Source organism: Astatotilapia calliptera, chromosome 14, assembly GCF_964374335.1.
Source record: "Astatotilapia calliptera chromosome 14, fAstCal68.1, whole genome shotgun sequence".
Classification (NCBI taxonomy): domain Eukaryota; kingdom Metazoa; phylum Chordata; class Actinopteri; order Cichliformes; family Cichlidae; genus Astatotilapia; species Astatotilapia calliptera.
In genome coordinates, this window is record NC_137435.1 from 29,521,456 (window position 1) to 29,584,356 (window position 62,901).

At 40.1% G+C, this 62,901-nt stretch overlaps 1 protein-coding gene, 1 long non-coding RNA gene and 1 pseudogene across 4 annotated transcripts; all 3 read left to right on the forward strand.

Moving 5' to 3' along the window:
* Positions 1-2,704: 2,704 nt before the first annotated feature.
* Positions 2,705-4,847, forward strand: LOC145420148 (uncharacterized). The gene is made up of 2 exons (XR_013901441.1): positions 2,705-3,526; positions 4,234-4,847. It is a non-coding gene; the product is annotated as an uncharacterized LOC145420148 (long non-coding RNA).
* Positions 4,848-5,806: 959 nt separating this feature from the next.
* LOC145420125 (uncharacterized) lies at positions 5,807-19,011 on the forward strand. 2 transcript variants are annotated; one of them, XM_080288914.1, is made up of 3 exons: positions 5,807-7,398; positions 16,030-16,170; positions 16,313-19,011. In XM_080288914.1, exon 3 carries the CDS (start codon positions 16,358-16,360, stop codon positions 17,141-17,143), a length of 786 nt encoding a protein of 261 aa, XP_080145040.1. In that variant the 5' UTR covers positions 5,807-7,398; positions 16,030-16,170; positions 16,313-16,357; the 3' UTR covers positions 17,144-19,011. The 2 variants fall into 2 exon arrangements, with proteins under 2 accessions (XP_080145040.1, XP_080145038.1); XM_080288912.1 differs by lacking the exon at positions 5,807-7,398 and adding an exon at positions 9,413-12,623.
* Positions 19,012-21,551: 2,540 nt separating this feature from the next.
* On the forward strand, positions 21,552-54,853 carry LOC145419932 (polypeptide N-acetylgalactosaminyltransferase 17-like; annotated as a pseudogene). Its single transcript, XR_013901190.1, has 10 exons — positions 21,552-21,568; positions 22,621-22,779; positions 26,300-26,474; positions 39,949-40,146; positions 40,646-40,763; positions 47,865-48,050; positions 48,220-48,357; positions 48,702-48,797; positions 52,300-52,461; positions 53,451-54,853. The product of XR_013901190.1 is annotated as a polypeptide N-acetylgalactosaminyltransferase 17-like (transcript).
* The last annotated feature ends 8,048 nt before the right edge of the window (positions 54,854-62,901 follow it).

Genomic DNA, 62,901 nt, shown 5'->3' on the forward strand with positions numbered 1-62,901 from the left:
ATGCGGTCACCGTCGATGAAAAAGTCGTTCCATTGAACAATGTTGCATCTATCTGCATCCAAGCCTCGCAGCTGCTCCAGGATGAGAATTTCCATTTTTGCCTGTTGCAGAATTTCAGGGTTATTTTTGTTGACTTTGATAGCAACAAATTCGTTGGTTTTTGTATTGCAACATTTGGTTACAATACCAAAGCCCCCTTCTCCAAGGAAACCCTCGACCTCGTAGTGACCTCCCAAAAAGGTCCCTTTAGATATTTCAAGATCATCTATAGAGGAGGATGTGTTGGCTGATGCGTTGACGTATTCTTGTTGAGAAAATTCTTCTGAGGTTTGGGAACTGCAGCTGATTTTCTGTGATTCTTCTCTTTTGCAACTAGAAGGCTGCTGAGAGACCACAAGGTTTTGTCCCCCTGTGCTACTCATGTCAGTGCAGGGAGAACTCTTAGAGAGGCCAGGATTGAAAAAGGGGTGGTGGAGAACCTCCGAGGGTGTTATGCGCTGGTTTGGATCCAATGCTAACATCTCTTTGATTAGGCTGACAAATACATTTTGGATTTTTTCCCAACACCCCCTTATCTTCAGTAGTTGTTCAAGGTCATCGAGGCACTTAAGTTTTATGCATCGAGTGTCCTTGGACTGACAACCTGTCTCATCTTGAAATTGTCTTTCGGTCTTAAATGTCCAGTGTTGTCCGTTGTAGTTGTCTTTTATGAAATAGTTATCAGTGTAAAAGCCAGAGTCTAAAACATGATCTGGTGGCTGTCCCTGGGTCTGTATGATGAATTTCAAAACATCATAATCATTTCTCCCAGGGTAGAAAGGATACCCAGTAGCAAGCTCCACAGCTACCAGCCCCAGGGACCACATGTCTATTGCTTCATTAAATAGACTACCAATCATAACCTCAGGTGCTTTATAACCAACCGTCCCCACACAGTCACCAGGAATCACTGTAGATGCGGGACATGCAAAACCAAAGTCTGTAAGTTTGACTTTGATGGGACACTCATAGCGGTCCACAACCATTATGTTTCCAGGTTTGAGGTCAGCATGCACTATTCCCAAAGAACCCAGGTGGGACAGGGCATTTGCGAGCTGAAATAACACTGGCCTGATTTCTGTTACTGGGAGAACCCGGTTCCTCCGGTACCGCATGTACTGCCACAGGCTTTCATCGAGGAGTTCAAAATTTAAGCAGATGCGGTCACTGTCGATGAAAAAGTCATTCCATTTAACAATGTTGCATCTATCTGCATCCAAGCCTCGCAGCTTCTCCAGTATGTAAATTTCCATTTTCGCCTGTTGCAGAATTTCAGGGTCGCTCTTGTTGACTTTAATAGCAACGACTTTGTTGGTTTTTGTATTGCAACATTTGGTTACAATACCAAAGCCCCCTTCTTCAAGGAAACCCTCGACCTTGTAGTGACCTCCCAAAAGGGTCCCTTTACATATTTCAAGATGATTTGAGGTGAAAGTCATCTTGACTGAAATGTGTTTGTTTGCTCAGTGAATTGGTGAGAACGTTTAAAAAAAATTTCAGTGACTCTGAAGAGGTTTACAAATACTTTCAAATATAGCTCTGGTCGAACGTTTGAAGGCTGCGAACAAACTGACTAAAACTTGCTGCTCCTGACCCCTATTTATAGAAAAACTTCAAAGGCTCAAAGGCATGTGCTTGTGACATCCTCACATGTCCTTGTGACATCATCACATGTCCTTGTGACATCATCACTCTTCATGAATCAGATTGTCACATGACATTTTAGAATGGGGATGTTTTTTTTTAAAACCGTTTTCAAATTTAACCCTCTGTGGTCCAGGGTATAATTGGCCATTCTTGACTATTTTTGATTTTACCTCTATATTTCACCTTTAAAATATGTTTTTCTTGCCTTATTTGGCACCATTATTTTCAGCACAACCTCAAATATCTCAAAGTCAAAGTCAACTTTATTTGTCAATTCTGCCACATGTACAGGACATACAGAGAATAGAAATTTCGTTACTCTCAAACCCTAGATGAAATAGCAAATGAACATTTAAATATAAGAGAGTGATTAAAAAATGCAAATAAAATAATTAAAAAGTAAAAATTTAAATAAATACAATACAATTTAACAAGAAAGCTATGCAATATACAATATACAATATTCAGGTATGGGTAAATGACATTGAGTGTAAACCAGGCAGAGTAGTGCAAATAGGCAAATAGTGCAAATGGACATCTAGTAATATACGGTTAGAGATAGTATAACAACAAAGTCTTATGAGGTAATGGCAGTCCAATGCTCCACAAAGTGACTGGTAACTGGTGCAGGCCAGTGAGTGTGTGTGTGTGTATGTGACAGAGTTCAGTGAGACCATGGAGGAGAGGAGGGGAGAGGGGGCAGAATCGGGAGGGAGTTAAGCTTCCTGACAGCCTGATGGATGAAGCTGTCCTTCAGTCTGCTGGTCCTGGCCTGGAGACTCCGCAGTCTCCTCCCTGACGGCAGCAGCTTGAAGAAGCTTTGCATTGGGTGCGTGGGATCAGCCGCTATGCAAAGGGCTTTTTTAGTGAGACGGGTGCTGTAAATGTCCTGGAGGGAGGGGAGAGAGACACCAATGATCCTCTCTGCAGCTCTCACTATGCGTTGGAGGGTTCTATGACAGGACGCATTGCAGGCTCCAAACCACACAGTGATGCAGCTCGACAGGATGCTCTCGATGGTGCCTCTGTAGAAAGTGTACATGAGAAATTTGAGTTATTGTTTTCATTTTGGTATACTATATTAGCACAGTTGATCTAAATTAATAACACAATAAATTGTGTGTGCATCTCCTGTTTTGTCATGGTTGTATGTCCCGGTTCGTGACAGGCTGCATGAGCTCATCTGCTGGGAGTGTAGTACTGTAGAATTTCAGGCATAAAAACGTGGTTTTCACAGACCTTGTCACAGGGTCTGAGTTGGAAGATTTTGGTAAAGCTTTGTCCCTGAGGTAGTTGAAAAACCCCAGTTGGGTAAAGCGTTTGGGTTTTTTTGTTAACAGACATGCTTATCTATTTAGTTGGTGTTATTTTTTCAGCTAAATTTTTTAGTGCAATTAGCACTTTCAGCATCAATCCATAGCAATGTGTTGTATTTTTCACATTGTCTGTGTGTAAAATACATATGTAAGCATAGATTACACAAAGGATCCTGCACGCCAAGCTGGATACAAATAGAAATCCCTGGAAACAATTCTTTCTGCGCTTAAGAGCAGCTTCCTATTGCAACGCTGGAGGATTTGTCACCATTACTGGATATGCTGCAGAAGCACAGCAAAGCAGTGACTGTGTGTAGTCGGTTGCAACGTTAGAGCTCACGATCGTGAAGGCAAGAAACTGGATTAATCTTTTCATCGTTTTCCATCCTGGCGGCAACGTGAGGGATCCCATGTATCCACCAAACAAAGACGCCAGGCATGGATTGCAGCGGTGAGACGAGCGGATATCGAGTTCCGTGCAATCCCCAGCTTTTTGTTGGTTTGCTCGCGGCATTTTCTCTCCGGTGAGTTCTAAAGTAATTCATATCACTATCCGATTGTTCAGTCTGACGTCACTAGCCGTGTCTGGGCCTAAACTCTGCTGCAGGTCCATATATCAAATGATCACTGTGGCATTACTGAGAGTTAAAACACTGTCTTAAGTCTTTCATCTTTAATAAAATTATCAGCGTTCTGCTCTACCAGGTGTAACAACTGAGTTAAACATCCAGGCATCCATGACAATGGAATTTATGACATATGAGTTAGAAGTTAGCAGCAAGTTAGCTCGCTAGCTTCTATCTAAATACAATATAGCATGTCCTGACTGCGGGGTTTTGGAAACAAATTAAAACGTACAGCTTTCTTATCACTTCCAACATAAATGAAGACAGAAAACTAAACAGCAGTGACATTTGTAGGGTTACTGAACTTGGGCTAGCTGGTATATAATGATGTGCTACGTGACCGCTAGCGACACAGCTATGTTAGCATAATATAAACACGCTAACTTTTTTTCCACTCGATAAAAGTTAACGTGAGTGTTCTCGGTGGTCAGGAACAAATGTAATCGCATGGCAGGATGCTGTAAAAGGACCAAACTAAAAGGCTTTTAGTGGGTTTTTTTTTCAATGCGCTGCGGTCATAGATAATGAGATAAAACATGCTAATGTGTGATGCTGCAGAACCACGTCATGTCGACTGAGTAGCTTTTGATTTGGCATTATTGCAGGCAAACCAGCATATGAAATGGATGTAACAAATCCAGTGGTGATGGGAGTGACAGCGTCACGGAAGCTGAAGGGCAGACGAAGGACTGTGTGTGCAGTCAACAGGGCAGAGCAGAAATAAACCGGCTGTTGGAGGAGAACAGACTGCTTCGAGCACAGTTGCAAAAGACAGAGCTGAATGAAACTTTCTTAAAGGACGATACCGAAAAAGTAAGATATTACACTGGACTATATTGTTATGCAGTCTTAATGTCCCTCTTCAACACTGTCAAAGATTTCCTGCCAATATCGAAGAAACTGACAGGTTTCCAAATGCTCTTACTCACACTAATGCGTCTGAGACTTGATCTTCCAGTCCAGCATCCTTGTCATCTATTCCATGTGTCACTGTCTTCTGTCTTCACCGATACCGTTGATGTTTTGGGCAGACTGACAGAAAGAAGGATGACCTCAAAAAGTGATATAGTCCAGACAGAGCTTACAAATGATGGGCCATTTGCTAAACCTGCAGCACACACTGCTTTCTATGTGAAAGAACCATTCTGTGAGAAAAACTCTACTGCTCATTTGATCTATGACCTCTGAAAAACAGTTCATGATTTCCATTACTATTCAATTATTTAAAAAAAAGTACATTCCCTGGGTTATACAGCACTGATATGCAAAGCTTAATTGTATATCTGTAACTCTAGAACTGCAGTATTTATAGTTTTCTTAGTTTAATATTTCAATTTCATATTCTTCTTCTAAGTATAAAATCCCTTTTGTTATATTTGTCTCGTTAATTTAACTGAAATACACTGAAAATTGCTCACAAATTAAGGTTTATGTGTCAATACAAATGCAGGTTTTATTGCTGGGAGCTTCCCGTGATGCACTGACTATTTCTTCTTCCATGACACTAATGTTTTGTCTTTGCTTCATCATTTATGTACTGTACTGTATCCCCAGTTTTCCAGCGAGGGCTGCGTACATTTTGATTGCATTAACGTTTTTATCCAGCCTTTATGTGCAATAAAGTATAGCCAATCAGAAGCTGCAAAATTCAAATGTAGTTACTGACAGGCCAAAGTGCAACAGGGAAGAGATTAAATGGGATCAAAGGGAGTGGCATTATAAATTCCTTCCTTCCTGAGATTCAAATCCTCCAATCAAAACGGTGCCAGCAATGCAAAGACAGATTTCTTTAAAAGATTGGACACAATAACAAAGTCAGTCGTTTATTTATTAAAGCACTGTTAATAATTTTAGTTGCTGCTATTTCAAATAAATGTTTGGTACAACAAATTTCTCCGTGTTCTGTCTCAGGCTTTATTCGGGCCCTGGTACTAGAGCTATGGTCTGTTCTTGAGTGCAGCAGTGACGACATCAGAGTGGTCCGTCCCAAACCAACTCCCATTGACCCCACAGATAGGAGTTGCATTAAGGTATTGTATGTATGTGCGTGCGTGTGTGTGTGAGAGAGAGAGGGAGAAGGAGAAACTTCCTGGAGCCCACAATGCCCCAATTTTTAGATATCTACATAATAGTACAGACACAGATCTCTTAGAAGTTTTGCTTTTCCATCATGTTTTTAGCTCACTGGTTACAAAGGTGTTTAAATTGATTAAAATTAAATTGATTCCAATTATTATTAACCCAGGACTCAGAATAGTGGTCCATGTGTTGCTGTGATACCAGCAGCCATGTAGAAAATTCACTTGTGAATATTCATATTTAAGAAACTGGCAATAGTGATTTTGTTAACAAGAAAGGCTTTTTGCTGATTGGTTTATGGGTGTCTGGGCAAATAAGCCTTACTTTCATAAGACTGCATTTTTAGTTATGTTTTTGGCAGAATTTCTCTCAGGAAAGCTTCAACAAGCTCCAGCGTGAGCCTGTCTGTGTGTGTCTGATGCTTGGCCTCTGACAGCAGCCAAGTCATCTCTCTCAGAGAGACTAGCCAAGTGAATACGGACAGCCAGTGATGTGTAAACTGTGTCCTGCCACAGGCGACTTTAAAGTCTGCCTTATCAGTGGGTTATACATATATGCTGAGGTCAAAGGAAAACTAAATATACACACACCAGCACTTTGGTGAATTAACTCGAGTCTTTGCTTTAATCTGTGCTAAGTACAGTAGGAGGTTTGGTAGTACATATGAAGATAAGTTCACACATGCACAGAAACATCAGAAGACACATGAAAGTATAGATATTTCTATTTTAGAAAAAAAAAATCCATCGTATCTTGTTTTTTTCTTTACGTTTCTTTGAAGCTGTTTAATATAATCTAAGTTGTAGCTCGTTTGTGCAAGTGTCTCTCTTTTTTTCCTTTGATGCTTTTGATGATATGTTTTCCCTGTTCTACCAGACCCAGTGAAAAATGCAGGGAGCTTTCCTGTAGTTTAATATTCTTCAGGCTGCAATAGGTTTCTGCTCAACCACTCTGCTCAGAATATATGTCTTATTCAGTTTTGAGAGTGTGGTAAACCATGTTTTATCTTTGCAATCATAAATTCTTTTTACATTTTGTTTTGCTTTGAATACTACAGATATTATTTGTCATATTATCGGTAGTGTTTGTAGTTGAATAGTGTTATATTATTATTATGTGTTAGGATTTGATCAATCCATGACGTGCACAAATGCATTCACAATGGTCTTTAAAAGCAAATACATTTTTTCTCTCTAACAGCTGCTGTATTTACTTTCCTCTTCAGTCCTTCCTGTACTTGGTCAACCTCCTCTCCTCTTCCCAGTCGGTGTGGCAACTGCTGGGCCGACAGTCTTTGGCCAACAAAAGCGAATACACCCTGAGGGAGATGCCAACCTCCATACCTGTAAGTGTTTTTCTTCTTCTTCTTTTCCACACACTGCAGTTTTTTTTTGTCATCCATCTGAGGGCATGTTTGCACTTTTTATTTGGCCTCCAAACACCACCCACCCATTTGTTTTACTTCAAACGCATTCAAATAAACCCTCTCACACTGAGACTGATATACGTTCTCCACCTTACCCATTGTAAATTTCCACACAGTTTTCGTTTTGCACCCTATCCGGTGCATTCTTGTTCAAAGCCTCTCATTTTACTCCACAGGATTTGATTGACAGACTGATTGCCGTGAATTCGGATGGGAAGATTCATTCTCTCTTCCACTACGAAGAGAGTCACACATTCGGCCTAAGGTGGGATTCATTTTTTTTTTCATATTACTTAACATGGTAAATGGTAAATGGCCTGTATTTATATAGCGCTTTACTAGTCCCTAAGGACCCCAAAGCGCTTTACATATCCAGTCATCCACCCATTCACGCACACATTCACACACTGGTGATAGCAAGCTACATTGTAACCACAGCCACCCTGGGGCGCACTGACAGAGGCGAGGCTGCCGGACACTGGCGCCACCGGGCCCTCTGACCACCACCAGTAGGCAACGGGTGAAGTGTCTTGCCCAATGACACAACGATCGAGACTGTCCAAGCCGGGGCTCGAACCGGCAACCTTCCGATTACAAGGCGAACTCCCAACTCTTGAGCCACTATCGTACTTCCCCACTAACATCAGTGGGGAAGTACATGATATCAGATTATCACCTGGTGACTGCACACACACTTCAGCCTCTGGCAATAGGAGACTGGCATGGTTCTTTATACTTTGATTACCCAGCATTGAAAGGCTGATGAAAGGATTTCTCTGGATAAGAGAGAAATAAGCTGGTGTGTGTGTGTGTGTGTGTGTGTGTGTGTGTGTGTGTGTGTGTGTGTGTGTGTGTGTGTGTGTGTGTGTGTGCTTGTGTAAATACTCACATCAGCCTGTATAAAATACAGCAATGCATAAGTGTTTTGAATGAATAGAAATGTGACACATGAGAAGGTGTGTCTGTGACTGTTCCTGTATAACTTATTTTCAGACTAGTTAACAAGTTATGCTCCGGTCATTTGATGTTACCAAGATAGATGTCCTTTTGTAATATAGTTAAATTTTCTTTGTACATTTCATTTATCCACCATCATACATTAAGCCAAGAAGAGTTCATTATACTAACAAGAGGTATCAACGCTGGGCCAAAGTGCAGCACGTGGTTAAAGTTTGTAATCCAGCCGGGGTGTAAATATCACTCAGCAGCCAGTCGCAGAGATGAAGCAGGCAGCATCAACACATAAATCTACTCTACCCGGCTTAAATCAAAAGACCACCTCTGACTGAAAAGCTGTAGATTTTACTTTTTTGCACAAATTAATTCAGATTCACACTAATTCTGTTCACAGCTCCAACAAAATGAGGAAGAGGAGGGGGAGAAACACAAGTAGATTGAAGTACAATTGGATGAAAGTCGAGGAGAAGGAAGTTTAGGATGAGGAGGAAGAAAAGCAGCAGGAGCATCTTTAGGGATCCCTATGATGTCATTGAGGTTTATTTCATTAATATTGTCCTCTCACAAAGAAAGATGACTTGTTTTAGTTCACCTACCTACTTCCTGTATTAAATAGTGATGTGCAAAATGTTGTGGAAAACCACGGAGCAGGCACGTATAGTGCATCTGCAGGTAAATGAACATCAGATCTCTCAGACTAAAATCTGTATTATACTTTTAGTCTTAAGAACATATGTTGTATATTTATCACCCTTATGATAAAACCCATGTCAGCCATTGGTTTATGGACTTTGTATTTAGAAGCCTCAACATTTGCTTTATTGCTATCGCTATGTTGTTTTTTGTGAGCCTTTTAGGACCATATTAGGACGAGGGATCAGAATCTGGAGTCGTGCACACTACTGTTTCATTTAGCGTGTATCCATAAGATTTGTGCAGCAGATCCAAGTTGTGCCTTGAAAACAGGAAGGTTGTCTGCATAGAGGAGAACTTTAATAGCAGGCTTGTACAAAGTGAGGCTTTGTGCTCACATTTGCTGCAAACACTCGTTTTAATTCTGTTACCCTGTTTTGATGCAGAATTGAGTTGAAATCAGGCACCTTCTGTTTTAATGTGTTCTTGTGAATTGATTGTGTATCGCATACATTTGATTTGACTTTCTGCGAGACAACAGTCGTCCGCTGGCCAAAAAAAGTTTTCCAAATACCTCCACGTGATCAAGCCTGGATTTAGAAAACAATAGCAAAAAAAATCTGCACCTCCTGCTTCACATGCAATTTGTGTTTGTGTGTTCAGAGGCGGCGGCGAGAGGGGAGACCTCGGCTCATCCAGCTGGAGAGCCTGACCAGGAGGAGTCGAACATTAACTCTGCTCTTCCAGGGCACCCTGCAAAAATAAAAAAGAGGACAATTTTTAGATTGATGTTTTGTTTCCTTTACAATATTGTAAAGGAAACAAAACATCAATCTAAAAATATTTAAAACACAAATTACAACAACAATTTCAACCATCAACTCAAATATTTGGTTCTAATTGAACAGAAATTTCTATGAACTTGCAAGAACTGTGTAGGACATGAAACAGTGTGTGTCAGATCCTGAATTTGAAATTTCCACTGAAATCACGGGTAAGAGGCAAGTGGAACCAAGCTGACTTCTGCTAAATGGGTCAAACTGGGCAGAAAGTACACAAACACATAACATCCTTATAGAATATGATGTAACACTATAGATCAACTTACCTCAGAATATATAAAGCATATAAACAATTACAGCAATATGATGCAACAAACACAGCAGTGCTACTAATCCAAAATACTCATAGAACTTCATAGAACTGAAACAAACATTTATTTTTAGGCCTTCGTCGCGTCGCTGTGACGTAATCGGCCTTAAAATGCGGCCTTTAAGGCTGCAGACCCTGAATTGGGATACAGCCTCTGAATCGCTGCATCTTGTAGCTGTGTCGTCTTAAATTGGTCATGTGATTTTGACGCGCCGACGCGTCCGGCAACCCCAGAGGTTTAACTTAATATTTAAGTGTCTCTTGGTTTTAGACTAGTTGTTTAGTCTAATTTGATGTTTTAAACCAGAAAAGGAAGAAGAGGGCTTAGAATTACAGGTAAGAACTGCTCAGTGGTATGTGATAAACTGTAAATGTAAAGCTTACAGGTCAGTCCTCATGTTTTTAAATCAGATTTTGAGTCTGTACATGGCACATTATGCTTTTGCATGTTGTGAAATGTGCTGCAAAACAAACTGAGGTAAACTAACTGGTTTACTGTGATGGATTTAAAGTGCGTGTGACTGGTGCGCAGTGGCTGTGGTGCTCACGGTCAGAGTTCAGTCACAAAGAGGGTAACAGAGATGAATTTAAAGTTAAGGTGATGGTGCTTAGATTCATTCACAGACTGAAACCTTCACACCAACTTTATCCTGTGTCTCTTAGTTTTAGACTAGTTGTTTAGTCTATTTTGATGTTTTAAACCATATCACAGGGTTTTTACTTCACCATTTACGGGGTTTTAACAAGCAAACAAAAGACAGATCGTGATGTTTGAAAATGTTTTGGAAATATTCTTTAAAGATTAGATGTAAAATACGCAGAGGATAAATTCAATTGGTTTATTAGTTTATTACATAAGTTGAAAAAAAGTTAAACAAGTAAATAAAGAAACAACATAAAAGAAAAGTAAACAAAACAAATCGGTAAATAAAGGAAAATGGTAATAAGAAGGGAAAAAAAAAGAAAAGAGAAAACCCCAACAATCCCCTCTGAGCAAGCACTAGGCGACAGTGGGGAAGAAAAACTGCCTTTAAACGGGCAGAAACTTCCGGCAGAACCAGGCTCACGAGGGGCAGTCAACTGCCGGGACTGGTTGGGGTGAAAAAAGATGAAGGAGAGAGGGAAGAAGTGTTAGGAGAGAAGGGGAGAGGAGAGGTGAAAATTAAGATGGAACAGAGGTGGAGGGAGACGAGGTGACGTCAGCAGTAGAAAAAATAGAAAAAGTAGAAAGAGCAGGAGTGTCCCTCCTCCAGAAGAAGCGGAAACGTTTTTTCTTCTTTTCCATGAGCTTTTCCACGACCACTTTTTTCTCTAGGATGAGGGTTCTCAACTGATCGGTTGTTTCTTCAACTTCCTTCTCAAGTTTCTGGCATCTTTGCTCCATTTCTTTTAATAGATTGCACTTGTCTGTATTTTGCTGTTGTTTTTCCTTGTGCATCTTTTCTAACTGCTCATTTCTTCTTGTGATTTCTTGAAGCTTACGCTGCAGGTCTTCATTTATTTTCTCTTGTTGCTGCTTTTGTGCAAGCATTTCAGCGTTTTCGCGCTTCAAGTTGTCTGAGTCCTGGAGAATACGTTTTTTTTCTTCTTCCTGTTGCTCTTTCTCTTGAAGAAGCTCTTTTTTTTTGCACTCTGTTTCATCCAGCCTGACTTTCAGCACTTCGTATTTTTTCTTTATGCCTTTGAGTTGGTCCTGCATTTGTGTGACCCCTTCCTTTTTCTGTCCGAGGATTTGTGCAGTTTGTTCCATAGCTTCATCAAGCGTTCCTTGGAGCGCCTGATTCTTTTGCTCCATGTTTTGGAGATCCCTTTGCATCTCCCCAATAGTAGCATTCGCGCGTTGAAGCTGGGCAGACGTTTCTTTTAATTCAGCACTCTTTGTCTTGTTTTCCTTCATCAGGAACAAAATCTTCTGTCGTGCTTCACCAAACTTTCCTTCCCAGGCCTCACTAATAATTTTTGTGTAAGGCTGGCGTTGCTGTTGTTTTTCCAGCTCTTGATTTCGTGCTTCCAATTGTCTGCACTTCTCCTCCAGTTGAAGCTTCTCTTCTTCAATTTGTTTAATTTTTGCATGTAGGTCGGAGTTTTCCTGTAATGTCCTTTGGACTGATGAGGCACCAATGGATCGTGTCATATCAGGCTTCCCTCTTGAAGTGAGTGGCCGGCCAGACCTCGAAGGAGAGGCAGCAAGATTGTTTATTCTTTGTTGGCATTTTCGTGGATACATTTTTAATCCTGTGCACAGTGACTCTGAAGAGGTTTACAAATACTTTCAAATATATCTCTGGTCGAACGTTTGAAGGCTGCGAACAAACTGACTAAAACTTGCTGCTCCTGACCCCTATTTATAGAAAAGGCTCAAAGGCATGTGCTTGTGACATCATCACATGTCCTTGTGACATCATCACATGTCCTTGTGACATCATCACTCTTCATGAATCAGATTGTCACATGACATTTTAGAATGCGCCCCCTGCCGCCATCACAGTAGGCCAGACAAAGGATACAGCTTCAGCTATGGTGGTACGTGTGTAGTCGGTTGCAATGTTAGATCTCACGATCGTGAAGGCAAGAAACTGGATTAATCTTTTAATCGTTTTCCATCCTGGCGGCAACGTGAGGGATCCCATGTATCCGATATCACCAAACAAAGACGCCAGGCATGGATTGCAGCGGTGAGACGAGCGGATATCGAGTTCCGTGCAATCCCCAGCTTTTTGTTGGTTTGCTCGCGGCATTTTCTCTCCGGTGAGTTCTAAAGTAATTCATATCACTATCCGATTGTTGAGTCTGACGTCACTAGCCGTGTCTGGGCCTAAACTCTGCTGCAGGTCCATATATCAAATGATCACTGTGGCATTACTGAGAGTTAAAACACTGTCTTAAGTCTTTCATCTTTAATAAAATTATCAGCGTTCTGCTCTACCAGGTGTAACAACTGAGTTAAACATCCAGGCATCCATGACAATGGAATTTATGACATATGAGTTAGAAGTTAGCAGCAAGTTAGCTCGCTAGCTTCTATCTAAATACAATATAGCATGTCCTGACTGCGGGGTTTTGGAAACAAATTAAAACGTACAGCTTTCTTATCACTTCCAACATAAATGAAGACAGAAAACTAAACAGCAGTGACAGTGGCTGCAAATTTTACCAGGGTTTTAGTCAAATGCCCCCCTGTGATTTTACCTGCACCCTGCGATTTGATTTTTAGTTATTTTAACAGCAAACTGAAGAAAAGCCTTGACTCCGTTGCTCCACTCACCACCAAAAAGATTAACGTAAAACATGCATCACCCTGGAGAAACGAAGAAGTCAAAAAACTCAAAAGAAATTGCAGGGCAGCAGAAAGGAGATGGAGGAAAAATAAAAATAATATCAACCATCAAATATTTTCCGAGCAATTTAAAATGTACAATAATACATTAAGGAAGTCAAGAAATTCATACTTCGCCAAAATAATCAGTATTAACAAAAATAATCCCAAGGTCCTCTTTTCCACCATAGATCATTTATTTAACCCTGATTTTAACAGCTCCCAAAGAACCCCCACAGACTCGCTCTGTGAGCAGTTTGCAGACCACTTCAGGGGAAAGATCAGCGCCATCAGATCTGATATTTTATCTAATCGCGATATGATTGTAAACACATCTGAGGGCTCGATTGTACCTGAGGAGACACTGGACAGCTTTGTCCTGGTTAATGCTGAGAACTTTCAGAAGGTTTTCTCCACAGTGAGACCCACCACATGTCTTTTAGATCCAATCCCCTCTTCACTCTTTAAAACACTTTATGGATTTTTTGAGGCTGAGCTTTTATACATGATGAATTGCTCTCTTCAGTTGGGTGTCTTCCCTGCTGCCTTTAAAACGGCGGTGGTGAGGCCCCTTCTGAAGAAGAGCAATTTGGATTGTAATGATTTTAATAACTACAGACCTGTATCCAACTTACCATTTTTAAGTAAAGTCTTAGAAAAACTTGTTTTTACTCAGATTACTGATTTTCTCAATGATAGACAGATCCTGGAGATATTCCAGTCTGGATTTAGGGTGAACCACAGCACAGAGACGGCTCTCCTAAAGGTTTTAAATGATCTTAGATGTAACTGGGACGCCCAAAAGCTCTCAGTCCTGGTGCTGCTGGATCTAAGCGCAGCCTTTGATACAGTAGACCACGCTATTCTTTTAAACAGACTAAAACACATGGTGGGCCTCTCTGGTGCTGTACACAACTGGTTCACTTCCTATCTCTCTGACAGATCTTTTATGGTGAGTATGGATACATGCTCCTCTAAGATCCATAAAATGACATGTGGTGTGCCTCAAGGGTCGGTTCTAGGCCCTGTACTTTTTAATTTGTATATGTTGCCTCTCGGCAGTGTCATCAGGAGGCATGGAGTGAACTTCCACAGTTACGCTGATGACACGCAGCTGTACATCTCCGTGTCTCCTGATGACACCAGACCAATGGATGCCCTTTTTAACTGTATCTTGGATATAAGATCTTGGATGGCAGAAAACTTTTTACAGCTTAACCAGGACAAAACTGAAGTTTTAATTGTCGGTCCTGAGGCTCAGAGAGAGAAACTCTTGTCTAAATTAGAGGCATTTTCACTATGTCCTTCGCTACAAGTGAAAAACCTGGGTGTTATTTTTGACTCTGAGCTTGGTTTTATCCCACATGTTAAACATGTAACCAAAATTGGATTTTATCATCTAAAAAATATAGCCAGAGTCCGCCCTATTCTCTCTCGGGCCAACACGGAGATGCTGATGCATGCTTTTATTGCCAGTCGCATTGATTACTGTAATGCCCTGCTCTCTGGTCTTCCTAAGAAGAATATTTCAACTTTACAACTCTTGCAAAACTCGGCAGCTCGTGTGCTGACGAAGACCAGAGGGCGGGCCCACATTACACCGGTTTTAGAATCGCTGCATTGGCTCCCCGTGTGTTTCAGGATCGATTTTAAAGTTCTTTTATTGGTTTTTAAATGTCTTAATGGTCTTGGGCCTTCTTATCTCTCAGATCTGCTTTTACCATACGAACCCTCGCGGACCCTGAGGTCCTCTGGTACTGGCCTTTTGATTGTCCCTAAAGTCAGGACACATACTCACGGAGAGGCAGCTTTTCAGTGGTATGGTCCTCGTCTGTGGAACAGCCTGCCGGAGGAGCTCAGGGCCGCAGAGAACGTACATGTTTTTAAGAACAGGCTCAAGACCCACCTTTTTAATTTAGCTTTTACTTAGCGTTTATTTATTTTTTATGCTTATTTATTCTATCCTGTTATTCTATTATTAATTTAGGATTTACCTAATATTTTTTGATTTTATTCTTATTCATTTTTTAATCTTCTTACTCTATTTATATTTATATTTATATTGTATCCTGTTCTTATTTATTTTATCATTTTACCCTGTATATATCGTATTGCGTCATATCTCCAGTGTTTCCTCGGAGGGCGCTCTCTGCACCGGGGCTGTTATTGACCGTGGCTGCTGGTCTCTGGGGTCCTCTCAGCCTGGTTGGGGGGCTCCTTGGCCTCCCTCCGGCTGTGTGCCCAGCCCGGAGGCTGCGGTCTGTGACCGGCTCCCGGTGCAGACGGCTCTCTGTTATAATGTTTCCTCACTTGGCTCATGCGAGCCCAGCCCAATTTTTACTCTTTAAGTGTGCGCGTGTGTGTATGTGTGTGTGTGGGTGGGGGTGGGGGGATATATGTGTATTGAGAGTGTGGGGAGTGAGTTGGAGGGTGGGGTGGGCTGCTTTTAACTATGTAAAGCACTTTGTGCTACATTTTTTCTGTATGAAAAGTGCTTTATAAATAAAGCTTGATTGATTGATTTGTAGGGTTACTGAAGTTGGGCTAGCTGGTATATAATGATGTGCTACGTGACCGCTAGTAACACAGCTATGTTAGCACAATATAAACACGCTAACTTTTTTTCCACTCGATAAAAGTTAACGTGAGTGTTCTCGGTGGTCAGGAACAAATGTAATCGCATGGCAGGATGCTGTAAAAGGACCAAACCAAAAGGCTTTTAGTGGGTTTTTTTTCAATGCGCTGCGGTCATAGATAATGAGATAAAACATGCTAATGTGTGATGCTGCAGAACCACGTCATGTCGACTGAGTAGCTTTTGATTTGGCATTATTGCAGGCAAACCAGCATATGAAATGGATGTAACAAATCCAGACTGGGCACCAACACTGCACATGGGGCACGACGACAAACCTGTGTCAGACTCGGACCGGCACGCAAGGCGTATGCAACGGAAGCGAAAAAGAGCACCCATTGCAGGTAAACACCCCCCTCTGAAAACATACTAAATTGCTCTTATGGTACACTAATCCGCACATAACTTAAAGATGAATCACACACCTGTCATTGGAATATTGGTGTACATTAACCTTAAGTCTATGCACTATTTTTTATCTTACAGGCTTGATGATCGATGAAGGTCTGACAGAAGAACAACAACCATGTCATGGAGGCAGTGGACAGCAGTTGTGTTGGACAAGTGGAGGTTGACGTACCAGCTGCAAATGTGGACAGTGGTGATGGGAGTGACAGCGTCACGGAAGCTGAAGGGCAGACGAAGGACTGTGTGTGCAGTCAACAGGGCAGAGCAGAAATAAACCGGCTGTTGGAGGAGAACAGACTGCTTCGAGCACAGTTGCAAAAGACAGAGCTGAATGAAACTTTCTTAAAGGACGATACCGAAAAAGTAAGATATTACACTGGACTATATTGTTATGCTGTCTTAATGTCCCTCTTCAACACTGTCAAAGATTTCCTGCCAATACCGAAGAAACTGACAGGTTTCCAAATGCTCTTACTCACACTAATGCGTCTGAGACTTGATCTTCCAGTCCAGCATCTTTGTCATCTATTCCATGTGTCGCACAAAACACTGTCTTCTGTCTTCACCGATACCATTGATGTTTTGTATGCCCACTTAGGAGCACTGGTGCACTGGCCTGAGAGGCACTGTCTGCAGGCGACAATGCCTCCACAGTTTACTGAAACTTTTGGAAAACGAGTAGCAATCATTGTTGACTGTTTTGAGATTCGAACAGAAAGACCATCTAATTTAAAGGCACGCGCACAAACATACTCTCATTACAAGGGTACACAGACCATAAAATACCTCATCGGGATTACACCCCATGGAGCTATTTCTTTCATTTCCAGGGGATGGGGGGTCGTGCATAGAGCAGGGCGATATGGCCAAAAATATTTATCACGATATATATTTGAAAATTTGCGATAACGATATAACCGACGATATAATTGATGCGAGACAAAATACAACTCCACAACATTACTAGCGCAAAAAGACAACCTTCCATTTATTTTCACTTAAACAAGAAGCTGGTTTTTATGTACATTAAAGCTTTATAAAAATGTAACAGTGCAAATGCAAATTCCTTGCTGAAAGTTTAACCAAAAGGCATTTCCAGTAGAAATGGGCTGACATATCCTGAGCATAACCATGTATAATATCCACTGAAGTTAAAAAGAGGTGCTTTGCAACATTAAACTGCAGTGTGCAGTACGCATTTTTCGGACCATAAGGTGCACGGGATTATAAGGCACATTAAGCGAAACAAAGCAGTCAGATAAATCAAACTTTATTAAACTCATTCTTCTTGCTTCCTCCACTTCTGTACCATTGATTCATTAATGTTGAATTCTCTGGCAGCTGCTCTATTCCCATGTTGTTGCAGTATATTAATGACTAACCTGGTATTGTGGATAGATTATCTCAGTTGTTCTCCTGACTGAAGTTTGGTCCGTTTACAGCATCCTGCCATGCGATTGCATTTGTCTCTAACCATGAAGAACCTTCACGTTAACTTTTATAAGTGGAAAAGTGTTAGTGTTCGTCCTCCAGCTTCACTGTTTATGTTATGCTAACATAGCTGTGTCGCTAGCGATCACGTAGCACATCATTATATACCAGCTAGCCCAACTTCAGTAACCCTACAAACGTCACTGCTGTTTAGTTTCCTGTCTTCATTTATGTTGGAAGTGATAGCAGAGCTGTACGTTTTAATTTGTTCAGAAATCTCTCAGTCAGAACATGCTATATCATGCTTAGGTAACTAGCGAAACTAGCGAGCTAACTTCCGCTAGCTTCCTGCTAACTTCTAACTCCATTAAATGTAATAACTTTTTGTTTTCATGGAAGTTAAACTTTATAGTTACACCTGGTAAAGCAGCAATGCTGATCGTTTTACTAAAGATGAAAGAATTTAGACAGTTTTTAACTCTCAGTGATGCTGCAGTGTTGTTTGACCTGAAGCATACGGAGTTTAGGACCCAGATTACTCCCAGATTTAAGAGCATCTTAGTCCGACAAATACGACAATAACGACGACCGCTTTCATGTTCTGCAAAAAAATGTGCTTTGTCGTGTATCTGACAGACAAACACCAAACCAGTTCCACATCACGGAAGTTGCACCATTTTTACAAACCAATTCTGGTTCATCTGTTTCACTCAACAATCGGCCATGTGCGTATGAAAACAAAGGCACTGCGCATGCGCGTTTTACTCCCATTCTATCGCGATATTTCATTTTCCTATCGTTGCCTAACATTATACCGGTATTACCGTGAATGGTATAATATGGCCCAGCCCTAGTCGTGCATCAGATAAACACATCATAGAGAGATGTGGCATTCTTCAAAAGCTGTTACCAGGGGACGTAGTATTGGCTGACAGAGGCTTTGACATCAGAGATGCTGTAGGAATGATGTGTGCGGAGGTCAAGATTCCAGCTTTCACAAAAGGCTACTGTCAACTTGATGCAAGGGACGTTGAACAAACGAGAGCAATTGCCCACCTGAGAATTCATGTTGAGCGAGTAATAGGTAGTTTGCGCAACAAGTTCAAAATGTTACACACAGTCTGATTACTCTTATCATGTGAGGCTGAAGACACAACACTTCTTGATAAGATCGTTAAGGTTTGCTGTGTTTTTGTTAATATGTGCCCCAGTGTTGTTGTCAAACCAGGGCCAAATGACACTTGCTCCTGTTGAGTATTCTTAAAGCTGTTCTTTTGGATGTACTGTACATTGTAAATAGTTGTACTTTGTGTGAAGTTGTTTTAATAAAACAAAAAAGAATAGTATATTTGTTTGTTTTTCTTTATTATAGATCTATTCACATGTACACAGCAATCACATAAAAATGAAATGCAAACTATTTACATCGCACCACACAGCTGTCATCAATCTTTAACCACAACATGAAACATTACAGGCTATTTAGAGCAGCACGTTGTTTCGAGAAGTATTTCCCAACAAGTTCAGGAAGGCACATTTTACGAAAGAAGTCTTGTGCTTTCTTTAAGCGCGGTTTCCAGAAATCCACAGCAGGGAAGACGCGAGTCACAGCAAGGTCTCTCTGTGTCCACACAACGAGGCCACAGTGGCTGGCGCCCGTAACAAAGACTCAGCGTCTCTGTTGTGTAAACACGCCAGTGATTGGGGTAATGTGGGTGACTGTGTAGTGTAGTTGGTGTAATAGTTTTCGACTCCACACAGTCACTGCTTTGCTGTGCTTCTGCAGCGTATCCAGTAATGGTGACAAATCCTCCAGCGTTGCAATAGGAAGCTGCTCTTAAGCGCAGAAAGAATTGTTTCCAGGGATTTCTATTTGTATCCAGCTTGGCGTGCAGGATCCTTTGTGTAATCTATGCTTACATATGTATTTTACACACAGACAATGTGAAAAATACAACACATTGCTATGGATTGATGCTGAAAGTGCTAATTGCACTAAAAAATTTAGCTGAAAAAAATAACACCAACTAAATAGATAAGCATGTCTGTTAACAAAAACCCCCAAACGCTTTACCCAACTGGGGTTTTTCAACTACCTCACTGACAGAATGAGCCCAGGTATTGCCAGTGCCACTGATGGAAATGAGCCACAGCAGCTCTTCAGCACCTACAAATGAGACCTGCCCACACCAACAAGCAAGAAGGGAGACCAGGTGGCGAGCATCGCCACACTTTCCAATCCAATAAACTACCATTGCAGTTAGTAGTAAGTGGTTGATTAGTGCAGCAACAACAAAAACACACTGAATGTCATTTTAAAATACACAAAATGTTTTATTTTACATTCTATCGAAGTTCCTGCTGGAAAGTGCTGTACTGTACAAGATGCTTCCCTCACCGCAAACTCAGGTTTACTGCTGGATAAATTTTATTTCCACATTAGTCAACTCAACAACCAAGACAGAGCACAATAGAGACAATAAGGGGGTGGCTGTAGCTCAGGCGGTAGAGCAGGTCATCTGCTGATCGGAAGATTGGTGGTTCGATTCCTGGCTTCCCCCAGTCTGCATGCCAAATATCCTTGGGCAAGATATTAACCCCAAATTGCTCTCCGATGCATCCATCGGAGTATGAATGTGTGTGAATGTTACTTAGAAAGCACCTAGAACAATGTGCTTGTGCGAATGGGTGTGAATGGGTGAATGCACAAGTTGTGTAAAGCGCTTTGAGTGCTCAGAAGAGTAGAAAAGCGCTATATAAGAACCAGTCCATTTACCAATATGTGCACTGGTCTAATGATGTTTATGGCTCCCAAAGTATCGAGTATTGAGGTCTATTGCACTGTTGACTATTTACAAAAGTATTGCACAAAAGGTATTGCACAGTGAGGTGAAGAGGCACTACAGCTTAGTTGTTCCCCCCTCCTTTGTCCTCCTGTTTCCCCTCCCTCTCCCCTCCAGAGAGGAGTTAAACAGTCTGATGGCGTGTGGGACAAAGGAGTTTTTAAGTCTGTTAGTTCTTGTCTTGGGGAGAAGCAGCCTGTCACTGAACAGACTCTTCTGGTTGTTAATGGCCGTGTGCAGAGGATGCCTGGCATTGTCCATAATGTCCATCAGTTTCTTTAGTGTCCTTTTCTCTGCCACTGTCACCAGGGTGTCCAGCTTCATGCCGACCACAGAGCTAGCCTTCCTGATCAGTTTTTCCAGCCTGGATGAGTCCTTCTTTGCTGTGCTGCTCCCCCAGCACACCACAGCATAGCACTTTAAGAATCTAAAAGATAACAAAATCTGATAGGTAAAAATAACATTTTGAACCAACTAGGTGGTTCCCAAAAATCTGGCGTGCTGTGAGTCCTTAAAAAAATTGAGGAAACCGGAAAAGTAGCAGGACTAAATAACTCTGTACAGCAGATGAACTGTATCTGGAAATCATGTCCTTAAGATGTAGAAAAATATAAAGAAAAGCAAAGACTTGAAGTACCTGAGAGATGCACTGGCCCTTTAATGGATCCATCTGCTGTTTGCTGAAGCCTCATCAGAAACGGTCTCAGTGGAAGGCTGTCAAGAAGCCATTTTTAGTGAAGAGAAACAGGGAGAAAAGGCTGAGGTATGGTAAATTACACGAGAACTGGACTATATCAGTGGCAACAGGTCTTACAGCATTATGAATTCATATTTGACATTTTTGGTTCAAATAATTGTTGATATGACTCCAACAGAGGGTGTTTACATCCATCTGTAAAACACGATGAAGGCTCTGCCAGTGGTGTTGGGAATCTTGAGAAAGCTGATGGAAATATGAACCAGATATTAAGATTTTCATTAATCATGCAGTCCCAGCTGAAAAGCATCTAGTTGGAAAAGGCATATTTTTATTCATTACGACAATGATCCCAAACACACGGTGAATGCAGTAAACGTATACCTAGATCAGTCATGGATTGGCCTCCCCAGAGCCCAGACCTCAACATTTATTAAAGCAGTGTGTTCCGGAAAGAGAGAGTCCAGGCTATGTTCGATAGTAAAGGTGGCCATACCAAATATTGACTTTCAAGTACATTTTTGCCTTATGTACTGTATTTCCATTTATGTTTGCACGTTTAAGTGAATTGCTCTGCCTATTTCCCATTTTCCCAGCAGAATATAATGAAATGAGGATGCCTCAAGACTTTTGCAATATTGTATCAGAAGGAGAAAAAAGGTGACAAATGTCCCAGTTCTTCGTGGTTAATCTTGTTAATGTTGCCTTCTGTTTTCTAATGGTTTCCTGCCAAAAACCCTAAAAAAGTGTTCTCCAACCTCGTGAATTGAAAACACTGGATTTGTTATAGAATAACTTCTAATTAGCTATTATTTCACAGAGGAAATAAGATAATCGATAAAAGAAAAAAAGACGTGAAAAGGAGACAATAAAAGAAGCCCCTTCCTTTCCCACATGTGCTAAACTTAGAGCCAAAGCCTCACCCTGCCGCTTTCCGCTTCATTAGAGCTGTTTAAACAAAACAAGTTTAAAATAGGGTTTCTATCTGAAACAGCACATGCAGTTAAAAGGCCAATGTGGAAAATAAATCCTTGTGATTATAGTTGAACAGGAAGCAGCACTTGCTCTGCCTTTCAGCCCCATTGAACAAGACGTCAGCAGCTCTATGGAGGTAGTTTAGTCTTTTTTACAAATTCAAAATTAAATATGCGAGCACTCAAAAATTAAGGTTCACTGAGAAATGTCCTCATTTTTTAAAAAGAAAGGCATATTCCTTGTTATTTAATACAACATTCAATTGATCAGAAATGTTAGAAATCATGGTAAATGGGCTCATCAATACAAAATCATGATTGTCTTTTTAATTGTATAACTTTGTAGACTACTTTTCCCAAACCATCACTCTAGTGCTCCACTGGCACCTCGTATTACTTAATGCAAGTAGTTTACAGGTGTTGTGTCGTGTCTTTCTACAGATGTAGAAAGGTCAGCTACTCAAGAGACCTTCCCCAAATCTCCCTCATCTTCATCTTCGTCAACGAGGCTCTGTCGGTGATCCTGCGCTCAGTCCACTCAGCTGTCAATCACACACTTGCTCAAGGAGGTCATCCTGGTGGACGACAACAGCGATGACGGTCAGTATAGATTAAATATTTTCTTCAGCTAATACCAAATAAGAAGAGTGGCTTTTTCGCCCTCTGATTAGAAGATGGTTTATAGTGAGTGAAACACAGAATTTCCATCTAAAATCCACTGAGTCATCAGCAGGATTTCTACTGAAAGCAACAAAATACACATCAAATTGTCATTCAGCATCCCAGAAATAATTATCTTATACAATAAGTGTCATGTAACCTGAATATAATTATATAATTAAGTTTTATATTATTATAAAACTGAAACTAGTGAATAACCTTTGCACTGTCCTCTTCCTGCTGTGACAAAACAAATTTCCCACGTGTGGGACTAATAAAGGTTATCTTATCTTATCTTATCTTATCTTATCTTAAAAAGGTGGCGCGGTCGTTGATGCTCAGGAAGCAGTAGACCCCCGTTGGTGTTGTTTAGAGTGAGTTGGAGCTTAAAACAGCACCGCAGGGAGCTGAGTGAGAACTTTTATGTCATCTCTCTATTTGCATGTGTGCTTCTGTATTTCTTTATTTATCAACTGTGTTGTTGTGGTGATGAATTTGTATGTTTTTTATGTTTGTTTTCAGCTTTTGATAGTGTAGCAGTGACAATAGTTGGCATACATTAGTGGTTATTTAGGATAGGATGAGCTAATAAGCCATCATGTCTTTGTATTTTGCTAGGAAAATGGGAAATAGATGCAGCAGTTTACTGAAACTTGCAAACATAAGATGCCAGATGCATCTCTCAGGTTGTGTGTCAGTTTTGTGTTATTTCTTAAGGACACAACTTTCAAATTCTGTTCGTCTGCTGTAGATGTTTTTATTTAAGCTGCCAGTTCTTTTGTCCTCTACTTGTTTAGTTTCTTGACATATGTCAAGTTTTTGGCTAATAGCTCTTTGGTAATCACCTTGCTGGTGTGTTATCGTTGTCATTTTTTGTGCAGGAAACAAATTGTGTATTTGTGACAAGCTGCTGGTAATGTGCCAGTAACGAATTTGTCCCTTGAGTTAGGTGCCTTTATTATGTGTGAATGATTCATAGGAACAAACAAATAAAGGACTGCACTGAAAATTATGATAAAATGATGTCCAAAGAAAAATTTGAAGGAGCTTCAGAAAGCCTGAAGAACGTGAAATAAATTACAGAATTAAAAGACAGTTCGGTTCCTTGGAAGCAAAATGTAAAGACAAAATGTTCACACATGGCTCTATGCAACTAAATAAGAGCTTTAGGATTGTCTGAAAGTATTTGTTTGGGTTTTTGCTCGTAATTATCTGCTCCACTCTATGTTCACCTGTTCCTTATTACCCGGCTGCTCTAAAGTGATTTCTGCCAATCTTTGTCAGCTCATCTGTGAGCTTGTTTCACTCATGCGCTCTGCAACAGTCCCTCATGTTATTCTCTGCTTCACAGGTTTTTTACTCATTTTCCACCCCTTGGGCTTTGTTCTCCCAATATCAGCTTTATTTAAATAAGCTTTCTTTATGGTGGTTTTGCTGATTTTCTGTATTCATTTGGAAAAGCTTACAAACCTAACACAAATAATTGGGGTATAACCCTCAATCTCATTGGGCCTGTTTGAGTGCACATATGTCAATGAACTTAAAAAGGGCTAGTATGTGCACTTTGCTAAAGAAATGCTTTGATTATATATATATATACAGTGAGTATATTTTCATAGGTACAGTGGGGCAAAAAAGTATTTAGTCAACCACCGATTGTGCAAGTTCCCCCACCTAAAATGATGACAGAGGTCAGTAATTTGCACCAGAGGTACACTTCAACTGTGAGAGACAGAATGTGAAAAAAAAATCCATGAATTCACATGGTTGGATTTGTAAAGAATTTATTCGTAAATCAGGGTGGAAAATAAGTATTTGCTTGGTGTGCAAAAATCAACTGTGGGAGCAATCATCAGAAAATGGAAGACATACAAGACCACTGATAATCTCCCTCGATCTGGGGCTCCACGCAAGATCTCATCCCGTGGGGTCAAAATGATCATGAGAACGGTGAGCAAAGATCCCAGAACCACACGGGGGGACCTGGTGAATGACCTGCAGAGAGCTGGGACCAAAGTAACAAAGGTCACCATCAGTAACACACTACAACGGCAGGGAATCAAATCCCGCAGTGCCAGACGTGTTCCGCTGCTGAAGCCAGTGCATGTCCAGGCCCGTCTGAAGTTTGCCAGAGAGCACATGGATGATACAGCAGAGGATTGGGAGAATGTCATGTGGTCAGATGAAACCAAAGTAGAACTTTTTGGTATAAACTCAACTCGTTGTGTTTGGAGGAAGAAGAATACTGAGTTGCATCCCAAGAACACCATACCTACTGTGAAGCATGGGGGTGGAAACATCATGCTATGGGGCTGTTTTTCTGCCAAGGGGACAGGACGACTGATCCGTGTTAAGGACAGAATGAATGGGGCCATGTATCGTGAGATTTTGAGCCAAAACCTCCTTCCATCAGTGAGAACTTTGAAGATGAAACGAGGCTGGGTCTTCCAACATGACAATGATCCAAAACACACCACCCGGGCAACAAAGGAGTGGCTCCGTAAGAAGCATTTGAAAGTCCTGGAGTGGCCTAGCCAGTCTCCAGACCTCAACCCCATAGAAAATCTGTGGCGGGAGTTGAAAGTCCGTGTTGCTCGGCGACAGCCCCAAAACATCACTGCTCTCGAGAAGATCTGCATGGAGGAATGGGCCAAAATACCAGCTACTGTGTGTGCAAACCTGGTAAAGACCTATAGTAAACGTTTGACCTCTGTTATTGCCAACAAAGGTTATGTTACAAAGTATTGAGTTGTATTTTTGTTATTGACCAAATACTTATTATGTAGTGTGAAGCGCTTTGGGGTCCTTAGGGACTAGAAAAGCGCTATACAAATGCAGGCCATTTACCATTTAGTGCTTAGTGGGTTGCCCTTTGTGTTCTTATCATGTTGTTTCACACAACCAATACTAAGGCTTGATGTGAGGTTTATAAAGGAGTGCAGGCTGCCAGTGAGAGAAGTGAGACAAAAGAGTTGTCATACTGGGAATGGTTGCTTAAGCTCACTCTGCTGTCCTTTCATATTTATCGACATGAATTCCAATTATTGTGATTGCATGAAAATAATTATGCAAGCTAGGCATAATGTGTCAGGCTTTGATTGTTGCTGCCAGAGGGGACTCTGGAACAGCATTTTTCTTTTTTTCCTCCTTTCTTCAGTAAAGAGGGCTGCAATGGATCTGATGTTAGAGAAGCTAAGAAAAAAATACAAGCACTTTCTTTAGCATGTAGGGATTCTTCTTAAACTCGCCAACTTAGCTGCAATGGTGATATATTCTTTTCAGGCTTTATTAGTCCTGACATCAGATCAAATACTGGAAAACTCCAGCTGGCAGACTGTTCAAGGATAGATGTGCAGATTATAAGCTAAACTGCAGATTCAAAGATCAACTAAAGATCAGTCTTTATAAGCATTTCTGACTTGTTTTGTTTGATGTGTTATCTTCATTTTCTGAACTGTAGAGCAACTGAAAGGTCCACTGGAGGAGTATGTGAACAAACGCTATCCCGGCCTGGTGAAGATTGTAAGGAACCAAAAGAGAGAGGGATTGATCAGGGCCAGGATCGAGGGTTGGAAGGTAGCCACTGCTGAGGTGACAGGATTTTTTGATGCCCATGTGGAGTTCACCCCATCATGGTGAGTGGGTCCTATCATCTAGCGGGAAGCACGGTGTTATTAACAGTCAGGAGTGAATTTTTGGTATTTGGAAAAAGGCTTATTTTAGTGTAAATTAAAGTGAAACACAGCATTCAAAAACAAAAATGACATGTACTCAAAATTAAATCTGGAAAAAAACATATCTTTGCCAAATGTATGAACATTGGAATAACTTATAGAGAGATACTCCCATACGGTTTATGACAAAATTTAATCCGAAGTGATTGATGGCCCTAATCATGACCTTTTGACCTCCCCCCTCCCCCCCGGAAGCGAGTAATGACCGTGACGAATTGCATCCGGAGAAGGGGGGGGGGGCGGGAACCCCCCGACATCCGGAGAAGGGGGGGCGAACCCCGGAAGCGCGCCATCTGTCGCTAAGCGTGTCGAATTGCATCCTGAGAAGGGAGGGGGGGTAAACCTCCGGAAGCGCGCCATCTGTTGTTGGGAAAAAAAAAGAAAAAAGTTTTTAGAGGGAGGAGAATAAAAGCAGAGAGGAGGAGTTCACAATTTCTAAGCCTCAGACACACAAGATGGATTTCATTCTGCAGCCCAGCAGCTCTCCTGTGTCCGATGAGATCTGCTCTCCCAAAGAAGAAGGCTTTGAATATGCCATATTCAAATACAGCATATTTACTAAGGAAGGCCTCGATCCGGACCTTATGACACTTCCGGAAATACTCCGGAATTGTCTAGTCATTTTCAGACCTGATGCGTCATGTTCCATATACATGAGGGGAGGGGTTTGGTTCCTGAAGCACAGCGGTGATGCAGCAGCTGATTTTGTGCTGTATAGAGAGACAGAGCGGCAGCTAGTTTTCCGCAAACTCATAGTCTGAATTCTGTTTCAATATTATGACGATTTTCTCTGTATTTCTTAATGGGAATAAAGAGTGACTTCCTGTAGAGATTTCAATAGTATTTTATTTTCCTATAATACAGACGCAGTAAAAAAAACCTTTAAGATGATCTGCCTAGCAACAAATTGCATTTTTAGGCTACACCATAGCTTGTGATGAAAAGAAGAACTTTCTATCCGCTTGTAACCTACAGGCTGCCTACCCCGTATGTGTAAAAATGAATAAATATCCCTTAGTGAATACTTTTCTTTGAATACTACTTTTCCTTTTGAGAATCCCTTTTACAAGGGACTGAAAAAACAAACCATAATTGCCGTGACAGGCGATCTTGTTTCACACACACACACACACACACACACACACACACACACACACACACACACACACACACACACACACACACACCGCGGGTCAAGGAGGAGTGAGATATCAGATATCAGTTTTTTCTCAATGCTTATAACCTATAACGCGCCCCCCAAAACAATATTATTATTATTAAAACATCTATAAGGTAGGTTTTGCGCAGCCTGCTCCTTGTCAGACCAAAGTTTTTTTCTTCATTACTTTTAGCTACTTTTACACTGGGTTTTCTCAATAGACAGAAAATGAAAATGAGGAGTCAACAGCCGATATTATCATTGCTTGTAACCCGGTAAATAATTTCGTACATCTCCCCATAAAATAAGCCTTAGTGGAAAAAAGCTCATATTCGAATACGTTTATTCCCCTCTGTGGGAAAGAGTTTTTTTCTCAGAGTCAACCATGAGGCGAGTTTTGTCAACAGCAATTGTCCATTTGGTAAAACAAATATCCGCCTCTAAGTCGTATTTTACCGTTGCAGAATGTGGAAAACAGACAGCCCTCACAGGAGGCACCCAGGGGCCCACCTCACACACCATAGTTAAAATATTTAAATTTCAACTAAATTTGTAGTAATGATCGGATTTCCTCACTTATCTACACCACACTCCTTGATTTCTTATCGTTTCTTATCGTTCCTCTGTCCCTTAATAGAAACTATCCTCCCTTTCAGTTGTCTTTTGCACTTCCATATCGCAAAGCAGTTACTGTAGGTTATTTTCTGCTTATGCATTAATGTAATTAATTAACTTATTTATCCTTAAGTACGGTAATGACTTGAGTTCTAATGCTTTTTGTCTCTTGAGTTAGCCGTCAATGTGGGATTTTTTTACCCTTTTGTTCAGTTAAAGCTGCCTTTCATTCTTCAACGCAGCTTAAACTCTAATAGGTAAGCTTTCTTGTAATTTCTTAGTTCTGCAGGCTTCTTGAAAGACATCCGAGACTCTTCTTTGGATGCTGGATGCCTTTTGTTTTGTTTTCTGTCAAGATGATCCCACACTGCTTCGATTATCTTGAGGTTCGAACCCTGGAGAGATCAATCCATGACTGATGCGTTGTTTCATCCAGGCATACTTTGACTACAATGGCAGTATGTTTGCGATCATTGTCGTACTGAAAGTTGCTGCCAATCAGACATTACTTGGTATTACATGGTCGATCAAAATCTGGTGGAACTTTTCTACATTCATAATTTGATTAATTTGGATAAGAGCTCCAACAACACTGGCTGAAATCCAGCCTCAAAGCACGGTAGAGTATCCACGCTGTGTTAAAGACGGCTATAGACATTCACTGTTGTATCTCTCTTCGGACCTCTTCCATGCATATTTCAAATTTGGATTCATTACTCCATAAGACATATTACAGCTGATTTCTTTTTCCAGTCAATTTCTTGTGTAATTTGGCACACCTCAGCCTTATTTTTCTCTGTTCTCCTTCCTTAAGAATGGCTTATTAACAGCCACCCTTCCAACTCAGATAACTTTTGATGAAATGTTTACAGCACTTGAGTTACTCGCCACGGCCATCCTAAATGCTAAGAACACTAAACTTTAATTCTAAATTACGTTAACCAGAAAAAACAAGCCAAAGTCGAGATGTTGCTGAGCTGACCTGTGCTATGCTATGCCTTCTAAAGCACGTATAATGTAAACAGAACTGGTCTTTGCACAGAAGCCTGTGGAGCTTCATAATTAACCTCAGTGTGTGAAGAGCACTCTCCATTTAATAATAGCTGTAATAAAATGTTATGGCCGACGGTGTTAAACGCTGCACTTGGGTCTAGCAGGGAAGATTTCAACTTTTCAATACGAATGAAGGCTGAAAACTGATTAGATTAATGTCTGATGATCTTTTCTGTGCTTCTTCAAGTTTGTAACACCAAACATATTAAAGGATGATGTAAGGCTCACAGGAAGAGTTTAATTAGACACACATTTACTATTTTCTTTATACTCTTTCTTTCTTGACATGTTTAATATGATTACTATCAGAGGAGAAAATGACCCTTGTGTAGTTTAAAAAAGTTTTATTTAATCAAACTGTAATGTTGTTGAACTCTGACGGACGTGTCTTTTAATCTTGTCAACAAATCCTTAATCATCTAAATCTGCCATTTATCATCTAGTAAAATGTTCCCTCTGCTTCTGCTGCACATCTCCCCGGACACTCTCCGCTTCACCTGTCCTGTGCAGGTGGTCCAACCCCTGCCTGCCTCCTTAAACTGGGGTGTTTAAATCTCTTTACCTCTGTTGTGAACTTCACACAAAGTTTGTGGTAACAAAATCAAACTGACGAGGATCTCGTTTGAAAAACACACACTCACGAGACAAAATAAAAACAGACTGCTCAAAGCAAAAGCAGAGCCCTCACAGCTGGTAGTACAAAACACAGCGACAACATGCGTATTAGATACCCTCAGTGCCAGAAGCATAAATATGAAAAAATGTGATCACCAAGAGTATCCTAACAACGGCGTTGAGGTGGGTGTTACAGTAAAAAAAAAAAGTAGCCAAATTTTCATCTGAAAATGTTGAATTTTAGTAAAAACAATGCTCTGTAGTTTGATACTGTCGTTACAGACTAAGCAGATGTTTAAAGCCTTCGGACGCTCATTTGAAACGCACTCATTCTCCTTATCAGCTGGAAACATTAAAGCCGTAAAATGACTTTTTCAAACGGATAAAAACTATTGAACAACAGCAATGTTGAGCCTGTTCCAAAATTTGGATGTACATGTGTTGAAGGTGTGGGTCTTGTTGAATTATTAAACATACATTCTTTAATTTTTCGAGCCACAAAAACAACAACTTTTAATTTTCTTCTGCTTGAGTATCGGCCTCGGGTAGCTCTACTTATCATTGCTCAGTCAGTTGTCTGTTTGTGCTACTTTTTTAAGGAGCAGCGTATTATTGGTAAGGGTGACTTTATGTGTTTAGCTACTTAAGTGGAAGTACTGTGGATAGTTTTACCTTACATACATAGATCTACCAATACAGCTTCTGAGGTAACTGTTTACAAAATGTTATAATCTATTCAAAGGTTCTTTGCAATTTTACATTGATAAACATTATCCTTAACACATTTGGACCACATAAAGTACTATGGCCATCACACTGTCATTTAGAATTGTTTAAATAACTCCTGTCTTAAGTCCTTCCATCAAAAAAAAAAAAAAAAAAAAAAAAAACATGGTTCACTTTTACATCACAAAATGTTAGAAATATAAGTCGTTCATAACAAACTGAAAGGTTGGGAGTTTAAAAATCCAAACCGATGGAAGAATCAGAATCAGAATACTTTATTGATCCCTGGGGGAAATTATTTTTTGTTACAGTGCTCCATTATAAACCAACATTAAGACAAGACAGACAATACACTAACTAAGAATAGTACAATATATACATATATATACATACATACATACATACATACATAAGTCACTCATAAATAAATAGCTGGAAAAGAAACATGTGTAGCTGTAGCAGCAAACAGTGTGTTAAGTGGATGCGTTGTACAGGGAGATGGCCACAGGCAGGAAAGATTTCCTGTGTCGTTCAGTGGTGCTTTTCGGTAATCTCAGTCTCTCACTGAACGTGCTCCTGTGACTGACCAGCATGTCATGGAGTGGGTGGGAGGTGTTATCCAACATTGTCTTTATCTTGGACAGCATCCGCCTCTCCGACACCACCTTGAGGGTGTCCAGCTCCATCCCCACAACATTGCTGGCCTTACGGATTAGTTTATCGAGTCTGTTGGCATCTGCGACCCTCAGCCTGCTCCCCCAGCATGCAACAGCATAGAGGATCGCACTGGCCACAACAGACTCATAGAAAACTCATAGAAAATAGGAAGCAGAAGTAGAAGACTATAACGTCTCAGAGCACACGGTGTCTATTATTGTGTAGACATGTATAAATAAGAGCTTAATAAAGATGCTTAATTTCTTAAGAAATAAACAGGTGGAGTGATCTTTATCAAAAGTGGATGTTGCATCTGTGGCTAAACCACTGTACCCAAAAAAACTTTAAAAATCTACTGTGTGTGAGGCTGTGTAAGTAAAGCTTGCCCTTCACACCCGCGTGTAATAAACCATTTGTTGGGGGGTTGTGGATTTGGCACCTCAGCATTGTGAAAGTGGGGAAACATGTTTCTGGCTGTGCATAAGATTTCTGCTTACAAATTAGAATCTCAGTTCTAAATGAAATTCAGATGTTTTTTTAAGTATGGCTAATGTATTATTTGACTTCTAAGACACACACACACACACACACACACACACACACACACACACACACACACACACACACACACACACACACACACACACACACAAGAACAACACAGAGAAGAAGAAGAGGGGGTCGTTTTACTACGCATCATAAAAACGCAATCATTCATAACATGGACAGTGAGAAGTAAAACTCGTCGTCTTACCACATGTTATATTCTGTAAACTTAAAATAATCCGCAGAAATTAGAGTTTAGTGTTTTAATTCATCTATTAAAAAACACGAGTCAACATTACTGAAGTGACGCTTTAACGATGCGTCTTATCATCGTGTTTATGATGATAAAACATGTTCTCTCGTTAGTAGATGTCTGCGCTGTCACTTGTCACGAAAATGTTCAGAGCCAGGGTTCCTCTTTAATTACCATTGATCGTTAATAGGGTCACAAAAGATTTGTCGCATTATCCCCATAAACAAAATGCTTTTATAGAAATCATTGTGATACAAATATTTAGATTCTTGATTCACAATGTGCACGAACTCAAAATCTTTAGAGGTTCATATTTACTGATACTGTCGTGACCTTCCTTCTGTGATTGGATTTTCACTTATTGTCGGCTTTACAGTCACATAAAATTCATTCCAATTTTTTGCCTTTGCTTCAATTAAGGTGTTTCTTTAAATCTACAGCAGCTCCCTTTTCAAAAGGTTTACTGACATAGTAAGGAAGTAGCTAGGGAACTCGGTAAGTATGAGCAACAACAGCTTAGGGACTGTTTCTACAATAAAGAGGAATTCATCATCATCTGCAGTTCATCAAAAAAAAAAAACAATTCAGCAGATGCTCAAAGTATGGATACAATCTGTTTTCAGCTGTAGAGGTACGCTTCACGTACTTATCAACATGCAGTTTAGAGGCTTGCATTAGAGTGCTTTGGTACTTGGACCTCTTTTATTTAGCACGGTTATACCGTTGTGTATTTAGCTATATAAATATGCTCAAGAGTCTATCGTATGTTTGTCATGCAATTAAAAATTCAAAAATATAATTTTTAAATCAGTAACTTTGCAAATTTAGCGCGGACCCTCACCCCTCCCTCCGGCTCCCACGGCCCCGCTGTCACCGTAAGACTCATACTCTTCCCCCCACGTATGCTGCTATTGATCGTTGTCAGTTGTCAGTAAACCTTTTGAAAAGGGAGCTGCTGTAGATTTAAAGAAACACCTTAATTGAAGCAAAGGCAAAAAATTGGAATGAATTTTATGTGACTGTAAAGCCGACAATAAGTGAAAATCCAAAAAACGCCTCCAATCCTAATGATCTCCCCCCCCCCCCCCCTCTCCCTCTCTCTCTGTGTGTGTGTGTGTGTGTGTGTGTGTGTGTGTGTGTGTGTCCTCACAGAAGGAAGGTCACGACAGGAGCTTTTTTCAATCAGTTTTTACAAGAAGTGTAGCTCATACAATGGTATAAATGTATTATTTGCGATACTTTATAAATATGAACCTCTAAAGATTTTGAGTTCGTGCACATTGTGAATCAAGAATCTAAATATTTGTATCACAATGATTTCTATAAAAGCATTTTGTTTATGGGGATAATGCGACAAATCTTTTGTGACCCTATTAACGATCAATGGTAATTAAAGAGGAACCCTGGCTCTGAACATTTTCGTGACAAGTGACAGCGCAGACATCTACTAACGAGAGAACATGTTTTATCATCATAAACACGATGATAAGACGCATCGTTAAAGCGTCACTTCAGTAATGTTGACTCGTGTTTTTTAATAGATGAATTAAAACACTAAACTCTAATTTCTGCGGATTATTTTAAGTTTACAGAATATAACATGTGGTAAGACGACGAGTTTTACTTCTCACTGTCCATGTTATGAATGATTGCGTTTTTATGATGCGTAGTAAAACGACCCCCTCTTCTTCTTCTCTGTGTTGTTCTTGTGTGTGTGTGTGTGTGTGTGTGTGTGTGTGTGTGTGTGTGTGTGTGTGTGTGTGTGCTTAGAAGTCAAATAATACATTAGCCATACTTAAAAAAAACATCTGAATTTCATTTAGAACTGAGATTCTAAGTTGTAAGCAGAAATCTTATGCACAGCCAGAAACATGTTTCCCCACTTTCACAATGCTGAGGTGCCAAATCCACAACCCCCCAACAAATGGTTTATTACACGCGGGTGTGAAGGGCAAGCTTTACTTACACAGCCTCACACACAGTAGATTTTTAAAGTTTTTTTGGGTACAGTGGTTTAGCCACAGATGCAACATCCACTTTTGATAAAGATCACTCCACCTGTTTATTTCTTAAGAAATTAAGCATCTTTATTAAGCTCTTATTTATACATGTCTACACAATAATAGACACCGTGTGCTCTGAGACGTTATAGTCTTCTACTTCTGCTTCCTATTTTCTATGAGTTTTCTATGAGTCTGTTGTGGCCAGTGCGATCCTCTATGCTGTTGCATGCTGGGGGAGCAGGCTGAGGGTCGCAGATGCCAACAGACTCGATAAACTGATCCGTAAGGCCAGCAATGTTGTGGGGATGGAGCTGGACACCCTCAAGGTGGTGTCGGAGAGGCGGATGCTGTCCAAGATAAAGACAATGTTGGATAACACCTCCCACCCACTCCATGACATGCTGGTCAGTCACAGGAGCACGTTCAGTGAGAGACTGAGATTACCGAAAAGCACCACTGAACGACACAGGAAATCTTTCCTGCCTGTGGCCATCTCCCTGTACAACGCATCCACTTAACACACTGTTTGCTGCTACAGCTACACATGTTTCTTTTCCAGCTATTTATTTATGAGTGACTTATGTATGTATGTATGTATGTATGTATATATATGTATATATTGTACTATTCTTAGTTAGTGTATTGTCTGTCTTGTCTTAATGTTGGTTTATAATGGAGCACTGTAACAAAAAATAATTTCCCCCAGGGATCAATAAAGTATTCTGATTCTGATTCTTCCATCGGTTTGGATTTTTAAACTCCCAACCTTTCAGTTTGTTATGAACGACTTATATTTCTAACATTTTGTGATGTAAAAGTGAACCATGTTTTTTTTTTTTTTTTTTTTTTTTTTGATGGAAGGACTTAAGACAGGAGTTATTTAAACAATTCTAAATGACAGTGTGATGGCCATAGTACTTTATGTGGTCCAAATGTGTTAAGGATAATGTTTATCAATGTAAAATTGCAAAGAACCTTTGAATAGATTATAACATTTTGTAAACAGTTACCTCAGAAGCTGTATTGGTAGATCTATGTATGTAAGGTAAAACTATCCACAGTACTTCCACTTAAGTAGCTAAACACATAAAGTCACCCTTACCAATAATACGCTGCTCCTTAAAAAAGTAGCACAAACAGACAACTGACTGAGCAATGATAAGTAGAGCTACCCGAGGCCGATACTCAAGCAGAAGAAAATTAAAAGTTGTTGTTTTTGTGGCTCGAAAAATTAAAGAATGTATGTTTAATAATTCAACAAGACCCACACCTTCAACACATGTACATCCAAATTTTGGAACAGGCTCAACATTGCTGTTGTTCAATAGTTTTTATCCGTTTGAAAAAGTCATTTTACGGCTTTAATGTTTCCAGCTGATAAGGAGAATGAGTGCGTTTCAAATGAGCGTCCGAAGGCTTTAAACATCTGCTTAGTCTGTAACGACAGTATCAAACTACAGAGCATTGTTTTTACTAAAATTCAACATTTTCAGATGAAAATTTGGCTACTTTTTTTTTTTACTGTAACACCCACCTCAACGCCGTTGTTAGGATACTCTTGGTGATCACATTTTTTCATATTTATGCTTCTGGCACTGAGGGTATCTAATACGCATGTTGTCGCTGTGTTTTGTACTACCAGCTGTGAGGGCTCTGCTTTTGCTTTGAGCAGTCTGTTTTTATTTTGTCTCGTGAGTGTGTGTTTTTCAAACGAGATCCTCGTCAGTTTGATTTTGTTACCACAAACTTTGTGTGAAGTTCACAACAGAGGTAAAGAGATTTAAACACCCCAGTTTAAGGAGGCAGGCAGGGGTTGGACCACCTGCACAGGACAGGTGAAGCGGAGAGTGTCCGGGGAGATGTGCAGCAGAAGCAGAGGGAACATTTTACTAGATGATAAATGGCAGATTTAGATGATTAAGGATTTGTTGACAAGATTAAAAGACACGTCCGTCAGAGTTCAACAACATTACAGTTTGATTAAATAAAACTTTTTTAAACTACACAAGGGTCATTTTCTCCTCTGATAGTAATCATATTAAACATGTCAAGAAAGAAAGAGTATAAAGAAAATAGTAAATGTGTGTCTAATTAAACTCTTCCTGTGAGCCTTACATCATCCTTTAATATGTTTGGTGTTACAAACTTGAAGAAGCACAGAAAAGATCATCAGACATTAATCTAATCAGTTTTCAGCCTTCATTCGTATTGAAAAGTTGAAATCTTCCCTGCTAGACCCAAGTGCAGCGTTTAACACCGTCGGCCATAACATTTTATTACAGCTATTATTAAATGGAGAGTGCTCTTCACACACTGAGGTTAATTATGAAGCTCCACAGGCTTCTGTGCAAAGACCAGTTCTGTTTACATTATACGTGCTTTAGAAGGCATAGCATAGCACAGGTCAGCTCAGCAACATCTCGACTTTGGCTTGTTTTTTCTGGTTAACGTAATTTAGAATTAAAGTTTAGTGTTCTTAGCATTTAGGATGGCCGTGGCGAGTAACTCAAGTGCTGTAAACATTTCATCAAAAGTTATCTGAGTTGGAAGGGTGGCTGTTAATAAGCCATTCTTAAGGAAGGAGAACAGAGAAAAATAAGGCTGAGGTGTGCCAAATTACACAAGAAATTGACTGGAAAAAGAAATCAGCTGTAATATGTCTTATGGAGTAATGAATCCAAATTTGAAATATGCATGGAAGAGGTCCGAAGAGAGATACAACAGTGAATGTCTATAGCCGTCTTTAACACAGCGTGGATACTCTACCGTGCTTTGAGGCTGGATTTCAGCCAGTGTTGTTGGAGCTCTTATCCAAATTAATCAAATTATGAATGTAGAAAAGTTCCACCAGATTTTGATCGACCATGTAATACCAAGTAATGTCTGATTGGCAGCAACTTTCAGTACGACAATGATCGCAAACATACTGCCATTGTAGTCAAAGTATGCCTGGATGAAACAACGCATCAGTCATGGATTGATCTCTCCAGGGTTCGAACCTCAAGATAATCGAAGCAGTGTGGGATCATCTTGACAGAAAACAAAACAAAAGGCATCCAGCATCCAAAGAAGAGTCTCGGATGTCTTTCAAGAAGCCTGCAGAACTAAGAAATTACAAGAAAGCTTACCTATTAGAGTTTAAGCTGCGTTGAAGAATGAAAGGCAGCTTTAACTGAACAAAAGGGTAAAAAAATCCCACATTGACGGCTAACTCAAGAGACAAAAAGCATTAGAACTCAAGTCATTACCGTACTTAAGGATAAATAAGTTAATTAATTACATTAATGCATAAGCAGAAAATAACCTACAGTAACTGCTTTGCGATATGGAAGTGCAAAAGACAACTGAAAGGGAGGATAGTTTCTATTAAGGGACAGAGGAACGATAAGAAACGATAAGAAATCAAGGAGTGTGGTGTAGATAAGTGAGGAAATCCGATCATTACTACAAATTTAGTTGAAATTTAAATATTTTAACTATGGTGTGTGAGGTGGGCCCCTGGGTGCCTCCTGTGAGGGCTGTCTGTTTTCCACATTCTGCAACGGTAAAATACGACTTAGAGGCGGATATTTGTTTTACCAAATGGACAATTGCTGTTGACAAAACTCGCCTCATGGTTGACTCTGAGAAAAAAACTCTTTCCCACAGAGGGGAATAAACTTATTCGAATATGAGCTTTTTTCCACTAAGGCTTATTTTATGGGGAGATGTACGAAATTATTTACCGGGTTACAAGCAATGATAATATCGGCTGTTGACTCCTCATTTTCATTTTCTGTCTATTGAGAAAACCCAGTGTAAAAGTAGCTAAAAGTAATGAAGAAAAAAACTTTGGTCTGACAAGGAGCAGGCTGCGCAAAACCTACCTTATAGATGTTTTAATAATAATAATATTGTTTTGGGGGGCGCGTTATAGGTTATAAGCATTGAGAAAAAACTGATATCTGATATCTCACTCCTCCTTGACCCGCGGTGTGTGTGTGTGTGTGTGTGTGTGTGTGTGTGTGTGTGTGTGTGTGTGTGTGTGTGTGTGTGTGTGTGAAACAAGATCGCCTGTCACGGCAATTATGGTTTGTTTTTTCAGTCCCTTGTAAAAGGGATTCTCAAAAGGAAAAGTAGTATTCAAAGAAAAGTATTCACTAAGGGATATTTATTCATTTTTACACATACGGGGTAGGCAGCCTGTAGGTTACAAGCGGATAGAAAGTTCTTCTTTTCATCACAAGCTATGGTGTAGCCTAAAAATGCAATTTGTTGCTAGGCAGATCATCTTAAAGGTTTTTTTTACTGCGTCTGTATTATAGGAAAATAAAATACTATTGAAATCTCTACAGGAAGTCACTCTTTATTCCCATTAAGAAATACAGAGAAAATCGTCATAATATTGAAACAGAATTCAGACTATGAGTTTGCGGAAAACTAGCTGCCGCTCTGTCTCTCTATACAGCACAAAATCAGCTGCTGCATCACCGCTGTGCTTCAGGAACCAAACCCCTCCCCTCATGTATATGGAACATGACGCATCAGGTCTGAAAATGACTAGACAATTCCGGAGTATTTCCGGAAGTGTCATAAGGTCCGGATCGAGGCCTTCCTTAGTAAATATGCTGTATTTGAATATGGCATATTCAAAGCCTTCTTCTTTGGGAGAGCAGATCTCATCGGACACAGGAGAGCTGCTGGGCTGCAGAATGAAATCCATCTTGTGTGTCTGAGGCTTAGAAATTGTGAACTCCTCCTCTCTGCTTTTATTCTCCTCCCTCTAAAAACTTTTTTCTTTTTTTTTCCCAACAACAGATGGCGCGCTTCCGGAGGTTTACCCCCCCTCCCTTCTCAGGATGCAATTCGACACGCTTAGCGACAGATGGCGCGCTTCCGGGGTTCGCCCCCCCTTCTCCGGATGTCGGGGGGTTCCCGCCCCCCCCTTCTCCGGATGCAATTCGTCACGGTCATTACTCGCTTCCGGGGGGGAGGGGCGAGGTCAAAAGGTCATGATTAGGGCCATCAATCACTTCGGATTAAATTTTGTCATAAACCGTATGGGAGTATCTCTCTACTTATTCATGATAACAACAATGACAATAATAGAGCTTTGGGTATCAGTGTTAAAAGAGTGCTACAAAGTGCAAAGAAACCATGGAAAGAGAAGACAAAGGATAGCTGAAGCTGCATAAAAGGAAGAGCCAAGCTATTTCACGCCTGAGAAGTTTTAAAATGAGACACTTGAGGCTGTGGGATCAGGTTGAACGGATTTTATTTAAAAAAAAACATCACAAGCACACATAAAACACACACCAAAACAGGACCCCTCTTGGAGAACTTGTCGTAAAAGTAAATTTTTAGTAACCATAAAAAATGAAGGTTTTGTACTAATTCAAAAAAGCTGAGCGCTTGGTGGTGAACTGAATCAAAGGCTAAATACTGTCAAGAAATTAGCATGCAATGAGGGACCTTATTAACCCCGCTAAGACAACTGCCACATCCTGTTGATGTCTTTTTGTGGATCTCATTTTCGAGCTCAGTGCATAACTTAAGGTATACCGTGCAGTTCTCTCACTGCCCCCTGCAGAGCTCAACTCGGCTGAATCAAACAGAATTAGTGATAAAACTGGGACGACACAAGGAACTTTCTATTTGACTGAAGTGGATGAAAAAAGTGGTGCTCTTAAAAGATGTTATAAACTTTGTTTCTGCACAAAGTAAAGTCAACTAAATGTGTGAGTGTGTGTGTGTTTGCACTTTTTTCAGGTCAGAACCAGTTCTAGCTAGAATAAAAGAAAACCACAAGAGGATTATCTTGCCGTCAATCGACAACATCAAGCACGATACCTTTGAGGTGGAGCGCTATGAGAACTCTGGCCATGGCTACAACTGGGAACTGTGGTGCATGTACATTAATCCACCCAAAGAGTGGTGGGAGGAGGGAGACATGTCTGCACCAATAAGGTATGCCAGCTTCTCCCATTTAAACGTGAACACAGATCTCACACTTCTGAGATGTATTTTTTTCCACTTCTTTAAGATTTTCAATAAAACTGCCACCAAGTTCTTTTTTTAGTTTTGGGGAAGATTAGGGGAAAACAAGAAAAAAAGCTCCTGATGGGAAACCAGACTTCATTAAAGCAATAAAAAAATTACAGCCTAAATTAGAGAGTGGTGAAAATAGGATTTTAATTATCTGATTATCACCCATATATTTGTGTTAAATTGGATTTCCTTCCATTCTTTAATTAAAAATAAGAATAAATTGCATGAGTATGCACAAAAATGTTTAGATTTACCCTCCACATAATAGGCTGAAATATAAAGTGTGAAACTTTGCATAGTGGAGATTTGGGTTGTAGAAAAGTACTCCAAAATAAACATCAGATAAAGCCACAAAAAAACACATTCTGGTGTTTGCAAACGCTCAGTGTCACATGATAGTGTGTTTTCCTGGCTGCAGGACGCCTGCCATGATTGGATGCTCCTTTGTGGCCAATCGGGACTACTTTGGAGAACTCGGTCTACTCGACTCAGGCATGGACGTCTACGGAGGGGAGAACATCGAACTAGGCATCAGGGTTTGTGTGTCACCCAGTTTCCTCTTGTTCCTGCTCCCTCTTTACCCCTGTAGGTTTTAAGTGGAGCAGTGGCCACCGTAGCGTGGCACCACTGATGAGGCCCCATTAAGAGTCCTGGAGGACCAGTCCTGTGTGAGCAGCTCACAGCAGGGCAATGGAGATAAATAGGTCACGTAGAGCAGAGCAGGAAGGTTGGAGTTTGTTTCTGTACATTTTGAGAGATTGGAGAGTCTTTTGTTTTTCTGCAAGGTTATTAGATTTTTCCTGAAAAAATAACGTCAAACATTTTCACAACCCGAGTGTGTTGGCTTTTATCCAGCAAGCTAAACAATCAAATATTTTTAGAAAGACAAAAACGGTTGCCTTGTCTTTGAGTTGACTTGGTCATAACTTGAATCTGAAATGGAAAGTTCTTATATCTTGTCATCAAAAATATCAAGATTCCCCCCAAAATTAAGTCTAGATAAGTAAACGTGTACAGATGCAATAAAACAGCTAAAATTCAGCTTCAACGCACCTATAAATATATTACAACTGCTGGAGATGAAGTATTAGCAAAGACATGAATCTAGCCCACAATGTCACATCTCAAGAACCACATTTCTTTCTGTTCCTCTTTTACTACAAAGCAGTGGGACACATATCCAGAGTTGCCCTGCGACAACAACATTTCTACATTTCACTACAACCCTTACAAGAGGATTGTTTGGATGTGTCCAGGGAGAAGGCCCTCATTCAGAGAAACTCTTTCATAACAAGCACTTGAATCAATGACTGTTTGGGTTTTAACAGGATTCTTGGGATAATGAATGTTAAGCGGTAGATATCAGCACCTCTATGGGGCAATTTTGCATGGTTGTTGTCCAACATCTTTTACATGAAATCATAGTACTGCTTATTTATCTTAGAGTGTGGCAGAGAGCAGTAAAATGTTTTTTTTTGGCATACCCTCTGTTGGTTAGCACCCGTGTCCTTGGGTAACAGAAACACATAGGTTATCTTTAAAACCTATGTGCCCATTTTCTGTTTGTAGTGCTCCTTATCTGTGGATGGAACATGTTTCATATTGTTCCCAGTGTGAAGAAAGACTGACGGACCTACTTTTTATCCAGTAGGAATGTTTGTCAGGAGTGAAATAGGTTGCATCTGTGCAATTGTTTGGCGACCTGTCAGTTTGAAGTTTCTGTTACGCTCACATCACTTTGACGTGGGTTCAGATAGCTTGGATATCCATGTCTTCATTATGTTCACAGCAGAAGGCTCGTGGGTTGGACACACTCAGCAGATACTTTATTAGATACACCTTGTCAGTATTAGGTTGGACACTCTTTTGCCTTCAGAGCTGTTTTAATTCTTCATGGCATAGATTCAACAAAGTACTGGAAACATTCCTCAAAGATTGATCGTGGCATGATGGCCTCATGCAGTTGATGCAGATTTGTCAGCTGTGCATTCACGATGGGAATCTCCCATTGCGTCATATACCAAAGGTGATCTATCTGATTGAGATCCCCTGACTGTGGAGACTTTCCTGTTAGCTCACAAGAGTAGCACCTGATATGGTCCTCTGCTGCTCTAGCCCAAATTCTTCAAGGTTCACGGTTCAAAGTAATGCAAAAGTGGTTTTTAAGAAGAAGTTATCTGTTTTACTGTTGCCTTCTTGTCAGCTCAAAGCAGTCTCTGGTCGGGTCTGGTATCAACAAGATATTTTCACCCAGAGAACTGTCTCTCATGCCCTGTCTCCGCAGTCTGATGTGTGATGTGTGCAGGGTCCGGGCTGTGAGGACTATGGCAGTGATGACTTTTCCCAGGAGAAGCTGGGACCCTGTTTACTAGAAGGTTTTAAAATTTCTGTACTTTTAGGTGACAGGAGACATGTGGCCTGGTCAAAACACAGAGAGCTGCACTCTAAAAGATCTTTAAACATAGTAAACATACCTTGTGTGCCACAGACTGCTCCCAAACACGAGGGGACAAGTAATACCTCTAAAACACTTAAGTTGGCTTTATTAAACATTAGATCTCTAGCTGGGAAAACATTTTTAATTAATGATTTAATCACTGAGCACAGCCTTGATTTTATGTTTTTAACTGAAACTTGGTTGGACCAAAGTAACAGTGGAGCTGTTCTCATCGAGACGACCCCTCCTAACTACAGTTTTATCAGTGAGGTCAGGGCGAGCAGGAGAGGAGGAGGGGTCGCTGTCTTATTTAATGAATCATTTCAATGTAAGCAGCTATCTCCTGGAAGTTTTCAGTCTTTTGAATATGTGGCTTTACAGCTGAAGGCCCCATCCAAAGTTGTGTTTCTTAATGTTTACAGGCCTCCCAAATACTGCACAGACTTTTTTAATGACCTCAGTGAACTGCTGTCTGTGATCTGTGTTGATTTTGACTGTGTAATTATTGTTGGGGATTTTAACATTCATGTGGACAACCCTCAGGACAAAGGGACTAAAGACCTGAGTAACACTCTGGGCAACTTTGGGCTGACTCAGCATGTAACAGAGGCCACACATAATAGAGGACACACTCTCGACCTACTGATCTCCAAAGGCCTGAGCATTTCAAAGGTTACTGTGTCTGATGTGGGCCTGTCTGATCATTACTGTGTTTTCTTTGAAAGTAAAATCTCAGCCCACACAAATATATCAACAACAGTGATCACAAAAAGGTGTATAACTGAACACAGTAGTGCAATTTTTAACCAGGTCTTCCCATTAACACCTGACCTGTCCAGAGGGTCAGTCAATGAGCTCGTCAATAGCTTCAATGCTAACATGTTAAATGTAATGGACACTATTGCTCCCATTAAGGCGAAGGTTATCTCTGGAAGGAAAAAGTCTCCATGGAGAAACTCCACACTGGTGAAAAATGAAAAAAGAGAGTGTAGGAAAGCTGAGCGCAGATGGAGAAAAACAAACCTCCAGGTTCATTATGACATTTATAAAGAGAAACTTCACAATTATAATTTACAACTGAGGAGTGCAAGGAGGTCCTACTTCTCTGACATCATCACTAAAAACAGCCATAATGCTCGGGTCTTATTTTCTACAGTTGACAGGCTAACAAACCCCCCTGTGTCAGTGGCAGCTGAACTTCATTCAACCATGGCCTGCAATGACTTTGCCAAATTCTTCACTGAAAAAATCCAAAAAATTAGACAAGCAATTGGTACATCAACAGCAGATCCAGGATATGTACTGTGTCCAGCAAAAAACTGTTTAAACACCATGAAACAGTTTCAACCTATTAACAGCAAAGACCTGGAGGACATCTTAGGTCAACTGAACTCCTCCTCCTGCTGTTTAGATGTCCTGCCAACAAGTTTTTTCAAAAAGGTCTCAAAGACTTTAGAGTCAGACCTGTTACAGATCGTCAACTTTTCTTTATTATCAGGTGTGTTTCCAGAATCACTAAAAACTGCTGTAATCAAACCTATACTGAAAAAGGACAATCTTGACAAGACACAAATGAACAACTACAGGCCGATCTCAAATCTCCCGTTTTTAAGTAAGATCATTGAAAAAGCAGTTTCTCAACAGCTCAGTTACTTCTTAAAACAGAATAACCGCTACGATGCCTTCCAGTCAGGTTTTAGACAGAATCACAGCACTGAAACCGCTCTGACCAAAGTGTTTAATGACATATGTCTGAATACAGACAGTGGAAAAATGTCAGTCCTAGTTTTACTGGATCTCAGTGCAGCATTTGATACAGTTGACCACAACATATTACTCAAACGACTGGAGAACTGGACAGGTCTTTCAGGAACTGTACTAAACTGGTTCAAAACATACTTAGAAAACAGGAAATACTTTGTATCAATAGGTAACTTCACATCTGAGCAGACAAGTATCACATGTGGAGTTCCCCAAGGTTCCATCTTGGGACCCCTTCTGTTTAACATCTACATGCTCCCACTGGCACAGATTATAAACAACAACAAAATAAACTATCACAGCTATGCAGATGACACACAAATATATATCACAATGTCACCAGGAGACCGAGGCCCTGTACAGGCTCTTGGTAAATGCATTGAGGAAATTAATGACTGGTTGTGCCACAATTTTCTCCAACTAAACAAAAACAAAACTGAGGTAATAGTCTTTGGCGCCAAAGAAAAACGATTACAGGTCACCAGAGAACTTCAATCTATACATCTAAAAACCACAAACCAGGCGAGAAATTTGGGTGTAGTGATGGATGCAGACCTAAACTTAGAAAAACACATTAAGACAATAACAAAGTCAGCTTACTATCACCTCAAGAATATATCAAGGATAAAAGATCTGATGTCTCAACAAGACCTGGAAAAACTAGTCCATGCATTCATCTTTAGTAGGCTTGATTACTGTAACAGCATCTTTACAGGTCTACCTAAAAAATCAGTCAGACAACTACAGCTCATTCAGAACTCTGCTGCTCGAGTCCTCACTAAGACCAAAAAAGTGGACCACATCAGTCCAGCTCTGAGGTCTTTACACTGGCTGCCTGTCCGTCAGAGGATAGACTTTAAAGTTCTGATGCTGGCCTATAAAGCTCTGAATGGTTTAGGACCAAAATACATCAGTGACCTCCTGACCCAGTATGAACCTTCCAGATCCCTCAGGTCATCTGGATCCGGTCTTTTATCAGTTCCCAGAGTCAGAACCAGACACGGAGAAGCTGCATTCAGCTTTTATGCTCCTTATATCTGGAACAAACTCCCAGAAAGCCTCAGATCAGCTGAAACACTCAGTTTATTTAAATCCAGGTTGAAGACTCACCTGTTCTCAGCTGCATTTGAATAAAGCACCAAATCCACACTTTAAGCTTAAATTTCAAAACTTACATTTAACTACTGATTTTATCTACTGTTCTGATTTTATCTGTTTTGATTTTATATACTGTTGTTTGTTTGTTTGTTTGTTAATTAGTTAGTTAGTTAGTTTGCTTGTTTTAATCAATTTTAAATCATGCTTTTTATTTGTTCTTGTTTCTAATGTCTCTGTAAAGCACTTTGAATCACCTTGTTGTTGAATTGTGCTATACAAATAAACTTGCCTTGCCTTGCCTTGCCTCATTGGATATTTCCTCTTTTTTGGACCATCCCTTGGGATAACCCTAGAGATGGTAATACAGAAATATCCTAGTAGATCAGGAGTTTCCAAAATACTCAGACCAGTCCTTCTGTCAACAACAACCATGCCTAACGTGTCTTAAATCTTCTTTCTTTTCCATTTTGATGCTCAGTTCTTCTGTGAGTACTCTGCCGAGATCCACTTTCTGGGTAAATTATTCATTATGAGAGCAGTTAATCTCCTTTTGAAGCTTGTGGATGTGCACAACAATTCTACCTAACAGTGAGAGGTCAATTCAGGGTCCAGTGGTTTGATCTCACTCACAGTCCTGCATGAATGAATTCACAGCACCATGTCCTGTTCTCATCTGTTCTTCAAGGGGTTTTCCTCTGAAGCCTCTGTGTTTGTTTAAGGGCTGTGTTTTTCTGTGGCTGGGATAGTTCCTAATTGGTCAGTTGCTGGCTTTGCACATTTGTTCTCCAAACCTGCAGAGGATACCTCAGTCTTGACCTGCTGATTTTGATGGCTATCATTGTGAATGAAGTAAGGATTACAGCTAGGTCATTGGATTCCACCACTGATCAACTTAGAGATTGTAGCTACATGATGCCCTTATTTGGGCATGTCCATTTTTCCTGAGGTTGTGTAGAAGCTTTTGGAAAAAGGGATGAGTACCACTGGCTGTTTCCAGAGAGGATCCTGGGAGGAAGTTATCTTGTTCAGCTTCCTATTTCTTCAATAGCAAGTCTGCTAGGTCAAAAAGCTCTTTTTTAAAGTTTTGCATTAAGAGCTGTTTCAGTAGCTCTAGATGCACCATAACATTGTTCTAGCCATTCTGATATCATTTTCAGCTCAGCTGCTGGGTGGTTTGTATGAGGAGATAATTGATTCAACCTTCATGCTCTGAGGTTTCTTTTCTAAACCACTTCACAAGCAGGTGAAGCTCTTCTGCTGCAGTTAATTCTTAAACCTTTAGCACCAAAAATGAATGATGTCCAGTAGTTCTCCACTTTATCATTATACTTTCTTTGACCTCTGTTAATGAGAAGCAACAAAAGGAACGAATCTTGGTCAGGAAGAAGAAATACTCTTGTACACATTTAAGGCTATTCATCATCTCTCTCCTCCATATCTCTCTGATCTGGTTCAGATCACTGCCCCATCTCGATGTCTTAGATCTTCTTCTTCCCTTTCTCTCTCCGTCCCTTCCCCCCGTCTTGCCACCATGGGGAGCAGGGCTTTCAGCTGCTCTGCTCCACGACTCTGGAATTCCCTACCTCCTGATTTAAGAAATATCTCTTCCATCTCTCTCTTTAAGTCCCAACTCAAAACTCACTTGTTGTCTTATGCTTTTATGATTGTGTAAACTGCTTGCTTTTATGCTTCTTTTTTTATTCTGTTGTTGTGTAGCTCTTGGGGCTATGCTAGCATTCATGTCTTATTGTTCTGGCCCGCTGTCCTACATCAAAGCTGGGAAATAGCATGGTGAACTGTAGAAGATGTTTTGGCCACATCTTCAAGCATGACTTGTGCTTCTGACCGTCTCTTCTTGTTGATCTTTAATGACATGCCTGGAATCATCATGGTGTATTCGCTGACTGGGAGAGTGCTCTGGATGATACGTTGTCACAGCAAACAATATAAGTAAAAAAACATGCATTTATGTATGTATACTCACAGTTGGAGCTTAAAAGTTAACCCAGTGCTGAAGTGCCGAAAACCTCAGCTCCTCTTGATGCCCCTTAAGGTTGGCTAGAAAAAAATGAATAAAAGCAACAATTAGATATTTTTTATATAACAGAAAACAAGAAGAAAAACCGAGAAGGACTTCTAAATGTACAGATTTAGCTTTCATTAGTTCCAGCACAAAGAAAACACGTCCTTCCAGGTGCTCTATGCTCCAGCTGTTAGCTGTAATTGACTTTATAAATCAGGACATCGCGGCGACTGTGCATCTGCCTATTTATATTTCCTGCTGCCCAGCAGCCAGCAGTATATTATTGTGAGCTTTAATTCATACTCCTACTACCCACAGGTGTGGCTGTGTGGAGGCAGTATGGAGGTGCTGCCTTGCTCCAGAGTGGCTCATATTGCACGAATGAAGAAACCTTACCACAGTAACATAGCTTTCCACACACGCCTTAATGCCCTGCGTGTGGCAGAGGTCTGGATGGATGAGTACAAGTCCAATGTCTACCTGGCCTGGAACATCCCCATGGAGGTGAGAACGGCATTTTTCTGCACCAAGACCTCTCTTAGAGAGGATGCTGTCAGTCATGCTTGTCTGTTTGTGACTATCAGATGTCCATGTTCAGAGCCAAACAGTTTTTCTTTTGGTTCCACAATTTATGTAGAGACTTTAGGCATAATAACTTCCTTTGCTCTTGCAGAACCACGGTATTGATTACGGAGACATATCACAGAGGGTTGCACTGAGGAAGAGTCTGCAATGTAAGAGCTTTCACTGGTACCTAGACAACGTTTACCCAGAGATGAGGAGGTACAACGATACGCTGTTCTACGGTGAGGTGAGCCATGAAGGACAAAGACACAGGAAAAAGTAAGTTTGTAGATGTAAGATCTGATGTACAAATTAAACCACTGAAATTAAATAAATGATACTTACACAAAGTCCTAAGAAACTTGTATCTCCTCCACAGACCAAAATATAACAAGAAAGCAGGGACTCAGACAGCATGTACATCCACATCTTCTCAGCTGTTAATAGAAAATAAATGAGATTTAGAACTTTGTCTGATCCACACTGACACATCCTTGTTTTTAGCCTTTATACATTTTTAATCGGTAATTATTTTGGGGAATATTCATATTTTATGAATTAAGTCTGACTCTTTTTTTTTGTGTATTTAAGGTCCGCAATTCTAAAGCAAGCCACCTGTGTATGGATCAGGGTGTGAAGGAGAACCACACAGCCACCCTGCACCCATGCCATGGGTGGGGTCCTCAGGTACAACACTCTTCCTCACCACCATACTAAAGAGTATACTCCATCTTTTTCCAGTTGCTTTGCTTTCTCATGAAAACATACAGTGAGCTTCTCCGGTGATGTGATTTGCAGCTGTGTCTCAATCACAGGCTCAGCTGAAATCCTCCAAGGAGCGAGTTCTGCTGTCAGAATAAAATTGTGTCTTGCACTTTTTGTGTTGAAGCCCTGAGTCAGCCAGTGTCAGCTCTTCATCCCTTCAGCCCTAAGGGCCTCTCTTTTTAGCTCACAGTGGTAAACAGGTGCTTTAGGCAGAAAGTCAAGGCTTCAGTGGTAAAATGCTAAAGGAGCTAAAATTTCAATTCAATTCTGGAAAAATGAGTGCCGCTGATAGGTTTGTAGCTTGAACCCATCCGCTGGAACGTTAAAGGCAATATAATTACACTGCAAAGCAAGACACGAAGTAGGCAAGCTTCATGTTACTCGTGCACGGGAGAGAACCGGACAATCGCCGTTCCTTCGCTTGGCCCCAGTTGCTCTCGTCCGTCCTCCCGTACCACTGTCCTTTTATTGAGGTTACATGAATATGCATAAGTTCGTTAACATATGACGTCTACATACACACAAAGAGTAATAAATTCAAATTCAAATTTTATTTGTCACATACACAGTCATACACAGTACGATATGTAGTGAAATGCTTGGACAACTGCTCGTGACCTAAAGAAAACAAAAAAGGAAAGGCTATGAATAAGGTAGGAAATAAATATGAAAAATTAAAAAGGGGTAAATTTAACTAGGAAGGAATAAAATATAAATTAAGGTTAAAAATGAAATAACTGTACAACACAAATTAGAATGAAGGGTAAATTTAACTGGGAAGAATAAGATAAAATATATAAATTAAAGTTGAAAATAAAATAACTGTACAACAAAATACACCAATACACAGTATAGAACTATATAAGAATGTATGAAGAAATCTAAATATAAATAAATATATACACAATAACAGCAGCTGTACAAGTATTAACCGGAAATGAAGAATATAGTGACCAGTGTTGTGCAAAAACAAAGTCCAGAAAGTCCAGTGTGTGTGTAAGAACTGTATGTGTGGGTCAGTACTGTGTGGTGGTGTGATTGAGAGACCGTATCGCCTGCGGGAAGAAGCTCCTCCTCAGTCTCTCTGTGTTGGTCTTCAGGGAGCGGAATCGCTTTCCTGACCTCAACAGAGAGAACAGTCTGTTGTTGGGATGGCTGAGGTCCTTCACGATCTTCCTGGCCTTGGTCCAGCACCGCCTGCTGTAGATTGAGTGCAGGTCAGGGAGCTCGGAGCGGATGGTGCGCTCAGCTGACCGCACAACCCTCTGTAGAGCTCGTCTGTCCTGCATGGTGCTGTTCCCGAACCAGGTTAAGATGTTTCCCGCCAGGATGCTCTCTATGGTGCACGAGTAAAAGTTCCTGAGCACTTTGGAGGGCAGTTGGAAGTCTCTCAAGCGTCTGAGGTGGTAGAGACGCTGACGGGCCTTTTTCACCACGGTGTTGATGTGACAGGACCATGACAGGTCCTGCGTGATGTGAACTCCGAGGTATTTGAAGCTGTCCACTCTCTCCACTGGGCACTCGTTGATGACGGGGGTCTGGTAGTTCCTCTCCTGCTTAGTGCTGAAGTCCACTATCAGCTCCTTTGTCTTACTGACGTTTAGAAGGAGGTTGTTCCTCTGGCACCAGTTCTCCAGATTCCTAATCTCCTTCAGGTAGGCCGTCTCGTTGTTATCAGAGATCAGGCCCACCACGACGGTGTCGTCAGCAAACTTGATGATGGTGGTGGAGCTGGTAGTGGCCACACAGTCATATGTGTACAAAGAGTACAGCAGGGGGCTCAGAACACACCCCTGGGGGGCTCCAGTGCTGAGAGTGGTGGAGGCTGAGACATGTCCGCCCATCCTTACTGCGTGCGTGTGTGTGTGTGTGTGTGTGTGTGTGTGTGTGTGTGTGTGTGTGTGTGTGTGTGTGTGTGTGTGTGTGTGTGTGTGGACTGCTGATCAAAGGGTCAAACATCCTTGGTCAGGAAGAGGGTAGCCTCCCCCTCACCCTAGATGGTTCATCCTAGATTACACGGTGAGGAAGTCCTGCAGTTCATCTAAACAAAGACTAGACTAGAACAGACGCAACTACGTTAATCCTACCATAAAACAATAAAACACGGTATGACCTCTCATGCTCCCAAAGTGCTGTCTAATACACACACAGTTTGCAGACTATCAAGGATCAAAACCTCTACCAATCTACAATTAATTACAAAACTCTAAGCATATATAAGTAAATATTTCTAAGCATAAATGACAATCAACAATACAAATCTAACAGCCGCATCACACTTTCTTCACAAGACATGCTTCAGTTGCATTTTTTAAAGTTATCCTTTTGATGGAACAAAAAGTCTTCAGTTTTTATTAGACCACCAGTTTTTCACACTTGCACTTCCACGGAGATAAAAGCGACCCCATGGTGTCTTAGCGTGGGTTCTCTCCAGGTAGTCCGGCTTCCTCCCACAGTCCGATGACATGCACGTTAGGTTAAATGGTGACTGGCTGTAGGTGTGTATGCAAAACAGATAAAGCACATAAGTGCATAAAATAAAGTGCGATATGAATATCTGTGAAAAGATGAATGTAACTTGTAGTGGTCAAAGATACTAGAAAAACATTTTAATAAATACTCTGTTCTTAAGAAGAAGCAGTGACATCTAGGGACCACAAGTGGGATTTTTTAAGATTTTGAGTCCAAACGCTGTTAAATCACCTAACTTTTGTATGATGTACTGCAAACAGGATGCAGTTACTCTGCAAAAAGACCCAAACTGGGCTGACTGGGTGGTTGATGGAAAGCTTTATCTTTATATCTTTTGCAAGGCATTGCAACCACTATTCATGCTTTGTTAGGAACAGAATGCGATATAAACAATTTCCCAATCAGTCTTTATCGTCAGCACACTCAAAGCCTCAGAGCTAGATGCAACCAAAGGAACTGTTTTATCTGCACTGCTAAAGTGGAAATTACTATTAATCTGAACGAAAAAGCTGAAGTGAAAGACACAAAGGTTAGAAAACAGAGCGGGAAGAATCTGACTCACTTCTGCTTTTTCTTTCTGTCAAGTTGAGAAAACTGCAGAATTTGGTGTATATAAAATGTTAGGGCTATATGTGGGTTAGAACTCTGCTGAAACAACACTGTGATTAGCAGTGATGTACAGGAAAATCTTTGTGTTTAGCACTCAGTGAAGAACAAAGACATGTTTTGCCTCTCAGCAGTATTGGGAACAACACCATCCTCTTGTTCAAAGCAGCAAAAAAAAAAAACCCAACAGCTTGCATAATCAAGGAAAATTCCTGCCAGGTTACCTTCAACTTGTACATCATCACATACTTATTTCATCGTTAGCTAATAAAGAGAAGAGTATTCACTCAGCCAGTTCAGTAACTTTCCGTTTACTGTATGTGTGACGTATCTGTTTTCCTCTTAGTTAGGACGCTACACTAAAGAAGGTCAGCTGTTTCTGGGACCCCTAGGCAGCACTGGTGAGGACACTCGTTGTGTGGTGTACGATCAGATGAGCAACTTTCCTCAGCTCCTCAATTGTGAAAAGGTGACCAACGTGAAACAGAAGACATGGCATTTCTCTCAGGTCAGAAGTGTAAAGAAATCTCTTTTTCAATGATATAACTGAGTGTTTATAAGAGAAACTAAAATTTACTGGCATAGAGTTGAGAGGAAAAGTATCTATATGTCAGATTTTAAAAGGGACCTATTGAGCTCATGTCTGGGTCCATTCTTTTTTCTCTTGGACTCTAATATGAGAGTAGCTTTGCATGAATCTTCATTTCTCTCATACTCAGCATTGCTGCAGCCCCGTAGTTCATGCTTTATCTGACAGAACCGCCTTTATATTCCGAATACCTCCGTTGAAGCCACCTTTCTTTGTGTTAAAACCCTCACAAACAGAAGGTTTTAACACCAGTAGGACAGATCTGTCTGTTTGTGATGACTATATTAGGATATCATCTCTGCTATTACTGAAATCAAAGCAGTCTGGTTAACGGGGATTATTTGCACATAAATTGAGACTTTGGCTATGATTAATATGAACAATAACTGTTGTAAAATTATATTTATGCTAGAAAATAAGGGGTCCTCTTAAGACAACTAAACCCAGACTGCTTAAAGGGTAACAAGCGACTCAATATACCTTTTACTTTGGCATTGATTCTCTTTTTCTTTTAATGTGAAAAACCTTTTGTAAGTCAATTTTCTGTTGGTCTTTTAGTTCTGTTTGGGTAACCTTTAAAAACTAAAGAGTTACAGCCTGTAGCACGGGAAGAGGAGAGCTTGAACAGTGATGCTGCAGACCTTCTGCCACATCGATTCTTTGTCACACAGCAGGACAAGCAGTGAAGAGTCCTGCAGACGTAGAAGTCTTAGGGAAATAGGGAGACCTTACTTATTTTATATAGATGTAAGGTAAAAAGTTAGTGCCATTTGTTTAAGAAAGAGGTTGCAACAGTTCACATAAGGCCCGGTCTGGTTACATACTGTTCTGTCACCATCACGCATTGTTCACAGACCATCTGTGAAATCTGTTAAAACCAAAGTATTGTATCTCCTTCTGCCTTGCAGAACGAATCGATCATAAATCGGGCTACTGGACGCTGTCTGGAGGTGGTGCCGGCTAATGTTTACTCCGGCCACCTGCTGGTCCTGCAGCCCTGCTCGGGGCAGAGGTGGACCATCAAGAACACTATGAAGCAGTGATCGCCTGGCCAGTTTCATTGGGACCAATTACAAAGGCTATTTCCAAGAGCTGTCACCTGACGTTACCTTGGCCAGTGGACAATCAATGATGCGGGGGCTCCTTAGCTTTTGAAATAAGACTCAAAAATAGATGGCTTTAAGGAGACGAGTGATGAGGTGGTTTGGAAACAATTGATGTTTTTTTGTTTTTGTTAGTTTTTTTTTAAAAACATGGACATTCAACGTGGTGAAAGTTTAGCATGAGGACCATTTCTCTATATGAATTTTACAAACTTTCAATGTGATGTTGCCATAATTCCTGTGTGCCACTTCTTTACAGTGTTTAAGTTTTAGTAGACATTTAATCGACCAAAAGCGTGTTCTTTCTTATGTGAAGGGGAAAAAAAGTTTCCATCTTCCATCAGTCTTTCTGCAATATTTCATTCATTTTGTGCCACGGACCGGCCCTAAATAACTAAAATGTGTTCATAACACACGGGAAAAGACACAGGGGAACTGAGGTAACGATAAAAACAATAAATATGAACGATAAAACGAAGAAAAAAAACCCCGGTAAACCATAAATTGCACACCTGAACCTCAACACTCGCGGCCCGGTACCAAACGACTCACGGACCGGTACCAGTGCATGGCTCGGGGGTTGGGGACCGCTGGTCTATGGTACTTAGAAATTAAGGAATGGCTACTCGTGACAGGAGAAAATTTTACACAGTTTAGCAAAAATGCCTGAAAAGTGATTCTTATGTTTTTCAGAAAATTCAAATCCTTGTAAATATTTATAATTTGAAGAAAAATATGCTAAAAATATTACTTGGTGTACTTTTTTTTTCAAATCACCCCAACAAGGACTCTGGGCTAAATCTCACTTCTATGTTTTATGGATTCTGACTTTTATTGCTATTTTTCCACCAAGCATTCTGTAGCATCAGATGCAATATATCTCGTAGCATGAAGTACTGTAAGCAGTTGGGTACAAAGTTTCTTTGCGCTAAGTTAATTTATTTGGTTAACTGCTGTGTGCCATAACTACTGAAAACCTAGTCAAACATAGGAAGCACTTTTTTGGACAAAGGGTTGGAACATGAACGAGAGAGGAGGATTGAATCAGGAATGCACAAAAGTACCAATAGTGGAAATGCAGGAGGCCTTAAAGGCTGAAATTATTAACGTACTGAGATGTATATGATGTCATATATTAAATTGCATAAGTGTGATCAGCTGGATTTTTGCTCCCAAGATTGTCTTCCAATAAACAACTGGTTTCCTGGGTTGTGCTTTGTTACTGTGTTTTAGGATACATCTGCAGTCTTTAAATTTGTCATACTTTAATTAGTATGCTTATTTTTTTCAGTTTAATTTTATTTTCAAGCTTGTTTGTAATTTTTTGCTGCTAAACTCATGCTTTATTTTGCTTTTCTGGACTATAAATAAGGTAGAGACAGCAAAGATGAGCTACCATGCTGGCCTGCTCTCCTTTTAACTGCTCCATCCATTTTCATGGTTGTGGTCAAAATATTTTCGGCATGCTGTGAGATTAGTCCTCAAAATCATCCCCCAAAATAGACTACTTCAAAAGAGATTTCACCCTCAGCTTCCAGCTGCATGGCATCTGCTGTAACTTACACCAACTCGACTTAAGAGTACTTTCATCACATTTTTTATAAAAGCGCTTCTACACAATATTACCCAGCCACAAATAAAGCAGCCAGGTGGCCGAACATTAAAGGGACTGTTCTATAAATGACAAGTTATGGGTTCAATCCTGAAGCAACCATATGTCCTGTAAATAGTGTCCTTGAATCAGACACTGACCTCCTACTGCTTACTCTCGCTAAACTGCTCTGGATGAAGCATCAGCTTAAATGCTTAAGATGTAAATAAAACAGGAGGAGACTGCTGGGAGCACAAGGGCCTGTTTCTAGCAGAGAGGGGGAGAGAGGAGTGAGGCGGCTCTGAGGGACAGAGCCTGCATGCTAACATAACACTGAATGCTGATCAGACTCTTAACGAAGAGACTGCTCATCGTTCTCTGGCGTGAAATAGGATTACCATATGTTGGTTAAAGTCCTGCTAAATGTAAGCCAGCAGTAAATGCTAACAAGGACAAACTGATCAAATAAACTCACTGCGTTACTTAGATAAGGTTGTATTTATGGGGATGGAAATTTGTATAATTTGTAGATTTTAGCATGTAAAAAAATGGAGCTATTTTTAAAGGATGACAAAAAATCTAGAAAATGAATGTAATTCATTGACATTATTGTATCATAGTTTGCATTGTTCTGACCAGCAGTGTCCTGCAGCTCCCTGTGAGCACTTAATGAAAGAGGTTATGGTTTAATGTCAGAGCAGAGAACTCACAGTTGTCAAATATGATTTTGCTCTAATATGCACCATGTGGCGCTGTATGTTTTCTGTGATTGGAGGGTAGTGTCACTGCAGCTGTCACCCCAGCCTGCTCTCTGCTCTGCCTCGGGAAAAAAGCAGCAGAGATACAGATGTAATTACTTGACAGAACAGCAACACTGTATGAAAATGTGACAATTTCATAAAACCCACTGCAGCAAGGGTAACAGATGATACAACACACAATACTGTGCACAACTCTTTAGGCACAGATGTTGGCAGCGAAGCATGGTGAAGCATCCCGCTGTTTTAGTTTTTGTTGTTTTGGGGGTTTTTTTGCAGAGAGCATGTCAAAACTAGAGACTAGAACTACAATTAGATCTTTTATCATGCAAAATAATCAGATCGCTTAAGTTCATTCTGTAGCGTGACAATGACCCCAAACAGAGCCAGAGTAATAGCTTCAGAACATGTACTGAATGTGCTTTATTAAAGGGTTTTTATCAGACTGTGATTTACGTTTACTTCACCTTATGTGTTCATTGTTGAGTAAAAGCTATTGATACCAATTATTTTTATACTATATCCTCACTTCACAGTGAGAATCAAAATCTGTTTCTTCTTTCTTTTGTACTAAACATGTTCTCACACTCTGGAGCCATTTTGGTAACATCTCCAGGCACTTATTTGTCCAATTATTTTTAAGCTATATCTATATTAACTTTAATTTCAGTGATCATAAAAGTTATATACTAGAATAAAAACAGTTTTAAAGTTTTAGAATAGAATAGGATAAACCTTTAATACTGCACAGATGAGAAATTTGGGTGTTACCCAGCTCTTATGGCAAGGGGAATATAAAATATAAAATTGAAAAATTTATAAATTATAAAATTTGCTGACTTTGCACCAAAATGGCTCCAGAGTGTGAGAACATGTTTAGTACAAAAGAAAGAAGAAACAGATTTTGGTTCTCACTGTGAAGTGAGGATATAGTATAAAAATAATTGGTATCAATAGCTTTTACTTTTACTTTTACTGTTAGCGCCGGTGTCCTTCTATTATAGTGATACTAAACAAGGCAGGAAATTATATTTTTATTCTACAAAATGAAATGAATGTATCTACTCTGCAGAAGTGTTTGTGAATTTCAACAGATCGATTAGCTTGCTGCATTATATGTATGAACTGCATTTTTATCAGTTGCAGTTTCACCATCTCAGTGCCTAATGCTTCCCTCTTGTGGTGTCATGGTGGTTAGAAATAAATATGATATGTTATATGAAGTATATAATAAAAGCAAAGGCTTCACGTAAAGAGGGATTGGGACAGCTTTTAAGCAGGGTGACCTGCAGTATCCCACTGATTAACAGCCTCAACTGACACGTTCATGATGACTTTTGCTTTGTTCCCATTCCTCAGATCGATTTTCCCTTTATAAGGTTTGCTAAACCAGATGCTATATTTATGCTAAAAGTGGCCATAAAGAGTAAGGTCAGAAGGAGGAAAGGTAATACAGCAATGAAGAATAAAGGCAAAGTCAAAGACCGATTCCAGCTTTAAAAGCTATCTATGTATTTTTTTGTACATAGATTTATATGAAAAAGATGATCTGATTTCTAGCAGCAAAGGGCACATGCAAAAAAGCATTGGCAGGATAAATTCAGTTAAAGGGGAAAATCAGTGCAAAGGTACAGAAAAATACTTATATTAGTTTGGAAATCAACAAGCAAAGAAATCCAGATAGATGTGATTTTTCCCATTCAATAGTACTTTTAATGTTCATAATTAAAAATGCTTTTGATTAATTTTGTCAGTAGGAGTAAAAGTTTGATGATTTTTTTCTCAGTGTTACTGCTCCATTAATAATAAGTGTTTAATAATTAATAATAAGTGAATCCAAGTTTTACCCCAATGTTTCCACCATTCCTCTCACCTAACCCTCATTTCCTCTTCAGGCCTTGCCTTTCAACCACACACACCCTCTACAGCAAATTAACAATATCTGAAAGTCATGTCCTTAAGAAATAAGAGGGGAAAATCGAGTTAAGACCCAACACAGGACCTGAAAGGTGCATCTAGCCCTTCAGCTGATTCATCTACCGTTTGCTGAACCCTTGTCAGAAATTGTTAGAAGAAGAAGAAGCTATTCTTAAGGATGGGAAACTCTTGATTGATGGAATCTTGAATATAGAAAAGTAACAATGGATTTTAATCCACAATGTAATGCCATTGGGAAAGCATGTGATTGGCAAATGCATCATTTTTCAGGATAGCAATGATCCCCAAAATACTGTCAGTACAGTAAAAGCATACCTGGATAGAAAAACATACAATAGAACAGCATCAGTCATGGCTTGGCCTCCCCAGAGCCCAGACCTCAATATTACTGAAGCAGTGTGGGATCATTGTGACACGAGAACGGAACAAAAGGCGGACAACACCCAAAGACGTGCTCTGAATATCCTTCAAGAAGCCTGGAAAACTGTTCCTGTGGAAATGACAAGAAAACTAGAACTGAAGAATAACAGTTACAATGCCAAATATTGACTTTCAAGCTTGTTATATTGTTATAAACTCTATTTTACGTATATTTCCATTTATGTTTGCACATGTTCAATAAAATCATTGCTCCTGAGGCAACGAGGAATGGCTAAAGATTTCTGCCACTACTCCATAACAAACATCAACTAAAAGTGTTTGATAAATGCATTCTATTTGCTTTTTTAAAAATCACAAAGTGAGAGATTTTTTTTCAATTTAAGTGAGCATTATGTTAATGTTTTAAATGTCATGGCATAGGATCAGATCGCTTCAAAGTAAATTATATTTTGAAATGTACAATCCCTTAAACACTGTGTCCTGATCTTGAACTAATAACTACTGAGATCTCAAGTCTACTGCATAATAAGACAAACAGCACCATTTAGAAAATTTCTTTTTATTGCAAGTATTCTTAATGCTTTGATGTTTTGTACAGATTTTCATATTTACAGTGATAATTAGTATTCGTCTAATAAATAATACAACTGAAAGTCATTCTCTAGCCTACATGTTTAAATATTGCACGTGCAAAGTATGTATAATATGTGCTTGTCCAATAGATATGCTGTCTTAGCAGCTATTTACAATGTTACATAAGAAACAAATGTGGGATCCAACCACCATGCTACTAAAGAGACACTGTGCGTTTCCCCTCCAAAACAAACCCTCCACTTCAGTGATGGAGTCATGCAATTATTCTACTGGGGTGAAGACAGTTTAATTACAGCATCACTGCAATAACAGTATCCATCCAAAAAAAAAAAAAACATCAAATAAAATTTTAATTATTTCTAAATAAGAAATTCGTGATAAAACAGTTTTCCAATTAACCACTACATAACAGTAGTGTCTAGTTCTTATTTGGTAGGAAATGTCCACCAGTGCTGTAACGTTTTCAAAAATAATAGTAAAAGAAAAAAAGCATTTTGATGAAAAACTAAACCAGCGTGACCTACTGTACAAGTTTGTTTAGGCTGCTTTTGCAGCAGTGCTCTTTATAAAGTCTCCAGGGTGTGATAGTAATAAATCATCTGTGAATGAAACCTTTTACACGTTTAAAATCACTTTGTCTGCCATAGGCAAGAAATCTGTTCCTATAAATACACCGTTTAATTATGTGTTCGCATTGCAACTGCTGCTCTGCCAGAAGTGTAGGTAGAGCAAAGTCAACCTATACATTATACATATCCTCATATTTGAACATTCAATATCAATATATTTTCCACATATTGTGAATATAACGCTGAGTGTGCAGAGAGGGAGAAACACGCAAACACCGTGACGAGACAAGAGCACGGGCAGTGTGATGTTACTTCACCTCTAGATGGCACTATTGCACAACCTACAACCTTCTGCATCGTTTCACTGGAATGGATGACAAGTACAGTGCAAAAACAATAACAGGAACAAACTGAGTCCGATATGATATACATATTTATGCCAAAAAAAAAAGCCCGTTTGATCTTGTGTTTCCATGTAGGAACAGGGAAAAATGTCTATATTGTGTTGTCTGGTTCACCTCGGCAGAGTTCTATGGCTTTGGCAGGAGGGTTGAGAGGAAACAGAAAGGGCCTTTACCGCCTGCACCTGGCATGTTTGTGATGAAGCAGCTGCCTCTACTCCTGCTGAGCCTCCTCCCTGTACCTCTGAACCCGAGTGAGCAGAGAGCACCGACGGTCATGCACACACACAGATACTGTACACTTCAACAGACACTGGAGATACAAATGATGGGCCATTTGCTAAACCTGCAGCACACACTGCTTTCTATGTGAAAGAACCATTCTGTGAGAAAAACTCTACTGCTCATTTGATCTATGACCTCTGAAAAACAGTTCATGATTTCCATTACTATTCAATTATAAAAAAAAAAAAAGTACATTCCCTGGGTTATACAGCACTGATATGCAAAGCTTAATTGTATATCTGTAACTCTAGAACTGCAGTATTTATAGTTTTCTTAGTTTAATATTTCAATTTCATATTCTTCTTCTAAGTATAAAATCCCTTTTGTTATATTTGTCTCGTTAATTTAACTGAAATACACTGAAAATTGCTCACAAATTAAGGTTTATGTGTCAATACAAATGCAGGTTTTATTGCTGGGAGCTTCCCGTGATGCACTGACTATTTCTTCTTCCATGACACTAATGTTTTGTCTTTGCTTCATCATTTATGTACTGTACTGTATCCCCAGTTTTCCAGCGAGGGCTGCGTACATTTTGATTGCATTAACGTTTTTATCCAGCCTTTATGTGCAAGCTTGAGCTGCAAAATTCAAATGTAGTTACTGACAGGCCAAAGTGCAACAGGGAAGAGATTAAATGGGATCAAAGGGAGTGGCATTATAAATTCCTTCCTTCCTGAGATTCAAATCCTCCAATCAAAACGGTGCCAGCAATGCAAAGACAGATTTCTTTAAAAGATTGCACACAATAACAAAGTCAGTCGTTTATTTATTAAAGCACTGTTAATAATTTTAGTTGCTGCTATTTCAAATAAATGTTTGGTACAACAAATTTCTCCGTGTTCTGTCTCAGGCTTTATTCGGGCCCTGGTACTAGAGCTATGGTCTGTTCTTGAGTGCAGCAGTGACGACATCAGAGTGGTCCGTCCCAAACCAACTCCCATTGACCCCACAGATAGGAGTTGCATTAAGGTATTGTATGTATGTGCGTGCGTGTGTGTGTGAGAGAGAGAGGGAGAAGGAGAAACTTCCTGGAGCCCACAGTGCCCCAATTTTTAGATATCTACATAATAGTACAGACACAGATCTCTTAGAAGTTTTGCTTTTCCATCATGTTTTTAGCTCACTGGTTACAAAGGTGTTTAAATTGATTAAAATTAAATTGATTCCAATTATTATTAACCCAGGACTCAGAATAGTGGTCCATGTGTTGCTGTGATACCAGCAGCCATGTAGAAAATTCACTTGTGAATATTCATATTTAAGAAACTGGCAATAGTGATTTTGTTAACAAGAAAGGCTTTTTGCTGATTGGTTTATGGGTGTCTGGGCAAATAAGCCTTACTTTCATAAGACTGCATTTTTAGTTATGTTTTTGGCAGAATTTCTCTCAGGAAAGCTTCAACAAGCTCCAGCGTGAGCCTGTCTGTGTGTGTCTGATGCTTGGCCTCTGACAGCAGCCAAGTCATCTCTCTCAGAGAGACTAGCCAAGTGAATACGGACAGCCAGTGATGTGTAAACTGTGTCCTGCCACAGGCGACTTTAAAGTCTGCCTTATCAGTGGGTTATACATATATGCTGAGGTCAAAGGAAAACTAAATATACACACACCAGCACTTTGGTGAATTAACTCGAGTCTTTGCTTTAATCTGTGCTAAGTACAGTAGGAGGTTTGGTAGTACATATGAAGATAAGTTCACACATGCACAGAAACATCAGAAGACACATGAAAGTATAGATATTTCTATTTTAGAAAAAAAAATCCATCGTATCTTGTTTTTTTCTTTACGTTTCTTTGAAGCTGTTTAATATAATCTAAGTTGTAGCTCGTTTGTGCAAGTGTCTCTCTTTTTTTCCTTTGATGCTTTTGATGATATATTTTCCCTGTTCTACCAGACCCAGTGAAAAATGCAGGGAGCTTTCCTGTAGTTTAATATTCTTCAGGCTGCAATAGGTTTCTGCTCAACCACTCTGCTCAGAATATATGTCTTATTCAGTTTTGAGAGTGTGGTAAACCATGTTTTATCTTTGCAATCATAAATTCTTTTTACATTTTGTTTTGCTTTGAATACTACAGATATTATTTGTCATATTATCGGTAGTGTTTGTAGTTGAATAGTGTTATATTATTATTATGTGTTAGGATTTGATCAATCCATGACGTGCACAAATGCATTCACAATGGTCTTTAAAAGCAAATACATTTTTTCTCTCTAACAGCTGCTGTATTTACTTTCCTCTTCAGTCCTTCCTGTACTTGGTCAACCTCCTCTCCTCTTCCCAGTCGGTGTGGCAACTGCTGGGCCGACAGTCTTTGGCCAACAAAAGCGAATACACCCTGAGGGAGATGCCAACCTCCATACCTGTAAGTGTTTTTCTTCTTCTTCTTTTCCACACACTGCAGTTTTTTTTGTCATCCATCTGAGGGCATGTTTGCACTTTTTATTTGGCCTCCAAACACCACCCACCCATTTGTTTTACTTCAAACGCATTCAAATAAACCCTCTCACACTGAGACTGATATACGTTCTCCACCTTACCCATTGTAAATTTCCACACAGTTTTCGTTTTGCACCCTATCCGGTGCATTCTTGTTCAAAGCCTCTCATTTTACTCCACAGGATTTGATTGACAGACTGATTGCCGTGAATTCGGATGGGAAGATTCATTCTCTCTTCCACTACGAAGAGAGTCACACATTCGGCCTAAGGTGGGATTCATTATTTTTTTCATATTACT

What these genes read in the sequence shown, in the direction of transcription:
- LOC145420125 (XM_080288914.1), top strand. Translation starts at nt 16,358, where the DNA reads ATGGAGGCAGTGGACAGCAGTTGTGTTGGACAAGTGGAGGTTGACGTA.